The following is a 72,089-nucleotide window of genomic DNA, read 5'->3' as shown; positions in this document are numbered from 1 at the left end:
AAAATAAAAAAAAGTGCAGGTAATCATGTGACCGCCTGGCTCTGTTTGATTGGTGAAACGGAGTCAAACGTCACCAGGGACTGCATTTGATTGGTGAAACGCAGGCATGTGTAGATCCTACTTTGAAGGTCTGTCTGACGAACCAAAACAAACAAAGCCTGCATTAACAAATCGATAAAAATCAGTAGCGAGTAGCGAGCTGAATGTAGATAAATGGAGCGGAGTAAAAGTAGCGTTTCTTTTCTATAAATATACTCAAGTAAAAGTAAAAGTATGTTGCATTAAAACTACTCTTAGAAGTACAATTTATCCCAAAAATGACTCCAGTAGATGTAACAGAGTAAATGTAGCGTGTTACTACCCACCTCTGCTTGTTAGTACCTGTTTTCGTGTATTTGGGATGCCGAACATTTTAAATCAATGCATGGTGGAGATACTTAGTTACGTCAACGCATATTTCCATTTATGGGTTAGTTTATAGGCCAAACAATATCGGGAAATTACTTTTGATCCATATCGGCCAGCCCTACACTTGTGTTAGGCTGTTAATAATGAATGTGTGTTATTTATGACATTACCATGAATTGATTTACATGGACCGCGACTAAAAAAGTTGAAACATTATTGGGGTGTTACCATTTAGTGGTCAATTGTACGGAATATGTACTGTACTGTACAATCTACTAATATAAGTTCCAATCAATCAATCAGTCAATCAATTCAAATGGCTCCTAATTATTTCTGTGTTACAACTTATATTCTGTGCTTTCATTGAGCTAAGCTAATCGTACAGCCCTGAATATTGCAGTGGTAAATGGATCCAAACAAAAAGACAATGACATGCTCATGAGTTATTCCATTCACAGTGCCAGGTTATTCCCAGAGTTATTTCATAGCTTTTTATCAGATTGATAGGGAAACAACTGTTCTTATAACGGGTTGTTTTGGCGTACTGTAATTTGTAACGCCTGTAGGAGGGCAGAGTTTGTGACCTGGGTTTGAGGGGTCTGCAGTGATGCTGCCTGCCTTGTTATAAGTCCTGGAGGGGGCGGAACTTGGACATGAATGATCTTTTCTGCACTCTGACTCCTAATTGTCTATCGCAGCCCTTGTGTGTCCAGCTCAGTTGCAGACCCAAACCAGAGAGTGATGGATTTGCACAGGACAGACTAGATTTAAAGCGGTTTTGGGGATCCTGGTCGTTAATGGCCTGAGGACCTCAAGTGCGAGTCTTCGCTTTAAATCTATCTCTTAAAGATTCATGCAAATGATAAGGAAAGAATAATGCATTAATGTAAGCTTTCTTCAGTGATGTACGCCCTGTGAACATTTTTTCAATTCAAGTACCCCCTAATCAGAGCAAAAAAAATGTTGTTGAAAAAAAGAGATTAAGAAGTAAAATACAGCACTATGTCATCAGTTTCTGATTTATGAAATTGTATAAGAGTGCAAAATATTGTTCATTTGTAGTGGTCTTTCTTGAACTATTTGGAAAAAAATGATATAAAAATAACAAAAAACTTGTTTAAAAATAAATAAGTGATTCAATTACAAATAAAGATTTCTCCACATAGAAGTAATCATCAACTTAAAGTGCCCTCTTTGGGGATTGTAATAGAGATCCATCTGGATTCATCAACTTACTTCTAAACATTTCTTCACAAAAAAATAAATCTTTAACATCAATATTTATGGAACATGTCCACAAAAAATCTAGCTGTCAACACTGAATATTGCATTGTTGCATTTCTTTTCACACTTTATGAACTTACATTCATATTTTGTTGAATTATTATTCAATAAATAAAGGATTTTTGAATTGTTGCTATTTTTAGAATATTTTTTTAAAAACTTACGTACCCCTTGGCATACCTTCAAGTACCCCCAGGGGTACACGTACCCCCATTTAAGAAACACTGCCTTAGAATAATGATAGGCAAAATGCTTCTTAAAATTTGTTTTGTTTTTGTTGTCTTGAAGGTGTTCAAAAACCCATAATATTATACATTTTTGATATGGGATTTCCAGTTGAAGTAGTTTAAAATAAATAACTTGATTAACATGGAAACATATTTTATATTTTCACAACTGTTTAGGGAAATCTGACATTTTTTTGTCATAGTTTCGAATTTGTGTGCTTCTGTGTACGTGTGTGTGTGCTTTCTCCCTTTTATATTCCAGGTCATTTTTAAACCACTCTAAATACTACTGCTGGATGAAAACATCAACATTCCAGTTTATCTCTGAAGAACTGTGACATGTTTAGGTGGGTTTTTTTACAGCAACCTGTTTTTCTAAATTTGCAGGAATAATGGAGGATTCGCATTTTAACTCATCCTATTTCTGGTCTCCCATCCCCACTGTGCAAGGACAGGTAAAGCATCTCTATTCATTTACATGTTTAAATGTACTAGTTCAAATGCATGGCAACGTCCCAGGTCGATCACAGTCCATTGTGACGTTAGCAAAGTGAATTGATAAAATGTGTATGTGTTGAAGCTATGTAACGTGTGTTTTAAGTAACACTTTAGCATTCTCAAACTGAAGTTGCGTTTTAAAGGAAGTTAATTTCTGTAAAATGAAACACAAATAAAGTAAAACCACTAATTGACGTCACCTGATATGCACTGAAGGAGAAGTGACAGGAAGGTGTTTGCAGAGAGTGATGCTGTTATTTGGTATTGTTGGTATTAATACATTCATTTAATCTAAATAAATTATTAATAAATACATTTTTTTCAATACCACCTTGATCCAAATAGAAGACCATTTTTTTTCATTCCAAAAAAGTCTACAAGGACTTTTTATCCAGGGTTTAGTGATTTAAATGAAACAAAAAAAAAAGGATTTATGCATTCACGCCAACAAGTGGCGCCCAAAAAATATATCTCTTTACTTTTCTTCCTGTCACTCACACATACCAGTTTGCCTTTTTATTGTCTCGTACTGTCGGTCGAAATGCTTTCTAAAAACGTAAAATGACTCCTTTTATATAGTTGGGGTCTTTAAATATATGCATGCAAGCCAAAAGGTCGAACCCAAGCACATGTTTTGTCTTGACCCTTGCACGCAGAAAACTTTGTTTAAACTATTTGTCTTAATTTAATTTAGTCTGCAAAAATCCCCAAAACCTATTTTGGAAAAACAGTTTTCCCAAAACATCTCTTAGAAAAAAAGCAAGTCTTATATTGTTTGAGAGGTTTATACATCCAAAACTAACATGCAGTATCAAATGGCTTCTTTTTCAACAAAGCTTTTCTTCCTGTCACTCACTCATACACGCCGCTTCTCTTTTTTTAGATTTAGTTTCTAAAGCGTTATATCCACACAGAAAGAAAGGTAGCACTAAATGACGTCTCTCTGGACCAGTAAAAGCTAATCCTCTTGTCACTCACGCACCAAAAAGCAACCCATTTGAAAAAGAGGATGTGGTCTTTTTTGGGGAGAAGTGTTGCTCATAATGCATTGACCAGCAGGACCCTGAATTACAGTGTTTGTTAACTACAGGGCTGGAGCCAATTTTTAGGCCGTGAGTGCACCTTAATGGGTTTCCAAAAAGTATCTGTTTCTCAGCTGTACTTAATACACGTTTCCACCACTTGTGGCAGTAATGACAATTTTTAACAGAAGTTTGGATCTAAAGTCGAAGAGAGGATCTCTTTGACTAAAGCGATGAATCTGTATTTTCATTTGCACTTTAATTTTATTGACAGTTTATTTAAGAAACATATGTTAGTATTATTTATCAATAATTTAGTTAGATTTTTTTTATTTTAGCGCTGCGTAATTGTATGTACATTTATTTTTCAATAGTTTTTATGAGTCCCTTCTTTTGCAGTATATTTGATAAGTATTTATTTCTGCAAGCAGAGTGACCAAAGTCGTGATAATATTTATGATTAACACATGGTCTCATATAATTGACCAGTGTTTATCCTGTTAAACTGTAAATAGGTTAGATTTAAATATTGAATTTGATTAAATTTAACAGTAAGATTACTAATTATAAGTAATACTAGAGTAGGACCCGCTCCCCTCTGTTGTGGAAATGTTGGACCACCAGGTCAAAAAAGTTAAAAACTCATTGATTTATTATGTGGTTACAATCAGAGGTGGGTAGAGTAGCCAGAAATTGCACTCAAGTAAGAGTACTGTTACTTTAGAGATTTATTACTCAAGTAAAAGTAAGGAGTAGTCACCCAAATAATTACTTGAGTAAAAGTAAAAAGTATGTTGTGAAAAAACTACTCAAGTACTGAGTAACTGATGAGTAACCTGTTTGTTTAATGATTACGGCAACAAAAAATGCACAAAACATAAAAAATAGCAACGAGCAAATTCAGAGCTAAGAATATCTCTTAAGCAACTAAAAGAATAATATTTATTAAATAATATTACATTAAAATAAAAAAAATTAAGGCACATTGAGCCACAATAACTTAACAGCACCATAGGCTCAATAGGAATTGATTGATACTTTTATTAGTAGATTGCACAGTACAGTACATATTCCGTACAATTGACCACTAAATGGTAACACCCCAATAAGTTTTTCAATTACTTAATAAATTACTTAATCAATGACCAAGTTGAGGTGATCTACCATATATACATATACATACATACACATATCATATACACATACACACACATATCATATATATATATATATATATATATATATATATACACAGTATATAATTTATATGTATTTATTTTGCCGTTTTTGTTGACATGTTAAAGGTATTTTAATGAATATACATGCATGTTTAACATATCCTATCGTTCATGAAGACAAGAATATAAGTTGGTGTATTACCTGATTCTGATGACTTGCATTGATTGGAATTAGACAGTATAGTGCTGATAACGTCCACGTTTTCAAATGGAGGAGAAAAAAAAGTTCCTCCTTCCTGTCTAATACCACATGAAAGTCGTTGGTTTTGGGCATCTTATTTGTCCGGCTTCCATATTCGTTTTTATACACTTTACAAGAAATATATTGGCGGCGAACTCTGTCGCTTGCTAGCTTGTTTGCTCGGGCTTTCGGAGACTCTTATTTTGTTAACGCAGGCGCTATGGAGCGGCACTTTTATTGTGAAGACAGGAACTGTGCGATCAGTCTTTAGGCTTTTGACGGGAAGTACGGTTAAAATAAAAAGTGTCTTTTTTCCTTTACACTTTTGATTGATTGAAACTTGTATTAGTAGAGTTCACAGTACAGTACATATTCCGTACAATTGACCACTAAATGGTAACACCCCAATAAGTTTTTCAACTTGTTTGAGTCGGATTTTACGTGTGACGGTCATGTGAGCGCCTGGCTCTGTTTGATTGGTCCAACGTCACCCGTGACTGCATGTGATTGGTGAAACGCAGGCAAGCGTATATCCTACTTTGAAAAACCAAAACAAACATTAATAGATCGATTAAAAAAAAAAGTAGCTAGTGGCGAGCTTAATGTAGATAAATGGAGTGGAGTAAAAGTAGCGTTTTTTCTCTATAAATATACTCAAGTAAAAGTTAAAGTATGTTGCATAAAAACGACTCTAAGAAGTACAATTTATCCCAAAAGTTACTCAAGTAGATGTAACGGAGTAAATGTAGCGCGTTACTACCCACCTCTGGTTATAATTACATATTTAAGCCCAGACATGTTGGTTGAAATCTAAATTGTACAACTTTTGGGACTTTGGAGTCTCCATTATGTATACCTTGTTAACATAAATGTAATACCTGTTAGTTTTAAGGGTCAGTTGGTACAATAACACGAGACGTAACAATGATGTGAACGTGGACTTGCTTGCAGATCGACAACGCCGTGTTCCTCAACAAAGTGAAAGAGCAGCAAGAAAAGAATGCTTCCTTCCCTCCGTCTTCCGCGTCCCACTACCATACGGCCCTGCTCACCATCCCGGGGGCCAAGACAGATGGAGGCGGGCATGCTGCTGCTCACCTCCACCCGCCACACAGCAGCCAGAACATCACGGTGCTGCCTGTTCCTTCCACAGGCATCATGACAGCAGGTGAGTCTCCTTTCCGTTCCCGTGTTGTTCTCGTACGCAGTGACTAATTAGCAAGATCGAGGTTGGACCTGGTTTATGTTGCCATGGGAACCATGAGGAGACACTACCAGGTTGCATTCACAGCCTCCACTACAACACATAATAAGCAATATTAAACTCCCTTCTCCTGCTTACTTTTTGGAAGCAGACCACAATGATCAACACAGATGTCTTTCTTTTTCTTTTTCTTTTTTCTGGGCGGTGTGCAGCGGGTCTTGTCATCACCACACCTCAGGGAACGTTAGTTTCTCCCCCCTCCTCTCAGTCGTTTGTGTCGGGGCATCCGACAACCACCATGATCGTCTCTGCCCTTCATCCTCCAGGTAAAGCACACAAACATTAGAGTATGTAAATAATATGTTTTGTAGGACAAGTAGCGCTCCTCTAATGTTGCTGGAGCCTTTATACAAGATGAAATGTCTATTATTTTCATTGGAGTTACCTCGCCACACAACAGGGGCTAATGAATAACCCGCCTCTGTGTTGCAATGCAGTTCTACACCACTGCGAACTTCCCCCACAGTAATAAACTAACATTGTGCAATAAGAAGTCCTAACATATTTTTCAACAATTCGGATTATAGTTAGACATGCTACTATATTTTAAGTGTAATTGTCCTCATTATCCCACGGTATTAAAAAAAAGAAATAAAAGCAGATTTCATTCTGCTGTTTTTAATGAGGGCACTTTAATAACACTTTCAATAAACTCAAAATTGCAAAGTATGGTATCAAAGCATGAGACTAAAATTTCACCCACCAGTATCTCCGGAAATTGTCTTTTCACATTTTGTACATATTTTATTGATACAAAATCAGCATGTTGTAGAAAGAACGTTTCCAATGTGAAGGAGTATCCCCGCAGGCACAAGACATTGAAACAACGTTGAGAACTCAAATCTAACGTTGGAACAACATACTTTTTGACGACGTTTAATTAGGGGGTGTAACGGTACGTGTATTTGTATTGAACCGTTTCTGTACAGGAGTTCGGTTCGGTTCGGAGGTGTACCGAACGAGTTTCCACACGGACATATTTGTTAGCGCACCGCACATTGTGTAAACAATGCAGACCGTGGCACAACCCACGGCAGGCTAGCAGCGACAGGGCTAGGACAACATGCAAAAGCCAGAGCTGGAAGACCCTCCTGCCTCGTTAACATCTCCCCTTTGGGAACACTTTGGCTGCGCAGTGCGATACAACAATGGAGGACGGAGGTTTGCCAACATTGTTCAGCAGCAGTAGGGTACACTTGTGCCAACACGTCAAACATGCTAACTCCTTTGAAGCGGCACCACCGCATTCAAGCATCCTCTCCTCGGCAAGTCTGGCAGGGCTAAACAATAACAAATGTTTTTATAGCAGCAGATTTAAGACCATCCATCCATCCATCCATTTCCTACCGCTTGTCCCGTTCGGAGTTGCTGTATTGCATAAAAACTAGATTTTGACCCACTTCTATTGTGGAAGAACAATAAGCCCATATATCCTCTTACTGCCAAGTTAGCCAGGCTGGGGGGAGGTGGGGGGTTGATGACGAAGGTGGACCCTAACTTAAACAAGTTGAAAAACTTATTGGGGTGTTTGCATTCAGTGGTCAATTGTACGGAATATGTCCTGTACTGTGGAATCTACTAATAAAAGTCTCAATCAATCAATCAAAAAGAGCACTTTATATGTAGAAATGTTTTGTTAAGAAACCATTCTGAGCCTTATCTTATTTAGTTTTTATTTTATATATGTTGACCACATTGACCTTGGCAATGGACCCTGTGTGTATATGTATGTTATGACATTGTTTACAAATTTGGTAAATAAATAACCAAACAATGTATATTTTGTTGTTTTCTTACTGTACCGAAAATGAACCAAACCGTGACCTCTAAACTGAGGTACGTACCGAACCGAAATTTTTGTGTACCGTTACACCACTATGTTTAATCAATGTTGGGTTCTGACGTTAAATTGACAATTTAATTTTGGTCATTTTCCAACCAAAAATTTTCAACACCAATACAACGTGGAAAAAACATGCTTTTTGACAACGTTTATTCAATGTCAGGTTGTGACGTTCATTTGACAATTTGTAAATTTTCCAAGCAACAGCCTAGATCCAACACTAGACACCAAACGTCTCAATATACAAATGCAACTATTTTGCAACATTTTTTTAAATGACGTATCGATGTCCTGTGCCTGCTGGGATATTTGTGTTGCCTTTCCACTGCACAGTATCTGCTGGGCTTTACTCACCTCAGTTTCAGGTACTGAGTTTTCCACGCAGCATTGGATGTAACTGTAGGAATAAATGCCATACAATAAGCGAAAACAACGGAGGAGAGTAAATGTCTCATTTAATTCATGTGGCTGTTTTCTAGGAGACACTCCGTAATGTCTGGGCTACAGAGTTCCCTTACAGGAGATGAATATAAACCGCACTCCCCTAATTTTTGGACATATTCTATTTTGCTCATACAGTAAATTGGCACAAGTCTTTGGCCGCAGGTGTGCACTTTGAAACGTGCTCATTCACAAATTTAACAAAAGACAGTAGCCTACAGTAGAAGTCATTAAACGCGGCCTTCGTCCTTCTCTTCCTGCGGCGGTCCCGCCTTTTGGGGCCCATTAGTGGTGTTTGCTATCTGTATCTGTGCGGCGGCTGTTTCATTTTCGATGGCGGGGTCGATCATCTTTAGCTTTGGGGCTTTGTTGTGTACATTGTGTCGTGTCTTCTCTAAGATGAGGGTGAGTGCATAGCACATAAGGGACTGATTTACTAAAGGTTTGCTTGTACTAAAACACCTGCACATTGATTCCACATGCAAAGCTGATCTATTAAACGTGTGTAAAGTGGATTCCGTCTCTTTCGTGAGCAGAATAAGGCGTGAAATCCATTTTGCGTCTCTGTCTTCATTTACAAACCCCGTTTCCATATGAGTTGGGAAATTATGTTAGATGTGAATATAAACAGAATACAAAGATTTGCAAATAATTTTTAACCCATATTCAGTTGAATATGCTACAAAGACAACATATTTGATGTTCAAACTCATAAAATTTTTTGGGGGGGGAAATAATCATTAACTTTAGAATTTGATGCCAGCAACATGTGACAAAGAAGTTGGGAAAGGTGGTGATAAATACTAATAAAGTTGAGGAATGCTCATCAAACACTTATGTGGAACATCCCACAGGTGTGCAGGCTAATTGGGAACAGGTGGGTGCCATGATTGGCTATAAAAACAGCTTCCCAAAAAATGCTCAGTCTTTCACAAGAAAGGATGGGGCGAGGTACACCCCTTTGTCCACAACTGTGTGAGCAAATAGTCAAACAGTTTAAGAACAACCTTTCTCAAAGTGACATTGCATGAAATTTAGGGATTTCAACATCTACGGTCCATAACATCATCTGGAGAAATCACTCCACATGCCCTTTCTCAACTACTTTGGCACGTGTTGCGTCCATGAAATTCAAAGTTAATTATTATTTGCAAAAAAAAATAAAGTTAATGAGTTTGAACATCAAATATGTTGTCCTTGTAGTGCATTCAATAGAATATGGGTTGAAAAGGATTTGCAAATCATTGTATTCTGTTTATATTTACATCTAACACAATTTCCCAACTCATATGGAAACGGGGTTTGTATTTGCAAAAAAAATAATAAATAAATATATATATATATATATATATATATATATATATACATATATATATATATATATATATATATATGTGTGTGTGTTGATCGTCAAACACCCACAATACTAAGAAAGAAGATGTAAATATACAGCATGCGCTGTATATTTTACAGTAAAAACTGGCAACTCACTCACCGGAATTTTAGTGTAGTAAATTGTGGTTTTTACAACATTTTACAGTAAATTGAAAAACTGTCAGCTTAGTGGCCATAATTTTACTGTAAAATGTACTGTGGTTTTACAACGTCTTACTGCAAATGAAAAAACAGCCCCACTGTTAGTATTTTTAATTCTGGCAACAGAGCTGCCAATTTTTCACCGTCAAAATGTGCAATCCTTTTTCCGTTTACTATATATAATGCACGGTAAAAACAACAAGCATAGATTTTACCATGAAAAAAAACGCTCAGTTGACAGAATTTAAATGATTGATAACTTGCTTTGAAATCATAATTCAAGCAGGGATCTACAGCATTTGTTTTAACTTTAACCTCCGATATTGTTTGGAAAGTATGACGATAAAATATTGGTTAATATTAAAGTTGAAAAACGCGCAATTTCATGCAGTACGTAGATTTTTTTCTGTCCAAACGGAAATAATGAATACATTTAGTAAGCAAAAATATGCTTCCTTACTGACGCATATTTTTTCCAGGCCTTCAAGGGCCATATAAAATGATGCGGCGTGCCAGAGTTGGCCCCCGGGCTTGGAGTTTGACACCTGTGGTGTAGTCAGGAGGGCCGTGGTGAGCTGAGTAGGTCCTGTCCAGTGGAAACGGAGCACTAGTTAAGTGATAGTACACTTCATTTGTTTCAAGCGGCCTGCTTTAATTCCTATTTCCAAGACAAAAAAGAAGCGGATGGGGCGTCCCATGTAGTTGTGATGCCGACGCCCTCCAAACGAGGCCGAAAGAAGAAGAGCATGGGCGGGAACGAAACCCTCATCCTGGCTCACCTTAGCGCCGGCGGCCAGGTAAGCTCGCGCCGGAATGTGACACGACGACAATCCTGTCATGTCAACGATTCATCTTTGTCTCTCTGCAGGTGTCATCTCTGCAGCATCACCCCAGGGACCCGTATGACCTGTCCAATGAGGAGGAGGAGCCCGGCTTGAAAGACAGCACCAAAACATACAGGTATGACGTCGAACAGAATGAAACCAAAGGCATCCTCATGCTTGATTTTGCGGAATGCAAGCACATCTTCAGTAGACGCTTGAGTAGAGCTTCACTGCATGTCGGGCCAGAAGGCGCCTGCTCTGTAGCTCTAATGTTGAGACACAAATACATCCAAGCTCAATTTGTGCTGCACATACAAACTGCTGCTAGCCCTCTGCTTTCCTCCACATGGCATGCACTTTCAGTTTAGAGCATTTTATAGTACCAACTCTTCCCCTCTTCTGCTTTCACTGATCTCCCTGACATCTTTTCCTGACTTCACAAATGTTATTTTTACCCCCTCTTTGTCTTCATTACCTCTTACTCTGTGGCTTCATATTCTTTCCCCTCCTGTTCTCATCTGGCTTCCCTTTGTCTTCGCATCTCCTCCCCTGTATGTACGTCCGCCTCTTCCTTGTTCTATCCACCCCACCTCCCCCCCTCCCACTTCCCATTTCTGTGTCTCTCCCGCCTGTAGGTGCCGGATGTGCGCGGCGACCTTCTTCAGTAAGTCTGACATGCAGATCCACTCCAAGTCGCACACAGAGGCCAAACCTCACAAGTGTCCGCACTGCGCCAAGTCATTCGCCAACTCCAGCTACCTGGCGCAGCACATCCGCATCCACAGCGGGGCCAAGCCTTACACCTGCTCCTACTGCCAGAAATCATTCAGGCAACTCAGTCACTTACAGCAGCACACACGGTACTGCAGCCACCACCACCCTACATCCTACATGTACATCCCACCTAATATTCCTTGAAAAAGAGTGCAGTGGAATGCATATTGTGCATATCACAATGCCGTTTAAAGGGGAACTGTACTTTTTTTTTGGTAGTTTTTCCTACCATTCACAATCCTTATGTAAGACACGCACACCTTTTTCTTTTTTATGCACTCTAACACGTAAATAAATGTTCGCAAAAGTCAGCCAACAATAAATCGAATGGTAGTCGCTCTATTCCGCCATTAAAACCTCCATTAAGGTTTTTTGTATATGCTGTAAGTGTGCCGTATTTTTCGGATTATAAATCGCTCTGGAGTATAAGTCGCACCTGCCGAAAATGCATAATAAAGAAGGAAAAAACATACATAAGTCGCACTGGAGTATAAATCGCATTTTTGGGGGAAATTTATATGATAAAACCCAACACCAAGAATAGACATTTGAAAGGCAATTTAAAATAAATAAAAAATAGTGAACAACAGGCTGAATAATTGTACGCTACAGTTGTGATGAAAATTATTCAACCCCTACACAATTTTGGTGTTTTAGCAAGTAGGACATTTATTCCGTATTTTGTTTGTAATCATATGAAATAAAGATGCATTAAATAGACATATGCAACTTGAATTACAACATTATATTTTGTAACATACCAAACAGTGTCATTTCTCTTAATATCTCATTGACAAAATTATTCAACCCCTTGAAGATCATAACTCTTCAGAACAGAATTTGAATAAGGTCTTTTCAATCAGGTGTTGAAAAAACCTGTAGATGTGATTAGAACCATAACGAGCAACAATTAAACTGATTGAAAAAGACTGTGACGCTCAGCTTCTTGTAGATCAGGGGTCGGGAACCTTTTTGGCAGAGAGAGCCATGAAAGCCTAATATTTTAAAATGTATTTCCGTGAGAGCCATATCATATTTTTTAACACTGCGTAATGCATGCATTTTTGAGTAAAACCAACATTTTTAGAGTATAATAAGTCTCTAAATTATTTTTAATAACATTATTTCTTGAACAGGTGCGGTACATAACAGTTGGATGGATTAAAATACATGAGAATGTTTTATATTTTGAATGTTATTTTTAACATCGTGATTACCAGCAGAATTATTCATTACTTATCGTGTTAAGCAATGTCAGCTAAGATTTATCTGAGAGCCAGATGCAGTCATCAAAAGAGCCACATCTGGCTCTAGAGCAATAGGTTCCCTACCCCTGTTGTAGATAGTCAATGGTGTATTTGCAACATGGTGAAGTCCAGGGAGTGGTCAAAGAAGTCAAGAGAGGAGGTAATTTCTCTTCATAAGAAAGGATATGGATATAAGAAAATAGCAAAGACATTACACATTCCAAGAGATACAGTTGGGAGCATAATTTGCAAGTTTTAAGTTAAAGGCACAGTGAAAACACTACCTGTGCGTGGTAGAAAGAGGATGCTGTGTGCGTACAGTGGTGAAAACCCCCCGGGTAACAGCTGAGGAACTACAACAGGACATTGCAGAGGGGGGAACGCAGGTTTTGTCCCAGACAATGAGGCGCGCACTACGAGATGAAGGTCTCCGTGCCAGAACTCCCAAGCGCACCCCAGATTGACACATCTTTATTTGATATGACTGTAAACAAAATACAGAATAAATGTCCAACTTGCTAAAACACCAAAATTGTGTGGGTGTTGAATAATTTTCGTCACAACTGTATATGAGGCATAAATAAGCAACTGCTATGTTAACCTAACATATTATGGTAAGAGTCATTCAAATAACTATAACATATAGAACATGCTATACCTTTACCAAACTATCTCTCACTCCTAATCCATAAATCCCATGAAATCTTATACGTCTAGTCTCTTACGTGAATGAGCTAAATAATATTATTTGATATTTTACGGTAACGTGTTAATAATTTCACACATAAGTCGCTCCTGAGAATAAGTCGCACTCCTGGCCAAACTATGAAAGAAACTGCGACTTATAGTCCGAAAAATACGGTATATGTAATGTAGTTAGAGATACATACATACTGTATTTTTCGGACCATAAGGCGCACTTAAAATGTTTTAATTTTTTTTCCAAAAATCGACTGTGCCTTTTAACCCAGTGTGCTTTATATATGGAATAATTCAATATGATGCCAGTAAACAACACCAAAACTTTAAATTTTCCATTGAAAATAAAAAACATTGCACATGGCACTCAAAAATCTGTCAAAATGTTATAGTATGACTTTGAAGCCTCACCGCTTGATGGATTGTCTGCCCATTACGGCTACCATTGTCAGAGATGCAAGCACCGCAGTTCTCAGAGTATAAGTCGCTTCGGAGTAGTATAAGTCGCACCTGCCAAAAATAATGCATAATAAAGGAGGAAAAAAACATACATAAGTCGCACTGGAGTATAAGTCGCATTTTTGGGGGAAATTTATTTGATAAAACCCAACACCAAGAATAGACTTTTGAAAGGCAATTTAAAATAAATAAAGAATAGTGAACAACAGGCTGAATAAGTGTAGGTTATATGAGGCATAAATAAGCAACTGCTATGTTAACCTAACATATTATGGTAAGAGTCATTCAAATAACTATAACATATAGAACATGCTATATGTTTACCAAACTATCTGTCACTCCTAATTGCTAAATCCCAGGAAATCTTATACGTCTAGTCTCTAACGTGAATGAGCTAAATAATATTATTTTTTGTTAATAATTTCACACATAATTCGCTCCTGAGTATAAGTCGCACTCCTGGCCAAACTATGAAAAAAAACTGCGACCTATAGTACGAAAAATACGGTATTATTATGGTGTGTTTATAACAATCGCAAAATGGCACCCATTAGCTGACCTATTATCTGCCATTTTGTTTTGAAGTATTATGCAAAACCAACTTTTATTACCTTCTGGTACCTGCTGATGTGTATTTGAGATCTGCATAAGTCCTGAAAATTTGCGCACATCCCCCACTGTAGTTTGTGCCGATGATGTAGTCGATAAGCTTTGTCACGATCTTCTTGTTATGGGACATTCATCCTCTGCTGTTGCCATTTCTATTATAAAGTAGTGTAATGTTCTAACTTATTTCGCTATGAAAGCGCTAAAAACTACCAGTGTAGTGAGTTTACATTATTCACCCACAGAATTTTAGTTATTAGAGCGTTCCAGTCGGACGGTTTTTCACAGGACACATTTCCGGCGTTGTTGCACTAGTGACATACGGATGAGAAGATGCAGCTCCGTTATATATTTAAGTAAAGTCTGAATGTCATTAGAACAGTTAGCTCCATCTTTTGACACTTCCTCCACTCCCGCCCTTGCACGCTACACCGCTACAACAAAGATGACATTGAAAAGACGCTGCCGAAGGTGAGCCACGTAAATAAGACCGCCCACAAAACGGCGCATCCTGAAGCGACTGTCAGAAAGAGACTTGAAGATGGTCTGTAAAACATAATCTTTTCAACATTTTGAGGAAAGAACCACCATTACATGTTATGTAGACCACAAGGAATTGTTTTCAATTAAAAAAAATTAAATCATGATAATATGACCCCTTCAATGCGCCTTTTGTATGAAAAAAGACCTGAATAGACCCGCTCATCGGCAGGGCGCCTTTTTATGCGGTGCGCCTTCTGGTCCAGAAAATATGGTAATAACATGTCATATTTACGTATTTTGCTCACTTTAAGCACCGCATTCATTTCATAGACACATTAGTGTTCGCATTTTCCTTCAACAACAAAACTGACTACAACTCACGGCAGACTTTGTGCGAGGCCACTGGTATGACGACTGATGGGATGTTCCTATCTTCCCGTTTAAATGAGGAATTCATTATAATCCTCGCAATGGGTTAAAAAAAAAGATTGGCTGTCAAAGTTGAAAAACTTCTCGGTTTATGGCCGCAACTTTCTACTATCAAGGTGACAGGCATTTATAGTCAAGAACGAACATTTTAGAGTTTAGAGGCATGAGAGAAGCTCACCAGCTCATGACGTTAATATAGCAGCATAAGTTAGTTACATTGCTGTGATCAATTACTAAAGTTAATTAGGTCCTAACATCAGTGCTAAAAATAACATCATCGCTAATACTTGGGTAATATTTAGGTCACAAAATGTAAATGGAGTATTGTTTGCGCTTTTTGGATGTTTTTTTAGAGTGCTTTATGGGTGCAAAGGAGGACTCTTATTATTGTTAACTGGCGCTGGCTAGCCTTTGTTTATGAGTTAGAATGCATTAAAAAAGACATATGTTTTTTTGTCTTATATGAGAATTGTGAATGATAAGAAAACATTTTTAAAAAGGGGAAGTTCCTCTTTAAGATGTCTGCTTGCACGGAGTGGCGCCTCCTCTCACAAGTTGCACATCGGCCCAAACTAGGGATGGGCCTAATAATCGATGAAGTTTGCTAAATGTGTGACAAGCATGCAAAATAATCAATGCATTTGACCACAGGCGTCCAAACTTGTTCTAACGGGGGTCCACATACTACTAAAAAAAAAAAATCTATGATGCAACGACCATTTTTTTTTGTAAACCAGCTCAAACCAATCCAACGTAAAAATGCACACATTTTAAAAGACAAATTTCATTGTGGGTCATGTGCATTTATTTTAAAAAAAGAATGGAGGTTATGACAAGCAGAATAATTTTTGATTATTTCCCAATAAATAGGCTATAAAGCACGGGTTTCAAACTCAATTTGCCTGGGGGTCATTGGATGCAAACACTGGGTGAGGCTGAGCTTCAAGAAACGATTACTTCAAATTTCTAACATGCACGTCTATTGGATTCACCTTCTTTGAACAGTTTACCCACCCTAGCAACATACTAGTCAAATCTCCCCATTTTTCCAGGAGACCCCCGAATTTAGGTGCCTTTCCCGACCATTTCCCGGGGTAAGCGTTGTCCAAATATTAGTCCTGATTTACTCCCAGTTAACATTTTCATAAGAGTTCCATGCTAGTGCTGCGTTTATTGCCTCTTTACTACATGTCATCGCTATCGACTTAACATCACATTAACAACGTGCCGGCCTGGTTATATACAGTAAAACATTTTGGTTGATACACGTGAGTGACTGCAAGACATACTCGATCAACAGCCATACAGGTCACACTGAGGGTAGCCGTATAACAAGTTTATCACTGTTACAAATATGCGCCACACTGTGAACACACCCCAAACAAGAATGACAAACACATTTTGGGAGAACATCTGCACTGTGCCACAACATAAACACAACAGAACAAATACCCAGAACACCTTGCAGCCCTAACTCTCCACCTACACCGATGCAGGGGAGGCAGAGTTGGGAGGCGGGGTTTGGTCGCAGCCCGGAAGAGTCAGGGCTGCATGGGATTCTGGGTATTTGTTCTGTTGTGTTTATGTTGTGTTGCAGTGCGGATGTTCTCCTGAAATGTGTTTTGTCATTCTTGTTTGGTATGGGTTCACAGTGTGCCGCATATTTGTAACAGTGATAAACTTGTTTATACAGCCACCGTCAGTGTGACCTGTAAGTATGCCTTGCATTCACTGACACGTGCTTGCAGAAACCTTACAGAACATGTGGCTGAGACTGTATGTTTGATGAAAAGGTGGATGCTATGACTTGTGTTCCTAAAAGCCAAATACAGAAATGTCCATAATGGTACGCTGTTAGTAGAAGATGTAGAGGGTGTCAAAGGCAATGTCAACACGGCACCCATTGAACATTGTTGTTTGGGTGAAAACTGACAGATGCTCGCGGGAATGATTACCCTTGAATGATTGTCTTGGAATTCCGGAGTCTCCCGGAAAATTCGGGAGTGTTGGTAATTATAGAAAATATGATGCTGTCAAGCGCCATTCATTTAAAACTAGCGGGGCACACTAACACTAAATGTACATATCAAGGTGCGGGCCGCAAAATAACGTCTCGTGGGCCGCAATTGGCCCGCGTGTCTGAGACCGCTGCTGTAAAGTGGATTTTATCTGATTAATCGATTAATGAAACTCAATGACTAAAATATTCAGTAGCTGCAGTCATAGTTCACCGGTATCCCTCCGATCGCAACACATTGTGCTTGCATGGATTGGCTATGTCTCTGTTAGGACACTGGGTGGCACTGTTCTGACAAGACTGGAGCAATCACTCAAAGAATAGGATAGGAATTGGCGCAATGTCATAAATTTCCCCTAATAAACTTGTTAGCAAAGAACAGTTTGTGGTAAACAAAGGCTTTATAGGATAATCCAGTTAGGACAAATAAAAGTACTTGATAGAATCCTGTAATTCTTAATTTACAGCTAGGAGGTATTGAGGGGTTAAAGTTTATGGCCTCAGAGTCCGCAGGTTGAAGGTTTGAATGCCTGTAGTGAGTTTTCCTAAAAACACGCTTATTAAGATAATTGGAGACTATATTGTATGAATTGTTATTTTTGTATGTGTGAAGTTATTGACTAGAGACCAATCCAGGGTGCATCCGCCCTCTCACCCTAAAAGTAAGATGGGATAGGCCCCAACTCAACCATGACCCTAATGAGAATGAATAAACATTCACATTCATGTCGTACGTCATATCAGAGTTTGAACGTTGGCAATCGTATTTACAGACGCCAAGTTTAGAGGTCAAATTTCGGAGATTAATTAGAGGCACCAGAAGTGGTGGCTTTTTTGGCCCAAGTGAAAATAAAGTAAGACTATTAAGTGAGTACTGTCGTTATTTCAGTAATTAATTGAATTAAAATGTGGTCATTTGTGGCAAAGGTTTAGGCCACTTTAGATAAATTTAGTTAAACCAGGGGTCTCAGACGTTATTTTGCGGCCCGCACCTTGATATGTAAATTTAATGTTAGTAAGGCCCGCGAGTTTAATATGAATGGCGCTTGACAGCGTCATATTTGCCATAATTGCCAACCCTCCTGATTATTCTTGGAGACTCCCAAAAATCAATCATTCTAGGACAATCATTCTCTCGAACATCTGTCGGTCCTCTCCCAACCAACAATGTTCAGTGGGTGCCGTTCTGACACTGCCTGTAACGCCTTCTACAACCTGTACTAAGTGCATTTCAGCCCAGCCATATTTTATACCTGGCTCTTGGCCACACACGTCATCGAGTGCGCCTATCTATCATTCAAACAGCGTGCCGGCCCAACCACATGTTGTGTATGGCTTTAGCAAACGTACGTCAAGGACTGCAAGACATACTTGATCAACAGCCATACAGGTCACACTGAGGGTGGCCGTATAAACAACTTTAACACTGTTACAAATATGCGCCACACTGGGAACCCACACCAAACAAGAATGACAAACTCATTTAGGGAGAACGTCTGCACCGTAACACAACAGAACAAATATCCGGAGTCCCCTGCAGCCCTAACTCTTCCGGGCTACAATACAGACCCCCGCTACCTCCAAACCCCGCCCCCCACCCTCCCGCCGTGTGTGGGTTGAGGTGGAGAGTTAGGGCTGCAAGGTGTTCTGGGTATTTGTTTGTGTTTATGTTGTGTTACGGTGCAGATGTTCTCCCGAAATGTTTGTCATTCTTGTTTAGTGTGGGTTCCCACTGTGGCGCATATTTGTAACAGTGTTAAAGTTGTTTATACGGCCACCTTCAGTGTGACCTGTATGGCTGTTGATCAAATATGTCTTGCAGTCATTTACGTATGTCTGTTGAAGCCGCATATGACATGTGACTGGGCCGACCCGATGAAAAGGGGGATTCGATGAGTTGTAGAGGGCGGCATAGGCAGTGCTGTCATGACACTCCTTTAATGCTTTTGGCCGTGTGAAAACCGGCGCCCATTTCGGGAGAGTGGTTGCTCCCGGGGATTTGTTGGTAGGTGCACCGAAATTAGGAAGTCTCCTGGAAAAATCGGGAACATTGGCCATTCAAAGAAGGTCATTTCATTAAGAAATCTTTTCTCGCGGCCCAACCTCACCCACTTTCTGCATACAGTGGCCCTCAGGCAAAATGAGTTTGAGACCCCTGAGTTAAACTGTATGTCATTTGTTATATAGCCTTCACTGTTTGTTTCAATACAACCTGATGCCTGGGGTTGACGTCCTTGTGCAAAATTAAGCATTTTTCCATTAATATAAACAATTTGGTAGTTTTGGATTAAAAATGTAGTTAAATGTCAATCCTTACTCCCATTTGCAAGTATAATTTCCATAATTACTGTGTTGTTGCGCCTGCTCTTTTGTTTTTTAGTTGCTTTTTTGTCCTTCAGTTGTGTGCTGGTGTCTTGACTGCATGTATTCTCATCCTCTCTGCATGTGCTTTCTCTTTTGAAAATATCACCAGATGTTTGTCATTTAATATCAATTAATTGAATGTTTAATAGGATTTTTTTCCCTACCAAGAATAATATAATTTTGTCTGTGTGATACAAATTGCGCTGCCCTGCTGTGCTCTGGCGCTGCCTGTTCATTCTTCCAGCGGCGCCGCATCCGTAGAATCTGTTTGCCCAAGTCTGATCATGCATGCACATTCTTTACATGTGTTTTGTAAAGCTGAGTACACACATGGGAACCACAGGCACAATCTGCACGCCCCCACCCCCCCTCTTGTATGTATGGGCCGTCATGGCCGAACCTTTATTTTGGCCCCAACTCAAATTCTGTCTTTGACTAACTTTGCTGCTTACTGTTGTCCCTGATTGTGATTGACATTGCTTCCCTATCCCTAATAAGCTGTTGGCGCACTTTAAAAAGTAGCTGTTTCAGATGTAACATGTTTATTGTTTTTCACTACAGAACAGTTATCGGAAAAAAAAGAAATGTGTTACATGTTATTCCTAAACTCTACAATGACTGTAAATGCTGTAATTCTAGTCCTGTTGTTTGTGAAGCTGAATTGCAAAAAGGACAGGGCGTTAATTTGAAGCAAGCGATTATTGGAAAAAGACTGTTATTTTTCATGTTGAAAAAGTCATGTATTTTGAACTTAAATATTGATTTGAAATGCATGAGTAAGAGAACAGGAAAACGTATCGAACTGCAGGAAATTACCGTAGGGCAAGTGTGACACCCCTGCGTTTCACTCTTTAACACAGGGGTCGGGAACCTTTTTGGCTGGGAGAGCCAAAAAGCCAAATATTTCAAAATGTATTTCCATAAGAGCCGTATAATATTTTTTTTAAACACTGAACACAACTAAACGCGTGCATTTTTAAGTAAGACCAATATTTCTAGGGTATAAGAGGTTTATTATTCTTTGTAATAACATTGTTATTCTGAAGCTAACTGCGGAGGGGGCGTGGCCTGCGGGCCTGCAGCGAACTGGGGTGTGCCAGGACAGGCCTCGAAATCAGCGACAGGTGCGTAGATAGTCCACCTGGGCCTTGATAATCTAATCACCTGTCGCTCTGTTATAAGCAGCAGCCAGGAGGAGAGACGGGGTTGGTGTTGGGGCTGGAGCCAGAGCGCGTTGGAGAACGAAAGAGAAAAATACAATTGCTGGAAAGCAACTGAGCGACTTATTGAAAAATAAAACAATATTGTAACCCTGAAACAGGCTCTCATGTCGGTGCTTGGTGGTCTGAAGAACCCCCAGGAGGGCAAGCCCCACACTAACCAATAATAAATAAATAACTTCTTACCATTACGCAACTTCTTGAACAGGTGCGGTAGAAAACGGATGGATGGAATAAAAATGCATGAGAATGTTTTATATTTTGAGTGTTATTTTTAACACTGTGATTAAAAGTGGAATTATTCATTACTTATCGTGTTAAGCAATGTCAGCTCAGATTTATCTGAGAGCCAGATGCAGTCATCAAAAGAGCCACATCTGGCTCGCGAGCCATAGGTTCCCTACCCCTGCTTTAACATATTAAAGTAAAGTGTGAAGTGAATTATATTTATATAGCGCTTTTCTCTAGTGACTCAAAGCACTTTTTACATAGTAAAACCCAATATCTAAGTTCCATTTAAAGCAGTGTGGGTGGCACTGGGAGCAAGTGGGTAACGGGTCTTGCCCAAGGACACAACGGCAGTGACTAGGATGGCAGAAGCGGGAATTGAACCTGCAACCCTCAAGTTGTTGGCACGGCCACTCTACCAACCAAGCTATACCGCCCCTGTAGAGGTAGATGCTGCACTTCTTGGGGGGAATTTTTGCTATGTTTCCCAATCATTATGAGAGACAAGAGGACAAAAGTTTTTTGTTTTTTTTCCGCTTTCTAACTAGGGTTGTACTATACTACCGCAAAACTAATTAATCATATTCGACACTATACTGCCTCTGAAAAGTACTGGTCCCCCTCACCCCCGTCGTCGTCACGTCGTGTCATTGCTGGTTCACGAGCATGTTCGGCAGCGCACAATCACAGAGTACTTACAAACAGATACAGTGTGTAGACAGAAAAGTTGAGAATGAACGCATTTGGCTTAAAAACTAACGATAAAGGTGAAGTTATAACACTGAAACGCCCTCAGGAAGACGTGCTTTAAGACATGGCTAGCTAACTAGCGGCTTAAGTCCAGCCGCAGTCTGCTTCTCAATCACTAATCCTCGCCTCCATGGCGACAAATAAAGTACGTTTCTTACAAGTATCATCCCTGGAGGATGAGGAATAGCGAAACATGCTTCAGTACACACCGTAGCTCGCCGGCGTCACAATGTAAACAAATGGGTGGATCTACACCTAACATCCACTGTAATGATACCAAGTACAATAGCGTGTATATACTCGATACTACTATAATTACGTCAATATTTTTTGGCATCACATCATCTTCTTTTGTTTTTTTTAACTTTTTATTATGTTTACAAACTCAGGAAATATGTCCCTGGACACATGAGGACTTTGAGTATGACCAATGTATGATCCTGTAACGACTTGGTATCGGATTGATACCCAAATTTGTGGTATCATCCAAAACTAATGTAAAGCATCCAAAAAAACGTGAGGAATAAATGATTTTTACATATTAACAGAAGTGTAGATAGAACATGTTAAAAGAAAAAGTAAGCCGATATTAACAGTAAATGAACAAGTAGATTAATAATTCATTTTCTACCACTTGACCTTAATATTTTTGACAAAATAATAAAATGGAAAATGACACAAAATGTTACTGCATATGTCAGCACACTAAATAAGGAGCCTTTGTTTGCTTACCTACTTATTAAAGACAAGTTGTCTTGTATGTTCACCATTTTATTTAAGGACAAACTTGCAATAAGAAACATATGTACCGTAAGATATTTTGTTAAAATAAAGCAAATAATGAACAGTCATATTACGTTATCTGTAAAATATTAGCCCATATTTCATCTTTTCTTCATACACAGCTGAGCTAGTCAAACAGCGTTTGCACTGTAGTTGTACTAACACGCATGGCGTGCTGTGTGCGTCTCATGATGGATATTAAAGGCGGCCGGGGACATCTCCTGTTGATTTGGGTAAGCACGCCATTTATATCAAAATAGCTTGGCTCCAAGTTCCATATTTATAGTGTCAAAATCGCTTTCAGCCACCTCTCCCTTGCTACGTCTCACTCTTCCTTCGTGCTCGCTTCCATAAGCAGCAGTGTCTTGAGCTTCAAAAAGATAAGGTTGTGAATCCTTATTTGTCCCAGAATAGTCGTCTTCGTTGTCTATTACCAAGTCAACACAAGTGTTTGATTCCGGAAGTTGGAACACCCATTGTTACCAGAAGTCAGGCGTGCGCTGCTTTGGAAACAAAAATCAAGATCAGTCCAGGAAATTATTAAAATGATCCAAATACGGTAAATATTGAACGTAATACCAATTGTTAAGAACGTGTCTTTTATTACATTATTTATAGATGTGCAGTGTGTATATAAAAATTGGGGGTTAAATCACCATAAATGATTCCCGGGCGCATCACCTCTGCTGCTCACTGCTCCCCTCAACTCCCAGGGGGTGATCAAGGGGATGGGTCAAATGCAGAGGACACATTTCACCACACCTAGTGTGTGTGTGACAATCATTGGTACTCTAAAAGGTTGTTGGAGAGTTTTGAAGGCTACAACGGTGACTCCCACTAGCCGCATCTTTCAAGCGTTTTTTTATCATCTTTAAAATCGATTAAAAAAGACGTATGTCCTTGTCTCTCGTAATGATTATGAACGATAGGCAAAATTCCCAAAAAGTGCAGTTTCCCTTTAAATGCCACCATGTGGAGTCCATACACATTTCATCAGGGGGTTGCCTACAGCCGCAGCTGTTAATCCCTGTTTCTAACGCAGCACTAGTTTAAGACTGCAGTGTTTCTTTGCTTGTGTACACAACACGATTATAAGATACCTGACATTTACTTGACTTGAGGTGTTAATTAGAGCATTTACAGCAGGGGTGTCCAAAGTGCGGCCCGGGGGCCATTTGCGGCCCGCAGCTAATCGTTTACTGGCCCGCCACACATTCTGCAAAAATTGCAAAATTGATAATATTGCAAAAGTTTAAAAATATATATATATTTTTTTAAGTGGAATGAGGTGAAATCTAATGAGAAAAAGTGGCAATGTTGACACAAAGCTGCCATGCAAGTAGTATTTTTTTTCCGTTTGTCTTTATTTTCTTTTTTTCCCATTGCTCTAAAAAAAAAAAGGACAAAAAAGTCTGTTATAATAAATGATGACTTAAAAATTATCACTTTAAAATGTTTTATGTGGAAAAAACATTGCATATGTTGTGTGGTTGCCCATATAAAAACATCAAAGTTTTGACAAAAGAGCATAAAACAAACAAAATAATAGTTCAAACTTAAAATCGACAGATATATCGGAAGTTGATTTTGAAATTTAAGTGTTAAAAGTAAAAAAAAATATATATATATAAAAATGCATCACTTTATGAGTGGGGAACCTTTCGGATCTCAAATTTATTTAGTAGGATTTTATTTAACTTTTCACTGTGATTATCGATCTTTGAGGGCTTTAATTGCTAAATAAAGGAACTCACCAGAAGGAATCAATAAAGTACTATCCGTCTAAATGGTAAATGGGTTATACTTGTATAGCGCTTTTCTACCTTCAACGTACTCAAAGCGCTTTGACACTTTTTCCACATTCACCCATTCACACACACATTCACACACTGATGGAGGGAGCTGCTATGCAAGGCACTAACCAAGACCCATCAGGAGCAAGGGTGAAGTGTCTTGCTCAAGGACACAACGGACGTGACTAGGATGGTAGAAGGTGGGCATTGAACCAGGAACCCTCAGGTTGCTGGCACAGCCACTCTCCCAACTTCGCCACGCCGTCCCCATACAGCATATTTCAGTTTTACTTTAAAAACAAAGTTGTGTTTGACAGAAAAGGCATAAAACCTTATTTGTTTTACGTTATGTCAACCTCAAGTTGATATAGAGATTTACTGTAAGTATTAAACAAAAAATAATAATAATTTGACTTATTTTTAACATTTTATTGACTGAGACCCTCTATGCTCCCAGGGCCCTAAGGATAAAAAAAATCTATCAATGTTGTTATGGTTTAAAAATGAAAAAAATATCAAAATGGCCCCGCATGCTTAAATTTTTCCGTGTGCGGCCCTCTGTGGAAAAAGTTTGGACACCCCTGATTTACATGACTGTACTTACTTCAATTTAATTTACACGTACTACAATTAATGAAATTGAGGGAAAACAAACATTTCTTCATTTATGACCCGTGAACTGTCTTACAGGAACCACACAGAGTCGAAGCCTCACAAGTGTCCACATTGCACCAAGTCATTTGCCAACTCCAGCTACCTGGCCCAGCACATCCGCATTCATACTGGAGTGAAGCCTTACTCGTGCTCCTACTGCCAGAAGAGCTTCAGGCAGCTCAGTCACCTTCAGCAGCACAACAGGTGAACCTCCAGTCGCAGGTGTCTCCCGCTTCGTGTGATGACCAATACCACCTGCTTGTGCTTTCAATCAGGATTCATACCGGGGATCGGCCGTACAAGTGTACTCAACCTGGATGTGAAAAATCCTTCACGCAGCTTTCAAACTTACAGGTGGGGGCACAATATTTCCTGAGCTACTGTTTGTACAGAGTCGCTCAAAAGTGAGCACACCCCTCACATATCAGCAGTTTAAAGGCCTACTGAAAGGGTTGTTTTTTATTTAAACAGGGATAGCAGCTCCATTCTATGTGTCATACTTCATCATTTCGCGATATTGCCATATTTTTACTGAAAGGATTTAGTAGAGAACATCCACGATAAAGTTCGCAACATTTGGTCACTAATAAAAAAGCCTTGCCTGTACTGGAAGTAGCAGACGATGACGTCACCGGTGTGAGGGCTCCTCACATCCTCACGTTGTTTATAGTGTGAGCCTCCAGCAGCAACAGCTATTCAGACCAAGAAAGCGACAATTTGCAGTGCCGATGTTCTCCCAAAATGTGTTTGTCATTCTTGTTTGGTGTGGGTTCACAGTGTGGCGCATAATATTAAGAGTGTTAAAGTTGTTTGTATTACAACCCTCAGTGTAACCTGTATGGCTGTTAAACAAGTATGCCTTTCAATCGGCGGCGTGTGTCTGGGCTGACAAGTCAATTGAACGTGTAGAGGGCGTCAAAGGCAGCGCCTTCATAGGATGCCCTAATTATTGTGTTTTGAGGGAAATTCGGTAAACATTCGCGAGAATAGTTGATCTGACATTCGGTAGTCTCTCGGAATATTCGGGAGGGTTGCCAAGAGTGATGATGTCAAGAGGCATTCATATAAAACTTGCAGGCCCTACTATCAATACATTTTCCTACTAAGGTGTGGGCCAGGTGTCTGAGACCCTGGTTTATACAGAGCACTAAGTAAAAAAAACTCTGTATGCAGTGTTATTTCATTTTAAATTCAAAATAGTTTTTTGTCTCCCATTGTTTTCTTTATTTTGTGAAATAGGTCAAAATGGCTCTTTGAGTGGTAAAGGTTGCTGACCCCTGCCTTAGGCAAAGTCAGCAACTATAAAATAAAGTCCTTTTTTATAACGGTTGAAAATATGGACTTGGTTCTTGAAGTGAAGTGAAAGGGCTGCAACCCGAATCCAACTGGCCAAAAGGCTAAGTCAGAGCAGCTGCCAGCAACCCGAATTATTCAGCACGACTGAGAATTTGGACACCATTCAAGTGTTTCTGATCACACAAAGTGATCTCGAAGACAGGCTGACACAGCTCTGATCGCTGCATACAAATAAGTCAGAAGTGCCGCTCGCCGTCGAAGCTCTTCAAAATTTCCCGCGCCCGTGTAAACAGGATGTGACGTAAGGTGCCCGCCTCTTTGAAATAGCCGTGCCCGTGTGTACAGGAAGTAATGTCATCAAATGGCAGCCCCCTACGGTAGGTCGTGAGAGTCATACCAAAGACTATAAAAATAGGACCCATTACCTCTCTGCTTGGCACTCAGCATCAAGGGTTGGAATTGGCGGTTAAATCACCAAAATGATTCCCGAGCGTGGCAAGCGCTGCTGCTCACTGCTGCCCTCACCTCCCATGGGGTTGAACAAGGAGATGGGTGAAACGCAGAAAGTAATTTCACCACACCTCGTGTGTGTGTGACTATCAGTGGTACTTTAACTTTACCTTAAGCAGCCTTAAAGGGGAACATTATCACAATTTCAAAAGGGTTAAAAACAATAAAAATCAGTTCCCAGTGGCTTGTTGTATTTTTTGAAGTTTTTTTCAAAATGTTATCGGTCTCGGAATATCCCTAAATAAAGCTTTAAAGTGCCTTATTTTCGCTATCTTCGAAACCACTATCCATGTCCCCGTGACGTCACACAGTGCTGCCAATGTAAACAAACAATGGGAATACCACAGCAAGATATAGCGACATTAGCTCGGATTCAAACTCGGATTTCAGCGACTTAAGCGATTAGACAGATTACGCATGTATTGAAACAGATGGTTGGAGTATGAAAGTATTGAAGAAGAAACTGAAGCTATTGAGCGAATAGCTATTGACGCTATTCATAGCCATAGCATGGCCGGATAGCTGCGTTAGCATCGCCGGTCGAATGTGCGGACCAAACGATCAGGACTTTCGCATCTTTTGACACTGGAGCAACTTAAATCCGTCGATTGGTAAGTGTTTGTTCGCGTTAAATGTGGGTGGAAGGAAACGTAATATAGTTGCAAATGCATCTGCAGGTTATCCATACATCTCTGTGCCATGTCTGCTTTAGCACCGCCGGTAAATAGCATGTTAGCATCGATTAGCGTAGCATGTTAGCATCGATTAGCTGGCAGTCAACATCAACAAAACTCACCTTTGTGATTTCGTTGACTATAGTTGCAAATGCATCTGCAGGTTATCCATACATCTCTGTGCCATGTCTGTCTTAGCATCGCCGGTCAAATGTGAAGACACTCTGGTACATTCAATGGGGGTCTGGCGGCAGATTTCTTGCCAGTGGTGCAACTTGAATCCCTCCCTGTTAGTGTTGTTACACCCTCCGACAACACACCCACGAGGCATGATGTCTCCAAGGTTCCAAAAAATAGTCGAAAAAACGGAAAATAACAGAGCTGAGACCCGGTGTTTGTAATGTGTTGAAAATGAAAATGGCGACTGTGTTACCTCGGTGACGTCACATTCTGACGTCACCGCCTCCAGCGCGATAAACAGAAAGGCGTTTAATTCGCCAAAATTCACCCGTTTAGAGTTCGGAAATCGGTTAAAAAAATAGATGTTCTTTTTTCTGCAACATCAAGGTATATATTGACGCTTACATAGGTTTGGTGATAATGTTCCCTTTAATGCTGGAATGAAGCGTTTGTACGTCGAGACATGGTTCGCACACCGAGGCGTATTTGGCGCGATGTGGCAAAGAGAGGCGTTTGTGAATCAAGGTTCCACTTTAGTTAGGGCTGACTTTTACTCATCGAAGCTTAGGCAATGCATTTGTTTATCATGTTGACGCCAGACTCTTGATGCGAGGGACACTCTCTGTCTCTCTCTCACTTTAGTGTGTACCAAACAGAATATTCCGATGGGGATGCATGCACCCCTCGTATTGTCGCTTCTGTCCTAAAAATGTGAAAGGTGTCCTGACCAATGTTCCCTCAAATTTTTCACGTGTGTGAAACAACGCACAAACTCCCTGAGCATTCAGTGGAGCACATGTGTGCAGCATCAGACGTGCACACTGTGGCCACACCTGCATCACACCTGTCCCAAACCTGACATCATAACAATTGACATTTTTTATGAAAATAATTTTCTGATATAAGTGATCATGCCCTCTTACACTGACAATAACAAAAAAAACATGTTTTTCATGAACTATGTGCTAGTATTGTACAAACCCCGTTTCCAAATGAGTTGGGAAATTGTGTTAGATGTAAATATAAACAGAATACAATGATTTGCAAATCCTTTTCAAGCCATATTCAGTTGAATATGCTACAAAGACAACATATTTGATGTTCTAACTCATAAACTTTATTTTATTTTTTTTGCAAATAATAAATAACTACTTTGGCTGCGACGTGTGCCAAAGTAGTTGGGAAAGGGCATGTTCACCACTGTGTTACATCACCTTTTATTTTAACAACACTCAATAAACGTTTGGGAACTGAGGAAACTAATTGTTGAAGCTTTGAAAGTGGAATTCTTTCCCATTCTGGTTTTATGTAGAGCTTCAGTCGTTCAACAGTCCGGGGTCTCCGCTGTCGTATTTTACACTTCATAATGTGCCACACATTTTCCATAGGAGACAGGTCTGGACTGCAGGCGGGCCAGGAAAGTACCCACACTCTTTTTTTACGAAGCCACGCTGTTGTAACACTTTTCTTGCTGAAATAAGCAGGGGCGTCCATGATAACGTTGCTTGGATGACAACTTATGTTGCTCCAAAACCTGTATGGACCTTTCAGCATTAATGGTACCTTCACAGATGTGTAAGTTACCCATGCCTTGGCCACTAATACACCCCCATACCATCACAGATACTGGCTTCTGAACTTTGCGCCTATAACAATCCGAATGCTTATTTTCCTCTTTGTTCTGGAGGACACCACGTCCTCTGTTTCCAAATATAATTTGAAATGTGGACTCGTCAGACCACAGAACCCCTTTCTACTTTGCATCAGTCCATTTTAGATGAGCTCGGGCCCAGCCAAGACGGCGGCGTTTCAGGATATTGTCGATAAATGGGTTTCGCTTTGCATAGTAGAGTTTTAACTTGCACTTACAGATGTAGCGACCAACTGTAGTTACTGGCAGTGGTTTTCTGAAGTGTTCCTGAGCCCATGTGGTGATATCCTTTACACACTGATGTCGGTTTTTTTATGCAGTACCGCCTGAGGGATCAAAGGTCCGTAATATCATCGCTTACGTGCAGGGATTTCTCCAGATTCTCTGAACTTTTTGATGATTTTACGGACCGTAGATGGTAAAATCCCTAAATTCCTTGCAATAGCTCGTTGAGAAATGTTGTTCTAAAACTGTTCGACAATTTGCTTACAGAGTGGTGACCCTCACCCCATCCTTGTTTGTGAATTACTTAGCATTTCATGGAAGCTGCTTTTATACCCAATCATGGCACCCACCTGTTCCCAATTAGCCTGCACACCTGTGGGATGTTCCAAATAAGTGTTTGATGAGCATTCCTCAACTTTATCAGTATTTATTGCCACCATTCCCAACTTTTTTGTCACGTGTTGCTGGCATCAAATTTTAAAGTTAATGATTATTTGCAAAAAATAAAGTTTATAAGTTTGAACATCAAATATGTTGTCTTTGTAGCATATTCAACTGAATATGGCTTGAAAAGGATTTGCAAATCATTGTATTCTGTTTATATTTACACCTAACACAATTTCCCAACTCATATGGAAACGGGGTTTGTATGTCTGGCTGCAGGTCCTGCCCTTAAGAGAAATGTTACCCCTTTCAGAGATTACATTTAGTTCCTGTAACTTTCTGTCAGTAAAATACATCTTTTTATCATCATTTATGAAATGTAGTGACAATATTTCATGAATAATATCCCTAGATTAACATTCTTAATAAATGGCAGTAAAATAAGCACACATCTGATTGAGGAGTCAGAGTGTTACAAGCTGGCATTTGCACATTGTGTGGTGTTGGAGTCGTCTGACTTTTTGTGTGGCCATAAACGCACCACTGGCTAACTGCCATGAGTGCTTGTGTTGGTGCAGGTGAGACAGCGAGCGGCTTTCTGTTGAAACCACGGATGACAAAGTTGGTTTAAGCCTGGTTTGTATGGAAGAAAATGACCAGTTTTTATAGATAAAAGGTTTTTTTACTCATGTTTTTGGTGTGGTTGCAAACAGTTTTGCTGAATAAAGTGATGGATGGATTTCCTGTCCGTAAAGTGTCTCGACAGACCATAATTGAACTGTGTTGACAAAGATTGTTTCATTCATCGGGACCACTCTTGTTGTCACTCTTACAGCTGCATTGCAAAATCTTACAGAATAGATTGTAATGTCTTTATTTTGTTTAAAGTTCAGATGGGATTTTTTATTTTCTGTGCGGCATTAATTTGTTGTGTGCAGGCATGCACCTTAGAGCAGTGGTTCTCAAATGGGGGTACGTGTACCCCTGGGGGTACTTGAAGGTATGCCAAGGGGGACGTGAGATTCATCAAAAATATTCTAAAAATAGCAACAATTCAAAAATCCTTTATTTATTGAATAACACTTCAACAAAATATGAATGTAAGTTCATAAAGTGTGAAAAGAAATGCAACAATGCAATATTCAGTGTTGACAGCTAGATTTTTTGTGGACATGTTCCATAAATATTGATGTTAAAGTTTTATTTTTTGTGAAGAAATGTTTAGAAGTAAGTTGATGAATCCAGATGGATCTCTATTACAATCCCCAAAGAGGGCACTTTAAGTTGATGATTACATCTATGTGGAGAAATCTGCATTTATAATTGAATCACTTGTTTATTTTTCGGGGCTTCACGGTGGCAGAGGGGTTAGTGCGTCTGCCTCACAATACAAAGGTCCTGCAGTCCTGGGTTCAAATCCAGGCTGAGGATATTTCTGTGTGGAGTTTGCATGTTCTCCCCGTGACTGCGTGGGTTCCCTCCGGGTACTCCGGCTTCCTCCCACCTCCAAAGACATGCACCTGGGGATAGGTTGATTGGCAACACTAAATGGTCCCTAGTGTGTGAATGTTGTCTGTCTATCTGTGTTGGCCCTGCGATGAGGTGGCGACTTGTCCAGGGTGTACCCCGCCTTCCGCCCGATTGTAGCTGAGATAGGCACCAGCGCCCCCCGCGACCCCGAAAGGGAATAAGCGGTAGAAAATGGATGGATGGATGGATGTTTATTTTTCAACAAGTTTTTAGTTATTTTTAGTTATTTTTATATCTTTTTTTCCAAATAGTTGAAGAAAGACCACTACAAATGAGCAATATTTTGCACTGTTATACAATTTAATAAATCAGAAACTGATGACATAGTGCTGTATTTTACTTCTTTATCTCTTTTTTTCAACCAAAAATGCTTTGTTCTGATTAGTGCAGTGGTTCCTAACCTTGTTGGAGGCATCGAACCCCAGAAGTTTCATATTTCTGCTTTCACCGAACCCTTCTTTAGTGAAAAATAAAATGTTTATTTTTTCAAATTCAAGACAAAGTTATATGTTTTTGGTAACACTTTAGTATAGGGGAACATATTCTAAGTAACAAAGACTTAATTTAGAGTTATTTGGACACTAGGGGAACATATTCTAAGTCTGGGGTCGGGAACCTTTTTGGCTGAGAGAGACATGAAAGCCAAATATTTTCAAATGTATTTCCGTGAGAGCCATATCATATTTTTTAACATTGAATACAACTAAATGCGTGCATTTTTTTAAGTAAAACCAACATATTTAGAGTATAATAAGTCTCTAATTATTTTTAATAACATTGTTATTTATTGAACAGGTGCGGTTGAAATGGATGGTTGGATTAAAATGCATGAGAATGTTTTATATTTTGAACGTTATTTTTAACATCGTGATTACCAGTGGAAGTATTCATTACTTATCGTGTTAAGCTACGTCAGCTAAGATTTATCTGAGAGCCAGATGCAGTCATCAAAAGAGCCACATCTGGCTCTAGAGCCATAGGTTCCCTACCCCTGTTCTAAGTAATAGAATATGTTAGTTATTTGGTTAAGGTTAGGGTCAGGGTTAGAAGGTTAGGTGTTAAGATCCGTACTCCGATCTTCCCATATTGTAGTTTGTTGCATTTTTATTCACTCCGTCGTTCTACCCTCATACTTCCTGTTTAGTCATCACCATGGTTACTCATCAGTTCACCTGCTGCTCACGCCCCGCACACCTGCTACAGATAATCACCGTCACTTTATAAGCCGTCCTCTTTTGTTTGTTCAGCCTGGGTTCATAATTTGCTTTCACGCAACAAGTTACGCCTGCAATGTGTTTGTCATTCTTGTTTGATGTGGGTTCACAGTGTGGCGCATATTTGTAACAGTGTTTATACGGCCACCCTCAGTGTGACCTGTATGGCTGTTGATCAAGTACATTTTGCAGCCGCACGCGTTCTTCTTCACAAGTCTCATACAGCATGTGTGTGCCATGACATGTAGTGGAGCAGTAGTCTTCTTTTGGGGGTGCGCTAACACCTGGAAGTACTTGAAGGCGTGCCAAGTGTTGCGATCCGCTACTTGGATCACCACATATTATTGTTTATACTTCCAGTTGTTGTATCACTCCTACACTCTTACTTCCTGTTTTGTGCTCATTGATCCCACCTGCTAATCACGGTTTCTGCACACCTGTCACTTTTGATTCCTTCCCTATTTAAGACCGTCCCTTTTCATTATTCTTTCTGGGTTCATAATTTGCTTTCACGCAATAAGTTACACCTGCACTCTGTCACGTACGTACATTCTCACTAGCTTTTCACGCTAAGCCATTTGTTCATTCCAGCTCTCATGCTGTATGTTTTGTTTTACTCTTTAATGTGTCTATGTGCCAGTTTAGTTCTCATTGTTGTATATCCTAGCTTTTATGCTAGCGTCTTTGGTTTGCCTTTCATTAGCACCAGTGTTTTGTTTCATAGATCCTTTTCGTTAAATAAATTGTTTATATCTTACCTTTGCTGTGTTCACTTGACGCATCCACGAGGGAATCGAACCCGGCATCACGATGCCAACCAGTCGTAACATTAGGGTTATAACGAGGCCATGCCGAATAAGGCATTAATTAGTACTTAATGACTAGTTTAGAACCAATATGTTAGTAATTTCCATGTTAATAAGCAACTAGTTAATAGTGAATATGTTCCCCATACTAAAGTGTTACCATATTTTTTTTACTGGTGCACAAAATGAACCGTGCATGAACATCACCTTGTTCACACAACAAAACCAAGATAGTGCATGAACTCCCAACAAATGACACACCTGCAAATCAGTCAGCTGTTGCCCTAAGTGTAATATGCCAACAGGGAGAAGTTTGTATTTACACGAAGAGTCTGGTGGGTTTTGATCTCCACCGAACCCCTCAGGTTGGATCGAACCCTGGTTAAGAACCACTGGATCAGGGGGTACTTGAATTAAAATGTTCACGGGGGTTGCATCACTGAAAAGAGGTTGAGAAGCACTGCCTGTCCTGACTTTGGTGTAATACTGTATGCCGTGTTTCTGTTTTCACCTTTTACGAAACAACACTTTTCAACTTTGCCCATAGTCGCATCGACGCCAGCACAACAAAGACAAACCTTACAAGTGCTCCAACTGCAACAAAGGATACATAGACGCCGCCAGTCTGGAGGTGCACATGTCCAAACACACGGTGAAGCACGCCAGGATCTACTCCTGCGGCCTCTGCAACCGCACGTACACCTCAGTAAGACCAATACCCATTTCTGAAGACAATTCCTACATGAATCACTGCCAGTGGCCTCACTGGCATCAGACTCCTGGCAGCTACTTTACACCAGCGTGTACTTCGTGTAGTCATGTGTCCACTGTCTCCCCTCTGCCTGTCCTCCCCTCACCTCAGGAGACGTACCTTGTGAAACACATGGAGAAACACAACCAAGGGCAGCTGAGCGCCGCCGATGCTCCAGCGGGACAACGGAACCAAAGCCAGACTCGCGGGCAGCCCGGAGCTCAGAGCCAGGGGGAGGGCTCGGAAGGCAGGTCAGGCCGACCCGGAGCGGGCGGGGGCGGACAGAGCCAAGGCAGCTACCCCCAGCCTGAACCCCTCCCCTGCCCGTTTGACCTACACCAGTATAAGACGGTGTCTGCCAGTGACATCCAGTACAAACCCGTCACCGTGTCGGACCTTTCCTCCCATAAGGACCTTTGCCTGACGGTGTCGTCATCCAGCATCCAAGTGGAGCACCTCAACTCTTAAAAGACAGAGGATGGAGCCTTGACGGATAGAAGCAATATTCAAATGAAACAAGCTTTTTTTGGAACTGTGCCTGGAATATTTCTTTTTATGGGGGGGGGGCAAACAGGACAAATAGCCCAATAATATGTGTGTGTGTGTGTGTGTGTGTGTGAAGGCTGCAATAAAAACATAAACGGTCCATCACAGTGATGGTTTTAAAATGGAAAGTAAGGAAATGAGAGTGGCTTCCCTTCACCTGTTTCTCACCTTTTGTTCTTCCACACAAATGCTGCCACAGGTTATAACCATGTTATGCTCCTGGAAGTATTTGTCATGTTTTTTTACATCAGTGTTATCACCTTTATGCTATAAAAGGGACTAAGTGGTTATTTCCTTTTTTCGGAACATAAAAAAAAAAAAAAAGTCTATTATATGTAGATACTTGCTACTCGCTGTTTTTTGCAAGGTTGTATATCTCCAGTATGTATACACCCTGTTGTAATCCTACCATTCTGCTTATTGTGTCTGTCTCGCTATAACACTTTCTCAATATTTGTAATAACTTCTTTCCGGACACACTTGCACATGTGGACATTTGTTTTTTATAATAATAATAATAAAAATCATGGAAATATTTGTATTTTCTTTTTTTCTTTGAACTTTGGGATTAACTTGGGGCGGCATAGCTCGGTTGGTAGAGTGGCCGTGCCAGCAACTTGAGGGTTGCAGGTTCAATTCCCGCTTCCGCCATCCTAGTTATTGCCGTTGTGTCCTTGGGCAAGACACTTTACCCACCTGCTCCCAGTGCCACCCACACTGCTTTAAATGGAACTTAGATATTGGGTTTCACTATGTAAAGCGCTTTGAGTCACTAGAGAAAAACGCTATATAAATATAATTTACTTCACTTCACAACTTTGTAATAGTTGTATTAAATTAACTCCAAATTACTAGTCTTAAGATTTTTTTTTTTAACTAGTCGAGGTCTAATGTCAACACGACTACATCTCCCAACTATTTGGATTAACAAGATGATAAACTCCAGCAACCCCTGGGACCCCAAAAGGGACAAGCGGTAGAAAATGGAGGGAAGGAAGATTCTGTTTTTTTGTTTGTTTTTTATTGAGCAACAAACATATATTATAATTCACACAAAAGTCAAGGCACTTACAGCATCAAGGAAAGAAAAAAAAAGCAAATACAGAGTATTTATTATAATAATAATAAAACATGACAAACAAAGAGAAAGGGCTACCTAAATAACTTTAAATATTTTTAACAGAGTTATCAATTTAGGGATTTTGTACTCTTAATAATCCTGCAAGATTTGATTGATAATTGTAAAACAGGGGCGTCAAAAGTGCGGCACGCAGCTAATTGTTTACCAGCCCCCACACATTCTGGAAATGCTATTGCAAAAATAAAAAAGAACATTAAAAATATTGGAATGAGGTGAAATCTATTGAGAAAAAGTTGCAATGTTGACACAAAGCTGCCATGCAGGCTTGTTGTTGTTTTTTTCCCTTCTTTTGTCTTTATTTTACATGTAAAAAACATGTTTACCATGAATTGATTAACGTGGACCCCGACTTAAACAAGTTGAAAAACTTATTGGGTGTTACCATTTAGTGGTCAATTGTACGGAATATGTACTGTACTGTGCAATCTACTAATTACAAGTTTCTACCAATTATTTATTTGTTTGCCATTGCTCAAAACAAAAAATAATGACAAAAAAATCCATGTTGTAATGAGTTATTTTCAAAGCTCCAATTAGTTCAAAAATGTAACTTTAAAATGTTTTATGTGATAAATATTGCATATATTGTGCAGTTGCCATATAAAAACAATGTTTTCTTTGACAAAAGAGCATAAAAAAAACAAAATAATAGTTCAAACGTAAAATCGACAGATATATCTGAAGTTGATCTCATAACTTAAGTGTTGAAAGTTTAAAAAAAAGTAATAAAAATGTGTCACTTTCTGAGTGAGGCACCTTTTGGATCCCAAATATATTTAGTGGTATTTTATCTATCTTTTCACTGTGATTACTCAAAAATAATAAAGATTTGAAAGCAATGGTGTCCTGCATTATTGATCTTTTAGGGCTGTAATTACTAAATACTGCATATTTCAGTTTTACTATTAAAGAAAACAAAGATGTTTTTGACAGAAATGCCATAAAACCTTTTTTTTTTTTTGCTTTAAGTTGATATAGAGATTTACTGTAAGCGTTAAATAAAAAATAATACTAAAAATTTGATTTATTTTTGACATTTTATTAACTGAGACCCTTTATGGTCCCCGGGACCCTTAAAGGTAAAATAATTTAGTTTTTTATTTCATAAAGAAATACAATCATGTGTGCTTACGGACTGTATCTCTGCAGACTGTATTGATCTATATCAATATATAATGTTTTTATTGTGTTTTTTATGTTGATTTAATAACAAAAATGAATTATGATTATTATTTTGTATTATTATCTATTTTTCTTTTCTTGTGCGGCCCGGTACAAATTGGTCTGCGGACTGGTGGTTGGGGACCACTGTTGTAAACCAATAAGCCAATTAGGAAATGTAGGCCTTATTATTGCCCTTATGTGGGCCTACCGAGGACGTCGTAGTGGTTTGTGCAGCCCTTTGAGACACTTGTGATTTAGGGCTATATAAGTAAACATTGATTGATTGATTGATTGATTGTCATAAATCGTGATTTGTGTAGAAATGTTTTTGCCTGGAGCATAATAATGTTGAAAATATTTTCTATGTTACAGTCATTTATAAAAATACCCAATTTGATCTCTTCTATAGTGAATGGGGAAAAGAAGATGCTGTTTATAACTATCAAAGCACCACTAGTCATTAAACTATTTCCCACAGCACTTGAACGCAACATTATGAGGTGTTTACAAAAGTGGATTCCACTAATCGACTCCTTTCCGGGGGGGGGGTGAACATGTATTTATATCTTTACGTTTTGTCCAATTGTATTCATAAACGTAAAAAAAATAATAAATGCTAAATTTAGTAATGGAAACTCTTTTGTGATGATATTACATTAGAGAAAATCGCCTGAATCTTAGTCGATTTGCGTGGATCATAATGGTTTGGTCCGACTTTCTCCGCAGTCTGCAGTAAACATGGCGTCACTGAGAAGTAGCCCGTGCCTAGAAACTTCTCCTCACTAAACATTACTAACGAGGAGGACACACACGCCAACATTATACTCGTCAACACGTATATATTTTTGTAGGTATGCCCCGGAAAAAGCCATTCAGCAACAAGCAGAAGAAGAAGCAGTTGCAAGTCAAACGGGAGCGAAAACGAGGTAAAGTGTTAGCATGTTAGCATTAGCGGTTCTAGACAATTCAATGAAAGTTTCTGCTAAGTCAGCTTCTTCTTCTTCTTCAAAACTGCAACGACGCTCTCACGCCGGCCGTGTTGACTTCAAACAACAATCAGCGTAAATGTCGCTTTTCTGCGATAGTCGGTTGTCTTTATTATTATTATTATTATGTCATTGGAACTTAACGGAATCGGTTAGCTTTAGCAGGTGCAGGATAACCATGGCAACGTATGGACTTCAATGTCTTTTCAACGTCATTTTCATTCGGGAGGAAGCAAAATGACATTTTAGCTCAAACATTAGCGTGTTAAATACAAACCCCGTTTCCATACGAGTTGGGAAATTGTGTTAGATGTAAATATAAACAGAATACAATGATTTGCAAATCCTTTTCAAGCCATATTCAGTTGAATATGCTACAAAGACAACATATTTGATGTTCAAACTCATAAACTTTATTATTTTTTGCAAATAATAATTAACTTAGAAACAATGGCTGCAACACGTGCCAAAGTAGTTGGGAAAGGGCATGTTCACCACTGTGTTACATCACCTTTTCTCTCAACAACACTCAATAAACGTTTGGGAACTGAAAATAAATAATTGTTGAAGCTTTGATAATTGAATTATTTCCCATTCTTGTTTTATGTAGAGCTTCAGACGTTCAACAGTCCGGGGTCTCCGCTGTCGTATTTTATGCTTCTTAATGTGCCACACATTTTCCATGGGAGACAGGTCTGGACTGCAGGCGGGCCAGGAAAGTTCCCGCACTCTTTTACTACGAAGCCACACTGTTGTACCACTTGTCATTCTGAAATAAGCAGGGGCGTCCATGATAACGTTACTTGGATGACAACATATGTTGGTCCAAAACCTGAATGGACCTTTCAGCATGAATGGTGCCTTCACAGATGTGTAAGTTACCCATGCCTTGGGCACTAATACACCCCCATACCATCACACATGCTGGCTTTTCAACTTTGCGCCTATAACATGGGTAGGGAACCTATGGCTCTAGAGCCAGATGTGGCTCTTTTGATGACTGCATCTGGCTCTCAGATAAATCTTAGCTGACATTGCTTAACACGATAAGTAATGAATAATTCCACTGGTAATCACAGTGTTAAAATTAACGTTGAAATTATAAAGCATTCTCATGCATTTTATTCCAACCATCCGTTTTTCTATCGCACCTGTTCAAGATGTCGCATTAATGGTAAGACGTATTATATTTATTATTGGTTAACTTTAGAATAACAATGTTATTAAAAAGAATAAGAGACCTATTATACTCTAAAAATGTTGGTCTTACTTAAAAATGCATGCATTTAGTTGCATTCAGTGTTAAAAACATTTATATGGCTCTCACGGAAATACATTTTGAAATATTCGGCTTTCATGGCTCTCTCAGCCAAAAAGGTTCCCGACCCCTGGCCTATAACAATCCAAATGGTTATTTTCTTCTTTGTTCTGGAGGACACCACGTCCTCTGTTTCCAAATATAATTTGAAATGTGGACTCGTCAGACCACAGAACACCTTTCCACTTTGCATCAGTCCATCTTAGATGAGCTCGGGCCCAGCCAAGGCGGCGGCGTTTCAGGATGTTGTTGATAAATGGGTTTGGTTTTGCATAGTAGAGTTTTAACTTTCACTTACAGATGTAGCGACCAACTGTAGTTACTGACAGTGGTTTTATGAAGTGTTCCTGAGCTCATGTGGTGATATCCTTTTAACACTGATGTTGGTTTTTGATGCAGTACAGCCTGAGGGATCAAAAGTCCGTAAAATGTTATCGCTTACGTGCAATGACTTCTCCAGATTCTCTGAACCTTTTGATGATTTTACAGACCGTAGATGGTAAAATCCCTAAATTCCTTGGAATAGCTCGTTGAGAAATGTTGTTCTAAAACTGTTTGACAATTTGCTTACAAAGTGGTGACCCTCACCCCATCCTTGTTTGTGAATTACTTAGCATTTCATGGAAGCTGCTTTTATAGCCAATCATGGCACCCACCTGTTCCCAATTAGCCTGCACACCTGTGGGGTGTTCCAAATAAGTGTTTGATGAGCATTCCTCAACTTTATCAGTATTTATTGCCACCTTTCCCAACTTCTTTGTCATGTGTTACTGGCAACAAATTCTAAAGTTAATGATTATTTGCAAAAAAAAAAAGTTTATCAGTTTAAACATCAAATATGTTGTCTTTGTAGCATATTCAACTGAATATGGGTTGAAAAGGATTTGCAAATCATTGTATTCTGTTTATGGGCTTCACGGTGGAAGAGGGGTTAGTGCGTCTGCCTCACAATACGAAGGTCCTGCAGTCCTGGGTTCAAACCCAGGCTCGGGATCTTTCTGTGTGGAGTTTGCATGTTCTCCCCGTGACTGCGTGGGTTCTACTCCGGCTTCCTCCCACCTCCAAAGACATGCACCTGGGGATAGGTTGATTGGCAACACTAAATTGGCCCTAGTGTGTGAATGTTGTCTGTCTATCTGTGTTGGCCCTGTGATGAGGTGGCGACTTGTCCAGGGTGTACCCTGCCTTCCGCCCGATTGTAGCTGAGATAGGTGCCAGCGCCCCCCGCGACCCCAAAAGGGAATAAGCGGTAGGAAATGGATGGATGGATGTATTCCGTTTATATTTACATCTAACACAATTTCCCAACTCATATGGAAACGGGGTTTGTAGATATAAATAAAATAAAATCATTATGTATTTCATTAGTAAACTGCTTTAATATAAAAATAAAATACACATCTCCCTGAGCACCGGCTCCCCCCCAGACGGCGCCCTGAGTCCGCTGCTGTTCACATTGATGACCCACGACTGCTGCACCAGGTACACTACTAACCACATTGGGAAGTATGCGGACGACACAACAGTAGTGGGCCTCATCCGGGATAACAACGACATGGACTACAGGGAGAAGGTGAAAGATCTGGTTGACTGGTGCAGGACCAACAACCTGGTCCTGATCTTCGACAAGACCGATGAGATCATCAGCACCAGTCCAGCCACACTCCACTGAGGGCTGGGCGATTTTAATATCTCGATATTTTTAGGCCATATCGCGATACACGATACATATCTCGATATTTTGCCTTAGCCTTGAACTAACACTTGATGCAAATAATGACAGCAGTATGATGATTCTATGTGTCCACATTAAAACATTCTTCTTCATACTGCATTCATATATGCTACTTTTAAACTTTCATGCAGAGAGGGAAATCACAACTAAGTCAATTGACCAAAACTGTATTTATTAAACAGTTATTAAGCAGTGGCACAAACATTCATGTCATTTCAAAACAGAAAGTGCAAGATTGTCAGAGACATTTTAAAACAAGCTATGAGTGCACTTTTGTGCATGATGTCACTAAGATGACATATCAAATCAACACTAAAGTGCACTTTTTGTACAGAACGCCACTACAATAGTTTAAAACAAATATAGTGCACTTTTGTGCATGATGTCACACAAGATATTTTAATAAGTGTCAACTAAAAATGAGCTGCATAATAGGAAATCAAATAGGGTATGTCCTTCTCTCTGTAGTAGGTTCCTGCGGACGTTATCCCCTTCTGTTGTTGACTGTTTTTTTCTTACGATGTTGATCTGGAAATGTTTGCTTCGGCATTTTGATGGTGTGGCACCGAACGGAGATGTTGACATGCGAAGTAAGCACTCTCCTTTCTCTAGCAGGTGACTTTTCAAATGATGCTACATATTAGCAGTAATGCTACTTTTGGTAGCAACGCTTTTGCCCCACACTTGACAAATTAAAGTTGTTTATTAGACATATCCACACTTGAAAACAAACCACCGCCAGATGATGGACCCCCTGCTGTTTTTCTTGGGAATTCTCCCTTCATTTCTTACCAAATTCACGAAGCAACTGCGTGAGAACGTATACTCCAATATCACAATATAGTCCTTTTCTATATCGCACAGAGACAAACCCGCAATATATCGATATATCGCCCAGTCCTAACTCCAATATTCATCAACGGCGCAGCAGTGGAGATGGTAAGCATCACCAAGTTCCTGGGGATGCAGATAACAGACAATATGACCTAGTCCTTACACACCCGAGCTCTTGTAAAAAGAGCTCAGCAGCACATGCACTTTTTGCGTGGGATGAAAAGAGCACAGTTCCCCCATTCTCACCACATTCTACAGAGGTACTGTAGAGAGCCCACTGACCAACTGCATCTCTGTCTGGACTGGAGCCTGCGGTGCTTCAGACTGGAAGTCTCTGCAGTGAGTGGTGAGGACGGCGGAAAAGATCACCAGGACTCCTCTTCCTACTATTGAGAAAATCGCAAAAAGCCGCTGCTTGACCAGGGCTCAGAAAATCTACAGAGACTCCTCCCACCCCCACCAAAGACTGTTTTCACTGCTGGACTCTAGAAAGAGGTTCCGCAGCCTCCATAGCAGAAGCTTCAGGTTCTGTAACAGTCTCTTCCCTTAGCCCATAAGACTCTTGAACGCATCATAATAATCCCCTCAATTCCCACCAAAAACGGATGAACTTGCTGGAATAAAAAGACAATATAACATACATCCATAAACGTGGATGTATTTGCAAAAGTGCAATATATTTATCTGTACAGTAATCTAGTTATTTATTTATGCACGTTATTGCTCTTTTATGCTGCACTACAACAAGCTAATGCAATGACATTTCATTCTTATTTGTATCCATCCATCTTCTTTCGCTTATCCGAGGTCGGGTCGCGGGGGTAGCAGCCTAAGCAGGGAAGCCCAGACTTCCCTCTCCCCAGCCACTTCGTCTAGCTCTTCCCGGGGGGTCCCGAGGCGTTTCCAGGCCAGCCGGGAGACATAGTCTTCCCAACGTGTCCTGGGTCTTCCCCGTGGCCTCCTACCGGTTGGACGTGCCCTAAACACCTCCCTAGGGAGGCGTTCGGGTGGCATCCTGACCAGATGCCCGAACCACCTCATCTGGCTCCTCTCCATGTGGAGGAGCAGCGGCTTTACTTTGAGTTCCTCCCGGATGGCAGAGCTTCTCACCCTATCTCTAAGGGAGAGACCCAAACTCATTTGGGCCGCTTGTACCCGTGATCTTATCCTTTCTGTCATGACCCAAAGCTCATGACCATAGGTGAGGATGGGAACGTAGATCGACCGGTAAATTGAGAGCTTTGCCTTCTGGTTCAGCTCCTTCTTCACCACAATGGATCGGTACAACGTCCGCATTACTGAAGACGCCGCACCGATCCACCTGTCGATCTCATGATATTTGTATTGTAAAGTTAAAATTTGAATGACAATAAAAGGGATAAGGGTAACATCCAAAAATAGAAACTCTCCAGGACAGGATCCATTTTGGATAAACGGGGTGTGTTTGAGGACTGATGGTATGGTGGGGGCGCTGTTGTATAAACTTTGCCTTTTTTGTCTGCCTTAGGAGAATCAGGGTCGGGGCCGAGTAGCCGCAATGCCAGCGTGGAGCGAGGAGAGCGCCAGTCGGACACGTCAGACAGCGAAACCACAGATGTCAGAAGACTAAACCAGCAGCCCGGCAGCAGAGAAGGCAGATATGATCCCAATAGGTGAGTGGCCGGTGTAATGACATGCCAGTAATATACACATACACTGTATTTAGGCTGGAAGAAAATGCTGGGACATTAAAGTACTGTACATGCAGTAAATTCAGCTTCTTCAGCAAGACACTTGTCATCTTAGAGGTGTGTTTGGGCTCCTTATCATGTTGAAGAGGAAGGGATGTCACTTAGAATTGTCAGGGAACTGCAGCTCTCTCGTGCAGCCATGCAGCTACAGCCATCGTGCTGGCAGCACTTGTGCAGCCCCAGGCCATCGTGCTGGACTATCAGCAAGATGCAATTATCTCGCCATTCATTTGTGTTTCCAGCTATTTTAACAACAACATCTGTGTGTTGTCTCATTTCCAGAGAGTACATCTGTACTACAATTATAAAGAATATCCAGGTTTCATTTGTCTAGTATTGAACCTTGAAAAGCTAGAGACCCTCCTCAAATGTACTTGTAGTTTTTAGGTTTTACAAATATATTACTTTAATTATATACTGTACCTGTTGGAGGTTATATTACTCTGCTTCAATGACTGCTTATCCTCCAAAAATGGTGTGTCTGAAGAAATTAGATTAGTGTCACACCTCAAAGAGACATCTCCTTGCCTCCTTCTGTAAAAAATAGCATGTTTTGTAATTGACAGATGCCATAATGTTACTTAGTAGGTCGGCATCCTGATCACAACACAAGCCACCTTCACAGCAGACATGGCATCTGTAAAGCTCAAATTTACGATGTTTTTTTTTTTTTTTTTAAGTGCATACTTTGGCTTTATTTCTGGAATCATGTAATATTATTATTTTAAAATATTTATTTACAACTAGAGCCCATAATCCTAAATGCCCCTAATAGATTCCAGGTACTCTCTGTAGTTGGGTAAATAAAACATGTGGCAACTAAATGAAGACATCCATCCATTTTCTACTGCTTATTCCTGTATGGGCTCGCGGGGGGCGCTGGCGCCTATCTCAGGTACAATCGGGTGGAAGGCGGGGTACACCCTGGACAAGTCGCTACCTCATCGCAGGGCCAACACAGATAGACAGACAACATTCACACACTAGGGACCATTTAGTGTTGCCAATCAACCTATCCCCAGGTGCATGTCTTTGGAAGTGGGAGGAAGCCGGAGTACCCGGAGGGAACCCACGCATTCACGGGGAGAACATGCAAACTCCACACAGAAAGATCCCGAGCCTGGGATTGAACCCAGGACTGCAGGACCTTCGTATTGTGAGGCAGACGCACTAACCCCTCTGCCACCGTGAAGCCCTAAATGAAGACATACAGTATTTAATTAGATTTTGATTAAATACAAACGTTTACTCTGGTTCACGTATGCAAGGGTCTGTTTTGAAATTTAAATGACTTTTACAAATACTTAACCTAAAATCGTTCTTCTTTAAAGATTTCGTCTGCACTTTGAAAAGGAGAGCAAAGAGGATGTGGAAAAGCGGAAGAAGATTGCCCAGGAGAAGATTATTCAGCCCGTCTCAGACAAAGAACTGGAGATCGGCATCGATGACATCTACCCTCCAGAGCGAGGTCATGCTGTTTTTTTAATGCTGTCCACATGACAACCTCCTCAAAATAAGAGTGTGTTAATGGGAATAAATAAGTGCTTCTCTTGACACGACATAACTCGATTATTCCAGGCCTGGGTTTCCCACGCCGGCCGCCATGGAACTACAAGATGAGCCGCGAGGACTTGCTGAGGAAAGAGGAGAAGTCTTACAGGCAGTATTTGGATGAGCTGAACTCCAGAAACCCGCCTGGATCTCTCAGCCACTTTGAGCACAATCTGGAGGTACATCAATGAGGATTTTGTTAAATCTCTTGGCTTTGTCATAGGAAGCATATGATATTTGAATTATCTCCACTGTAGCATATTTTACTGCTATCTCCGTCTATTCCACCTTTTCCTGGATTAGGCACAAATCTATAACAGATTGTAGGATATGCTTGACAAAAGCATTAAATGCCATTTGTTGTGAAGGATGTAAATAAAGAAGGTACCAGTAGATGGCAGTAGTTACTGCACTACAGCAGCTCCTCAAGGATTGTTTTTCATATTAATGTGGCGAAATGTGCAAGAGAACTTACTAATTTTCTTTCTTTTTCCTCACTTTCTTGTTGTCCTTTAGACATGGAGGCAGCTGTGGCGAGTGTTAGAGATGTCAGACGTCATCCTCCTCATCGTGGACATCAGGCATCCGGTAACTACCTTTTTTATGACCCAAAACTAGGACAGTGGATCAGGCCGGGCACAATCCCCCTCAAAAATCCAGACAGTCTAATGCCTATGTGTCAAAGTCAAAGCCTGCGGTAATATTTAGTCAGTACAACTTGGTGTTGTGTCGCTGTGTTGTGCATTACAAACCCAAACGCGTTTTGTGTTGTTGTAGAACAGGGGTGTCAAAAGTCAAGGGTCTCAAATGAATTCTCTATGGCCCCCGGGATGATACTTGATTAGTATTAGAACCGGCCCACAGGCCACAGCCACCTGATGCTGTTTTGCACGCACCAATACTCCATCAGTGTTGGTGCTAGGAATTTTCAAAATGTGGTCCCAGGGACCCCATCAAGTCAAACATTTTTGGGCTCCCACTTTTTTGTAACTGTTTTGAAAACAAATGATAGATATATGCATTATCCTGTTTTGTCTCACATTCTATATTGTGTTTTGGAAAAAGGTTGTCATAAATGTTATTTAATTCATAAAATAAAATAATACAAAAGAAAAAATGTTTATGCATATGTAAATGTATTCAGTTATAAACATTCATTCACTTTCTTCTTTCCTTCATGGATCTAAACTTTACCACTGCCGGTATTTTTTTCTATATTTTTATTGTAATTTTCAGAATGTGTTTTTTCTATTTTTGGTCAAAGTAAGACAAAGAAAAACAATTTGAAGTTGTTTTTATTTTTTGGTTTTAATGCCATGATTTTAATAGTCCGACCGTGTGTGCACAGATTTTTGAACTTGAGGCCCTTTAGCTAAAATGAGTTTGACACCCCTGGTCTACTGTGGTCAGACCCACTCGACATCCATTGCATCCGGTCTCCCCTCGAGGGGGGGTTTACCCATATTTGCTGTCCTCTCCAAGGTTTCTCATAGTCATTCTCATGGAGGTCCCACTGGGACCGCGGATGTCGTTGTGGCTTGTGCAGCCCTTTGAGACACTTGTGATTTAGGGCTACATAAATAAACATTGATTGATTGATTGATTGATAGTGAGATTAAATACAAGAGCTTTGTCAAAAATTCAGTCCCATTATCAATAAGGATACACAACAGAACCAATGTTATAATATTATTAAAGTGCTTAGCCAGCATTAATATTGCTGATGAGTTCATTGTAAACAACAGCACAGCATTTTGATCATTTGTACATTTCACACGCAACAGCTGGGTAGCAAGTTTTTAAAGTGCATGCAGAGGTAGATACAATAACACGCAGCTGTGTTTGAAAGTCCTAAGACTACTTTGTGGTTCTAAAAAAATATACACATCAGATCTATAACACAAGATCTTGCAATAAGCTGCCTGTGCCTTTTACACAGAACCTTTTATACAGAAGATTAGACTCGCCATTTCTACGGACGTCATCCCCATTACACTTCCGATAAAAGCTCACCTTTTTACCATGTTATTGTTCTGGATAAATGGCACTGACACGGAATTGGAGGGAAGATTCATTTTCCAGAAATTATATCAGCAGGGTTTTTGTGGGTTCTTAAAAAGTCTTCAAATCCAAAAAATGTCTCAAAGGTAACTGCACTTTTTTGGGGAATTTTCACAATCATTAGGTGGCACAGAAGTTAGTGCGTCTGCCTCACAATACGAAGGTCCTAAGTCGGCCAGAGTTCAATCCCGGGCTCTGGATCTCTCTGTGTGGAGATTGCATGTTCTCCCCGTGACTGCGTGGGTTCTACTCTGGCTTCCTCCCACCTCCAAGGACATGCACCTGGGGATAGGTTGATTGGCAACACTAAATGGTCCCTAGTGTGTGAATGTTGTCTGTCTATCTGTGTTGGCCCTGTGATGAGGTGGCGACTTGTCCAGGGTGTACTCTGCCTTCCGCCCACGTGCAGCTGAGATAGGCTCCAGCGCCCCCCGCGACGCCGAACAGGACAAGCTGTAGAAACTGGATGGATGGATTATGAAAGATAAAATGAAGGATCTATTTTTCTAATGCATTCTAAGTCAGAAATAAACATAAATTAAAAGTCTGCTTACAGGCAGCCAATTGGAGGTCCTCTATTCCGCCCATAAAACCCAATAGATAACCATCCAAAACCCATTTATGTTTCGTGGCTTGAATTTTAACCGAAAGTTAGTGATGTTATTATTACAATGCTAATGTGGACAAACTATTTATAGCAGCGCCGTGTTCACAGTTTTGTGTGGTTATGTTGACATCGTCGGCTGGAGAGCTGCTTTTCGTGTCAGACCTTGTGGAAGTTTATTTTAGATCATGAATTAGGCCTCTCGCTTTGATAGAAGGATGAGGAAATCATCCAACAAGTTGGTCATTTTAGACCTTTGGTTCCAAACCCCTTTTCTTTGCGAAGATTGTGAGTCATTCATCATCTATAACAGGAATATCAGTCTGCCTAAATACAGCAGCCATTGTACAGTAAGTGATGGTTTATTATGTTTTTTTGCTGTCATGATGTCTGCAGTAAGCAGTAATCAGTGATGTAATTGAAGAAAGAAGGGAACTTTTTAAATAAATGCACAGCGTATGCTTAAAATTGGCAAAATATGTAAATATTACACGTCAATGGAAACGTGCCCATAACTAACTACAATGTATACCCACATATACTTAAGGATGTATATAAAACCTTAATGGAGGTGTTTGGATGTTTTTAAGGGCTTTATAGGCAGAATAGAGCAACTGCCATCTGCTCCATTGTCAGCAGACTTTTGATCGCATCGTATGTGTTCTTGTCTTACATAAGGATTGTAAATGATAGGCAAAATTAAAAAAAATAGTGCAGTTCCCCTTTAAATGTCAAAATGTCTTAAATGCTTTCAAGATTTAAAGAATCTCTGAGGTATGATTATGAAATGTCTTAAACATATTATGTGGTCAGGACCCAGATGTGCACTCACCAACAAGGGCAACAATGAATGGAATGACAATAAAAAAAGTCTGTGTCAAAAGATGCCAAAAACCCCTTCCCAGCTATACAAGAATCGACTTGTATTTTTCTGTTAGTAGGGATGTGTAATTGATCCTGAATGTTTTTTTTATCATGTTCTTAAAACATTTTTACATTTGGCTTGTTGAAACCTGAAGAGACCCCTATCATAGCTGTAATGGCGTTTTCGTTGTGTTGAAAGCAATTGTCACAGTTGGAGTATTTTATACGTCAGACTAGACACCTGCACTGGCATCATCAGGTTTCTAGGTGCAGGCACACAATGGCGGCATTATTATGTGTAAAAGGCACCCATAACCCATATTAAAACTCTGGTGGATAGGTAAAAGCGGCTGTTTTTACTACATCTGAAGGTGGAATATTGTTGGATAAACTCCTACCCAACCCCCCAAAAATACTGTGTCGATGCCGCTCATGCAAAACAGAAAAAGAAACACACAGATAAATCCAGGCTTAAAGGCCTACTGAAATTACATGTTCTTATTCAAACGGGGATAGCAGGTCCATTCTATGTGTCATACTTGATCACTTCGCCATATTGACATATTTTTGCTGAAAGGATTTAGTAGAGAACATCCACGATTAAAGTTTGTAACTTTTGGTCGCTAATAAAAAAAGGCTTGCCTGTACCGGAAGTAGCAGACGATGTGCACGTGACTTCACGAGTTGTAGGGCTCCTCACATTGTTTATAATCATAGCCACCAGCAGCTAGAGCGATTCGGACCGAGAAAGCGACAATTTCCTCATTGATTTAAGCGAGGATGAAAGATTCGTGGATGAGGAAAGTTACAGTGAAGCATTAGAAAAAAGTAAATAAAAAATAAAAAAAGGCGACAGCAGTGGGAGCGATTCATCATTAGACACATTTACTAGGATAATTCTGGAAAATCCCTTATCTGCTTATTGTGTTACTAGTGTTTTAGTGAGATTATAAAGTCATACCTTAAAGTCGGAGGGCTGTGGTGACCACTAGTGTCTCTGAGTGAAGCCATGGATGAGCCAAGAAAGTCGCAGCTGCCTCTTTGACAGCTGCAGGAGGACACAAGCTCCGCTCATGTCTCCGGTAAGAGCCGACTTATTACCACAATTTTCTCACCGAAACCTGCCGGTTGACATGTGGTAGAGAAACATGTTCGCTTGACCGCTCTGTTCCATATTAAAGCTTCACAACAATCAAAGAAACACCGGCTGTGTTTGTGTTGCTAAAGGCAGCTGCAATCCACCGCTTTCCACCAACAGCATTCTTCTTTGTAGTCTCCATTATTAATTGAACACATTGCAAAAGATTCAGCAACACAGATGTCCAAAATACTGTGTAATTATGCGATTTAAACAGACGACTTTTAGCCGGGGCTTCACGGTGGCAGAGGGGTTAGTGCGTCTGCCTCACAATAAGAAGTTCCTGCAGTCCTGGGTTCAAATCCAGGCTCGGGATCTTTCTGTGTGGAGTTTGCATGTTCTCCCCGTGAATGCGTGGGTTCCCTCCGGGTACTCCGGCTTCCTCCCACCTCCAAAGACATGCACCTGGGGATAGGTTGATTGGCAACACTAAATTGGCCCTAGTGTGTGAATGTTGTCTGTCTATCTGTGTTGGCCCTGCGATGAGGTGGCGACTTGTCCAGGGTGTACCCCGCCTTCCGCCCGATTGTAGCTGTGATAGGCGCCACCGCCCCCCGCGACCCCGAAAGGGAATAAGCGGTAGAAAATGGATGGATGGATGGACGTTTAGCCGTGAGTGGTGCTGGGATAAAATGTCCGCTTCAACCAATAACGTCACACGCACGCATCAACATAAGCGTCATTATTTCGCAACGTTTTCAACAGGATACCTCTCGGGAAATTTTAAACTGCAATTTAGTAAACTAAAGCGGCCGTATTGGCATGTGTTGCAATGTTAATATTTCATCATTGATATATAAACTATCAGACTGCGTGGTCGCTAGTAGTGGCTTTCAGTAGGCCTTTAAACAGGCAGTGTAAAAGTGATTATAGGCACACCTCTCAGTATGATTTGTGCACTTGTACGTCACTGCAAACCTCTGCATAATAACACATATTGTTTAGGAAACCAGCTTCATCATTTTTGTAAAGGCATTGTTTGGGTCAGTTTTTTGTGCAGGTTTGCCAAAGTGTGTCTCCTCCTTAACATCCCGTGATTAGCACCCGTTAAAGAATGATCCTTCTGTTTATGTACCCAACAGGTGGTGCAGTTCCCCCCAGAGGTGTACAACTGCCTCACAGGTGAGCTGAAGAAGCAGGTGGTGCTGGTGTTGAACAAAGTGGACCTGTGTCCTCCTCCGCTGGTGATCGCATGGAAACATTACATGACCTCACAGTTCCCCCAGCTGCACATTGCCTGCTTCACCTCCCACCGCGGACAGGCCTACAGCACAGGTACGCATGTGGTGTGGGTGACTGTAAATAGTAAGAATTATATGTGTGTCTGTTGGCTAACAGTGCTTCAGAAAAGGCGAATGAGGCGGAAGGCTGACTGGAGCCAGGCTGGTGGTCCCACAGAGATCCTCAAGGCATGTCAGGACATCACAGCAGGCAGAGGTTAGCATTGGCTAAACATCTATTAGCATGCCTGCGGGATCCTGTCATGTCGTCATCTTCTCCGCATGCAGTCGACCTGTCCAGCTGGGAGCAGAAGATCCAGGCCAATGCTGTTGCCGAGCAACTAGATGGGGATGGGCTGGACGAGGACGCCGAGTCCGTACTGGTGGAGCATCAAAGCGATAGCGCCATGGAGATGAGCAACCCATCACATGAGCTCTACAAGGATGGTGTTCTCACTCTGGGTTGCATAGGTCCGCATCACACCCACTTAGTTACAGGACACATGGTTTATCCCGACGTGTAATTGATTGTGGCGGCCCACCATGGCAAAATAAAAGCCACCACACCCTAAAAATGTGGGTTGTTATGTTAAAACTATTTGAAGCGGAACTGCACTTTTGGAGGAACTCTGCCTGTCATTCATAATCTCTGTGTGAGACAAGAACACATAAGTCTTTATTTTCTTAATGCATTTGTAACACAAGTGCACGGTAGCTAACAATGAAGCTAATGAGAGTAATCAAACAATACTCCATTTATGTGTTGTGACCTGAATATTAACCAAGTATTAGAGATATTGTTATTATAAGCGCAAACGCCGATTAACTACTTTTAACGGCGCCGTAAACACAGAGAGGTGACCAGCTTATGCAGTTATTGACGTACTTAGCCTGTAAACTGCTGCATTGCCTCTGAGATGGCGAAAGTTAATTCTAGATTATTAATCATGCCTCTCACTTTTATGGGTTTTGGACATAAATTGAGAAGTTGTTCAACTTTGCCATTCAACTTAGACCCGGAGATGGCAAGAAATACACAATCTTCTTCATCTTAACGGGAAGATATGAACATCCCATCAGTTGACATCACACAGAGAGTAGACATTGTACAGTAAGTGATTGTTACAAACCCTGTTTCCATATGAGTTGGGAAATTGTGTTAGATGTAAATATAAACAGAATACAATGATTTGCAAATCCTTTTCAAGCCATATTCAGTTGAATATGCTACAAAGACAACATATTTGATGTTCAAACTCAAACTTTTTTTTTTTTTTGCAAATAATAATTAACTTAGAATTTCATGGCTGCAACACGTGCCAAAGTAGTTGGGAAAGGGCATGTTCACCACTGTGTTACATCACATTTGGTTTTAACAACACTCAATAAACGTTTGGGAACTGAGGCAACTAATTGTTGAAGCTTTGAAAGTAGAATTCTTTACCATTGTTGCTTGACGTACAGCTTAAGTTGTTCAACAGTCCGGGGTCTTGTTGTCATATTTTACGCTTCATAATGAACCACACATTTTCGATGGGAGACAGGTCTGGACTGCAGGCGGGCCAGGAAAGTACCCGCAGTCTTTTACTACAAAGCCACGCTGTTTTAACACGTGGCTTGGCATTGTTTTGCTGAAATAAGCAGGGGCTTCCACAATAACGTTGCTTGGATGACAACATATGTTGCTCCAAAACCTGTATGGACCTTTCAGCATTAATGGTGCCTTCACAGATGTGTAAGTTACCCATGCCTTGGGCACTAATGCACCCCCATACCATCACAGATGCTGGGTTTTCAACTTTGCGCCTACAACAATCCGGATGGTTATTTTCCTCTTTGAGCTCGGGCCCAGCGAAGCCGGCGGCGTTCCTGGGTGTTGTTGATGAATGGCTTCCGATTTGAATTGTCGAGTTTTAACTTGCACTTACAGATGTAGCGACCAACTGTAGTTACTGACAGTGGTTTTATGAAGTGTTCCTGAGCCCATGTGGTGATATCCTTTACACACTGATGTCGGTTTTTGATGCAGTACTGCCTGAGGGATCAAAGGTCCGTAATATCATCGCTTACGTGCAGTGATTTCTCCAGATTCTCTGAACCTTTTGATGATTTTACGGACCATAGATGGTAAAATCCCTAAATTCCTTGCAATAGCTCGTTGAGAAATGTTCTAAAACTGTTCAACAATTTGTTTACAAAGTGGTGATCCTCACCCCATCCTTGTTTGTGAATGACTGAGCATTTCATGCAATCTGCTTTTATAGCCAATCATGGCACCCACCTGTTCCCAATTAGCCTGCACACCTGTGGGATGTTCCAAATAAGTGTTTGATGAGCATTCCTCAACTTTATCAGTATTTGCCACCTTTCCCAACTTCTGTGTCACGTGTTGCTGGCATCAAATTCTAAAGTTAATGATTATCACTTTCAACATCAAATATGTTGTCTTTGTAGCATATTCAACTGAATATGGGTTGAAAATGATTTGCAAATCATTGTATTACGTTTATATTTACATCTAACACAATTTCCCAACTCGTATGGAAACGGGGTTTGATTATGTTTGTAGTTTCTGAAACACTTAGCTCATCCTCCTTATATTTAGGCTTAAAACGATAAGGTTCTGGATCGTCATTTGTCCAAAGGTAGTCGATGTTGTCTCTCATGAAGTTTGCCACGAGTAGTAGTTGTTGTTGAAGGAAAAAGCAAACGTTGTGATGCGTCTGTGAAATGAATGCGCTGCCGTATGCTTAAAATGACCAAAATACATAAATATTGCATTTTATTATGAACGTGCCTGTCACTATATTACATATATACTGTCGTTACAGTGTGTATAGAACATGTTGGAGGTTTTTAAAACTGCTTTATAGACTGTATAGATCAAATTCCATTACCTCCATTGTCAGCTGACTTTCGCTGGCGTTTATTTACGAGGGAGAATGCATAAAAAAGAGAAAAACATATATTGGCTTGTTTCACCTAAGGATTTTGAAGAAAATCTAGGCATCCATGCAAATTCATGATGGCGTCATATTCACCTGTTTTTTGTAGGCTTTCCAAATGTGGGCAAGTCATCTGTTATCAATAGTCTGGTAGGGAGGAAGGTGGTAAGCGTGTCCCGGACCCCAGGCCACACCAAATACTTCCAGACCTACTACCTCACCCCCACAGTCAAACTTTGTGACTGCCCTGGACTCGTCTTCCCCTCCTGTGTGGATAAACAGTTACAGGTACAAGTTGTCCTCTGTCAAAGTTCATTACAACACAGCTCTTAATCAACTAAACAGCATGTTAGCTTCAGCAACAAGATTATTTATTTTAGGATGACATTTTAGACAATTCTATGTTCTAAATTCGTGGAACATTTTACGAAAGGCTCCGGCCGACATTGTTCATAGCAAGTGCAACATCAGTGACCTACAAACTTAAAAATAGACAAAAAGGATGAATGGAACATCTCATTTTGTCCTCCCTAGATCCTAGCCGGAATCTACCCGGTGTCCCAGCTCCAGGAGCCTTACAGCTCAATCGGTTATCTGTGTGAAAGAACCCCTTTCCTCTCCGTGCTGAAGCTCAAACATCCCAATTTGCAAGATTTTACCACCCAAGGAGACCAGACTTCTGTGGAGCCCTCCTGGACCGCCTGGGATGTTTGCGAGGGTAAAGTAGAAACTAGAAACGATATTGCCATAACGTGCCACATTTGTTTACATTACACAAACATGTTTTTTGATGTTCTATATTGATTTCCAGCTTGGGCCGAGAGAAGGGGCTACAAGACGGCCAAAGCCGCTCGGAATGATGTGTACCGAGCAGCCAACAGCCTCCTGAGATTAACCACTGACGGCCGACTCTGCCTTTGCCTCAGACCGCGCGGCTACAGTTGCTTGAGAGGTATTAGCCTTTTTTCTTTTCAGCTGTAAAATAAACACCTAAATTAGGAATTGGAGTTTACAAGAGAGCTGATAGCAAAAGGTAGTCTATAAGTATTGTATTTTCTGGGCTATAGAGCGCACCAGTATTTAAGTCGCACCCACCACATTTTAGAAGAAAAAATATATAGTCACACCGGACCATAAGCTGCAGATATATACCGCTATGATAAATTTTGTAAATGATTATTTACTTACCCTAATTGTTTCCAAACAGTGCCTGTAACAAGGCAGTAAAACAGCTGATCAAATAAAATAGAAGTCATCGTCATGGACCCACTACTTGTGGAAGCAAGCCCCCAATCAGCTAAATAGACTAAATAACTCCCCGGTGACATTTTGGTGAATGTACAAAACTGAAACAATGCAAAAACAATGTGTAAGTTAATAATTTTAGCAGACACTTGTAACGTTGCAGCATATTCGCTAATGCTTTTGATTGATTGATTGAAACATTAGTAGATTGCACAATACAGTATATATTCCGTACAGTTAACCATTAAATGGTAACACGTGAATACGTTTTTGAACTTTTTTAAGTCGGGGTCCACGTTAATCAATTCATGGTAAATGAATTAAATAACTACACAAGCTTGATCACATTGTAATAGCACGTAATAAAATGCATGAAAACACTCCCACAGACATCACAAATGGACGGTTTAGTCCGGAGGAATTGTTTTAGTTACGTTGTAAAACTTACCAACACTGCTTGTAGTGATGAATGAAGAATCCTTTCGAGCAGAATCGCTAAGGTGAAGGTTAGACTTCCAGTTCAAGGCACGAAACAGGAAGTACATTTTCAACCCGCAACACCTGCAGTTAGAGAATTTGTCCAAAAGATGGCACCATAGGACAAAAAATAACACATATTTTCAGTGTCTGTGTTGGTGGTGTACGAAAACTATTTGTTGAATACAAAACATTATGGCAAAATTAGGCGCACTGTTTTATAAGCCGCAGGGTTCAAAGCCTTGGCAAAAAGTAGCGGCTTATAGTCCAGAAAATACGGTATATAGTACAATACATCACCGACAGAACCAATGTTGTAAGACCAGTTAGGACCAAACTACTTAGCCAGCATTAATAGCGCTGACCAGTTCGTTATAAACAGCCAGTGTAACATACATGACATACATTATAAACAGCCAGTGTAACATACATGACATACATTATAAACAGCCAGTGTAACATACATGACATACATTATAAACAGCCAGTGTAACATACATGGCATACATTATAAACAGCCAGTGTAACATACATTATAAACAGCCAGTGTAACATACATGACATACATTATAAACAGCCAGTGTAACATACATGACATACATTATAAACAGCCAGTGTAACATACATGACATACATTATAAACAGCCAGTGTAACATACATGACATACATTATAAACAGCCAGTGTAACATACATGACATACATTATAAACAGCCAGTGTAACATACATGACATACATTATAAACAGCCAGTGTAACATACATGACATACATTATAAACAGCCAGTGTAACATACATGACATACATTATAAACAGCCAGTGTAACATACATGACATACATTATAAACAGCCAGTGTAACATACATGACATACATTATAAACAGCCAGTGTAACATACATGACATACATTATAAACAGCCAGTGTAACATACATGACATACATTATAAACAACCAGTGTAACATACATGACATACATTATAAACAGCCAGTGTAACATACATGACATACATTATAAACAGCCAGTGTAACATACATGACATACATTATAAACAACCAGTGTAACATACATTATAAACAGCCAGTGTAACATACATTATAAACAGCCAGTGTAACATACATGACATACATTATAAACAGCCAGTGTAACATACATGACATACATTATAAACAGCCAGTGTAACATACATGACAAACATTATAAACAACCAGTGTAACATACATGACATACATTATAAACAGCCAGTGTAACATACATGACATACATTATAAACAGCCAGTGTAACATACATGACATACATTATAAACAACCAGTGTAACATACATGACATACATTATAAACAGCCAGTGTAACATACATGACATAAATTATAAACAGCCAGTGTAACATACATGACATACATTATAAACAACCAGTGTAACATACATGACATACATTATAAACAGCCAGTGTAACATACATGACATACATTATAAACAACCAGTGTAACATACATGACATACATTATAAACAGCCAGTGTAACATACATGACATACATTATAAACAACCAGTGTAACATACATGACATACATTATAAACAGCCAGTGTAACATACATGACATACATTATAAACAGCCAGTGTAACATACATGACATACATTATAAACAGCCAATGTAACATACATGACATACATTATAAACAGCCAGTGTAACATACATGACATACATTATAAACAGCCAGTGTAACATACATGACATACATTATAAACAGCCAGTGTAACATACATGACATACATTATAAACAGCCAGTGTAACATGCATTATAAACAGCCAGTGTAACATACATTATAAACAGCCAGTGTAACATACATGACATACATTATAAACAGCCAGTGTAACATACATGACATACATTATAAACAGCCAGTGTAACATACATGACATACATTATAAACAGCCAGTGTAACATACATTATAAACAGCCAGTGTAACATACATGACATACATTATAAACAGCCAGTGTAACATACATGACATACATTATAAACAGCCAGTGTAACATACATTATAAACAGCCAGTGTAACATACATTATAAACAGCCAGTGTAACATACATGACATACATTATAAACAGCCAGTGTAACATACATGACATACATTATAAACAGCCAGTGTAACATACATTATAAACAGCCAGTGTAACATACATGACATACATTATAAACAGCCAGTGTAACATACATGACATACATTATAAACAGCCAGTATAACATACATGACATACATTATAAACAGCCAGTGTAACATACATTATAAACAGCCAGTGTAACATACATGACATACATTATAAACAGCCAGTGTAACATACATGACATACATTATAAACAGCCAGTGTAACATACATGACATACATTATAAACAGCCAGTGTAACATACATGACATACATTATAAACAGCCAGTGTAACATACATGACATACATTATAAACAACCAGTGTAACATACATGACATACATTATAAACAGCCAGTGTAACATACATGACATAAATTATAAACAGCCAGTGTAACATACATGACATACATTATAAACAACCAGTGTAACATACATGACATACATTATAAACAGCCAGTGTAACATACATGACATACATTATAAACAACCAGTGTAACATACATGACATACATTATAAACAGCCAGTGTAACATACATGACATACATTATAAACAACCAGTGTAACATACATGACATACATTATAAACAGCCAGTGTAACATACATGACATACATTATAAACAGCCAGTGTAACATACATGACATACATTATAAACAGCCAATGTAACATACATGACATACATTATAAACAGCCAGTGTAACATACATGACATACATTATAAACAGCCAGTGTAACATACATGACATACATTATAAACAGCCAGTGTAACATACATGACATACATTATAAACAGCCAGTGTAACATGCATTATAAACAGCCAGTGTAACATACATTATAAACAGCCAGTGTAACATACATGACATACATTATAAACAGCCAGTGTAACATACATGACATACATTATAAACAGCCAGTGTAACATACATGACATACATTATAAACAGCCAGTGTAACATACATTATAAACAGCCAGTGTAACATACATGACATACATTATAAACAGCCAGTGTAACATACATGACATACATTATAAACAGCCAGTGTAACATACATTATAAACAGCCAGTGTAACATACATTATAAACAGCCAGTGTAACATACATGACATACATTATAAACAGCCAGTGTAACATACATGACATACATTATAAACAGCCAGTGTAACATACATTATAAACAGCCAGTGTAACATACATGACATACATTATAAACAGCCAGTGTAACATACATGACATACATTATAAACAGCCAGTATAACATACATGACATACATTATAAACAGCCAGTGTAACATACATTATAAACAGCCAGTGTAACATACATGACATACATTATAAACAGCCAGTGTAACATACATGACATACATTATAAACAGCCAGTGTAACATACATGACATACATTATAAACAACCAGTGTAACATACATGACATACATTATAAACAGCCAGTGTAACATACATGACATACATTATAAACAGCCAGTGTAACATACATGACATACATTATAAACAACCAGTGTAACATACATGACAATCACATCGACAGCTGGCGCAACCAACGTTTTAGTTAGATAATACAGTTAGTGCCATCCTATGAAGTTTCTAGGTTTACCTGCGACCACAGGTGTTACTGCCACTGTTTTTGACCCTGGTGCTAAACAGAAACTCCACTTGTTATTTGCACCTTTAGCTGACTGCGATTAATCGAAAGGAGGTGTTGTAACATATATTTAATTTGGTATGTGTGTCATCTTTACAGATCACTGGGAAAGCCACACCGACATCCCTGACATCCTCGCCCTCCAGGGAAGGACATCTGAGGAGGACACCACTGGAAAGAGGGACGATGAAGATGACGGTGAATCCAGCACTGAGCCCGAGGAAGAGAGAGACCGGGACGCGGATGACGACGATGACGGCGACGAAGACGAAGGGTTTAAACAGGCAAAGCGAAAGGAAGATACCACACCTGGCGTCACCGTCAACATGTTTAATGTCCTTCAGGAGAATGAATGTGAGTGATGGAACAGAGACAAGCAGGCAAGAAGGTACCCTGATGTTTCCCCGTCTTGCCTCTTTACACTCCTTCGATTCTTCCCTGAATATGCATTCCTTCTCATATCATTTCCAAAGTAAGCATATTTCCTCCTCCCAATGTTAAGGCTACTATTGTGAGTTTTGATTTGTCTGAACTCTTAAGCAGGAAGAAGCTAGTTAACATGCCTACTGATGATATTACGTAAGACACCATTAGCTTCTGCCTCCCGCAGTTCAAAAAAATCCCACTAGGTGGCATAAGGTACTGAACAAAAACACCTTAGAGTCGCAGCAAACAAAATACCTCCCATCTATTTTTTCAAAAACATGCTGCAAAATCACAACAGACAAGGAAAAAAAGCGTATTTGAATCATATTTGCAGAACATTATTTTTCTACTCTATGCTGTGCCTCAGTTCTGCTTGTTCAGGCACAAAGCTTTCACCATGGGCGGGGTTTGTTTTTGGGTCTCGTTCTCAAAGGCAATGTACAAAAACAACTGTAGACTGCTTTAGGGTGAGGAATGGTAATAATGGATCATTTTATAATGTGTACCCTGTGGAATTGTAATCACATGCAGCAATGGAGGAAAAATAGAGTGATATACTCGACATTTGACGGCAACCAGTAGATACAGTCTTATATCATAATGACTCCATTTGAGGTATCCAAAACCTTGGCTATAGGCTCATAGTTGTTTTTTACCTATGGCACATTGTTAAAAGTTAAATATGGCCTGCATTCGCACATCATGACAGAAAATTGGGGCTATGCTAAAAATCCCAAAGGATGAAAGGTTGCGATTAATTGTTATGTTTGGTGTCTTGAAGATATTTTGCCCTTAATTTGATTGGGTTTATTATATGTGGTTAATATTATTCTCATCCTTCAATTTTTGTTAAAAAAGTTTGAACACCACCCCTGAACTGCAGCATAGACACAATCCCCCTTGTTTTATTATTCCATCCATTTTCTACCCCTTATTCCCTTTGGGGTCGCGGGGGGCGCTGCAGCCTATCTCAGCTACAATCGGGCGGAAGGCAGTGTACACCCTGGACGAGTCGCCATTCTGCGCAGTAAAAACCTTGTTTAGAAACAGAAGTTCAGACAATTCAGAAAAGTATTCTAGCGTCACAATGATAATATAGAAATTAATAGATTTAATTAGAGGGATTTAGTCCAATGTCCATCCATCATACTGCATACTGACATGTGACCTTACAGCTGACTTGCCAAATGATGCACAAATTAGACGCTCCTTGCCTTTAATCTATCATTCACTGGATTACCTTCTTATTGCTGCTGGGGTCTTCAAAAAAATAGTTTTTTGTAGATCACCAAAGGGGGATATAAGAGCACCATTTCATACTCAGGTCAGCAGAAAACCAGTATTACCAGTTTGATTCTCTCAATAGGGAGAGTGTTGTGTTTCTGAGAGTGCTGTGATCATTTTGCCGTGACTTTGCACAGTTAGCAGTACAACACAGAATCTATTGTTACTCAATAAAACCTCAAGTGTACTGTACTTGAAATGTAAGCCTGCACAATCATCGCTAATGTTTTGTTTCAACAAAGCACTTCAAGGAACAAATAAACATTTTGGAAGATATGCTTATTTGTTTTGTTCATATGATTGCTGAGTATTCGCACCGAGCCAAACAAAACATTAGCTTTTGACCAAAATGTTGACTTGTTCCGTTAAAGGCAAACAAGCAGGAGAGGGAGGTCGGCCATCACACCTTGTATCAGTTCCTAAACGATAAGCGCCCAGTCGGTTTTGTCATAAAATGTAACTTTGTCAGCCCAGAGGACTTATCTTGTTTACCTGAGACAAACCTCCTCTCAATCTCTCCACATGAATCTTCTCAAAGTGATAAAAGATGACTTCAATGTATTGTGCAGGAACGTCTGCCATTGCTATAACAATAAGAGTTGTACCATGCTACTGACATCAAAGTATATTTGTATGGATTTTATAAAATGAGTCCCTTATATTTGCTAATGGAACTGACAGGACAGTAAAGTGTTTAGGACGGATGCTTGTTTATGACACCTGCGGCATTCCTTTCATTACCAACATCTTTCAACTGGACTGCTTTATGCAATAAATAATGTCATCTTGAGCTTGTTTTCTTATATGTTGCTTTGTTGCATCCGGAAACAAATGCATGGCCAAACTACTTGAGAGATTATTAGTCGACCTCTGCACAGACCAGACTTTGTATGACTCAATTGTTTGTTGTCAAGATTCATGCAGCATTTTTTTTTTTTTACAATTAATTCAACTATTGAAATATATTTTACCTCACAGTGTGAACAAAAAAAACACATTTTTCATCCATCTTCTTTGACCCGTGCACTACTGCACCAGCCTTTCACAATATTCATTTTTAAGTAATTCTGATAAATTGGTTTGTAGCATTTCTTAGTTTTTAATTCTTGAAAGTTTGGGAGAAACTAAAAAAAATTTTGCGATTAGGGTGTAAAGATTTGTTTTAACTTTGATTTGACACAAAATGTGTGGTTTCTGATGTGATTCAGGGACGATATCATTTTCCAAGTTTCATAGTTCTCATGTGTTCCTGGTAACTACCAAAGTTCACAGTTTTCATGTCATCATGATAACTACAACATTATATAGTTTTCATGTCATCCTAACTATCAAATTTCACAGGTTTCATGTCATTTCGGTAACTACCAAATGTAATCCTGTTAATTACCACATTTAATAGCTTTTATGTAATCCTGTAACCACCAAGTTTCATAGTTTTCATGTCATTCTGGTAACTACCAACTATCGTAGTTTTCATGTAATCCTGGTAACTACCAAGTTTCATTGTTTTTATACAATCTTGGTAACTACTAAATTTCATAGTTTTCATGTAATCCTGGTAACTACCAAATTTCATTGTTTTCATGTCATCCCGGTAACTACAAAATGTACCGTATTTTTCGGAGTATAAGTCGCACCTGCCGAAAATGCATAATAAAGAAGGGAAAAAACATATATAAGTCGCACTGGAGTATAAGTCTCATTTTTGGGGGAAATTTATTCGAAAAAACACAACACCAAGAATAGACATTTGGAAGGGAATTTAAAATAAATTTCATATTTTACGGTAATGTGTTAATAATTTCACACATAAGTCGCTCCAGGGTCACACGCCTGGCCGAACTATGAAAAAAACTGCGATTTATAGTCCGAAAAATACGGTACATCTATCCATTTACTAATTATCACACAATTTGGGTAACTGCACATTTGACATTTTTCACATTATCCTTGTAAATACTAAATTTCATAGTTTTCATGTAATCCTGGTTACTACCAAATATCATAGTTTTCATGTAATCCTGTTAATAACCAAATACCATACTGGTAACTACCAAGTTTCATAGTTTTCATATAATCCTGGTAACTACTAAATTTCATTGTTTTCATGTCATCCTGGTAAGTACAAAATGTATATCTATCCATTTACTAATTATCACACAATTTGGGTAACTGCACATTTACATTTTTCACATTATCCTGGCAATTACTAAATTTCATAGTTTTCATGTAATCCTGTTAATTACCAAATACCATAGTTTTCATGTAATCCCGGTAACTACCAAGTTTCCTAGTTTTTATATAATCCCGGTAACTACCAAGTTTCCTAGTTTTTATATAATACTGGTAACCACTAAATTTCATAGTTTTCATGTAATCCTGTTAATTACCAAATACCATAGTTTTCATGTAATCCCGGTAACTACCAAGTTTCCTAGTTTTTATATAATACTGGTAACTACTAAATTTCATAGTTTTCATGTAATCCTGGTAACTACCAAGTTTCCTAGTTTTTATATAATCCTGGTAACTACTAAATTTCATAGTTTTCATGTAATCCTGGTAACTACCAAATTTCATAGTTTTCACGTCATCCCGGTAACTACAAAATGTGTATCTATCCATTTACTAATTATCACACAATTTGGGTAACTGCACATTTACATTTTTCACATCCTGGCAATTACTAAATTTCATAGTTTTCATGTAATCCTGGTAAATACCAAATATCATAGTTTTAATGTAATCCTGTTAATTACCAAATATCATAGTTTTCACATATTCCTGGTAACTACCAAGTTTATTAGTTTTCATATCCTGGTAATTACAACATTTCTTGGTTTTCATGTAATCCTGGTAACTACCAAGTTTCATAGTCCTCATGTAATCCTGGTAACTACCAAATTTCATAGTTTTCATGTCATCCTGGTAACTACAAAATGTTTATCCATACATTTACTAGTCATCACACAATCCTGGTAACTGCACATTTACATTTTTCACATGATCCCGATAATTACCAAATGTATTAGTTTTGCTGTAATCCTGGTAACTACAGAATTTATGGTATTCACACAATTCTGTTAACTACAATGTTTACATTTTAACCTAATTCTGGTAACTACCAAGTTTAATAGTTATAATGTAATTCTAGTAACTACAACATTCATGGTTCTCACCATACTCGGAACTACAAAATTTCATAGATTTCATGTAATCATGTTAAAAGTTATCCTTACAAATTTCAATGGAAATCAGCGCAGTATGTTTTTAATCTTGGTAAATATAGAAGTTAGTGTACATTTGTAGTGTAGTAACATTTCTGCATAATAAAACACACACAGAAATTTGTTTTAAATATAATCCCAGTGACTACAAAATTTTAATAGTTTTCACATGATGCTTGACAACTACAATGTTTGGGTTTTCACGTATTCTTGATAACTACAAAGTTCATGATATTCACACAATCCTAGTAACTATTTATATATTTACTTAATCCTGCTAACTGATTAATTTCATCCACACTATCCTGCTAACCACAACGTTTATGGTATTCACACAATCTTGATAACCACAACGTTTTGTGTTATTCACACAATCCTGATAACCACAACGTTTTGTGTTATTCACACAGTCGTGGCAACCACAATGTTTACGGTATTCGTACAATCCTGGTAATTATGCTTTTGATGTCTATAAATGTTCTCATTCTCCTGGTCATTGTCATTTCAGGGCATTCAATCGAAACTTGGTTTCATAGTTTTCATGTAATCCTTTTAACTACCAAATTTCATAGTTTTTTTATGTAATCCTGTGGACTGCCAAATTTAATAGTTTTCATATAATCCTGGTGACTACCTGGCGAATCTAAGTGTACGAGCACATAGTGATGAAACCTACTCGGATGAGCGGAGAAACCTTTTCTAAGACCAACCAGACAGTCCATTTGCGATCGATTGAATGTCTATTATATTCACATCCTCCTAGTAACTGTAATGTTTCACTTTTCATATAATCCTGGTGACTACAAAGTGTCATAGTTTTCATGTAATACTGGAAACCACAATTGTTATGGTATTCCCACAACCCTACTGACTACAACGTTTATAATATTCACATAATCCTGGTAACTACAATGTTTCAGTTTTTACAGAATACAGCGTTAATGGTTTTCACGAGCCTGGTAACTACTATCTTTCATACTTTTCCACATAATCCTGGTAATTAAAAAAATCAGTTTTCACATAATCCGGGTAACTACCAAATTTCATTCATATTCGTAATCCTGGTTACTAAATATTCATGGTTATCAGATAATCCTGGTAACTACCAAGTTACACAGTTTTCGTTTAATTGATCACAATTTACTTTTCACAATCCTAACTACAAACTTTCTTGGTTTCACATAACCCTGGTAACTACAATGTTTCAGTTTTCATGGAATCCTGGTAACTACAACATCCATGGTTTTCTCAAGCCGGTAACTACTAACTTTTGGAGTTTTCACGTAATCCTAGTAGTTAAAAAACAACAACCTGTATTCACATAATTCTGGTAAATGCCAGGTTTCATTCGTTTTCACGTGACTCCTGGTAACTACATATTGATGGTTATCACATAATCCAAGTAATTACCAAGATTTATAGTTTTCATCCAAACCTGAAACTACAACATTCATGATTTGCTTTTCACAATCCTGCTAACTACAAACATTCACAGTTTTCACATGATCCTGGTAACTACAACATTACAGTTATCCTGATGACATTTTGGCAAAATCAGCAAAGCAGTTTTGGTGATCCTGGTAAATATGTGTATAAATGTACTCATTTTGTGTCTGTGGGGGGAGGGGGTCGTTTTCCCAGGAAGGCAGACGGACTACTCGGGACATGGCGTGCAGGTAAAAACATGATTTCATTTTAACACTAACAAAGTACAAACAAAAGGCGCGCACAAGGTGGAGACACAAACTTAGCGTATGGAAACAAAAACTAACTTAGACTATGGACATCAAACCAAAAGAACACTTACTGTGATGTGAAAGGAGCAGCATGAACTATGGGGTGAAAAAAAACTAACATGAAAAGAACAATGACGCCAGGCCGACTGCCTGGCAACTACAAGCTTTAAATAATAGTGACATGATTATTGACAGGTGCATGAGTCCAAGTCAATCAGGTGAACTAATTGGTCGTCATGGTAACCAAACAAGGAAGCGTAAACAGGAAGTAAAAAGAGAAAAAACAGAACATAACTAAACAACACGCGATCACAAAGACATGACATTTTGTAGGGTTTGCAAAACCAACTCAGTGGCCTTGTGGTTAGTGTCCGCCCGGTAGGTCGTGAGTTCAAACCCTGGCTGAGTCATACCAGAGACTATAAAATTGGGACCCATGACCTCCCTGCTTGGCACTCAGCATCAAGGGTTGGAATTGGGGGTTAAATCACCAAAAATGATTCCGGGGCGCGGCCACTGCTGCTGCTCACTGCTCCCCTCACCTCCCAGGGGGTGATCATGGGTGATGGGTCAAATGCAGAGAATAATTTCCCCACACCTAGTGTGTGTGCGACAATCATTGTTACTTTAACTTAAACTTTTGTAATCTATTAAAACACAACAAATATTGTTTTGATATAATCCTGGTGACTATCAAATGTAATAGTTTTCACCTGATCTTGTAACTACAAAATGTATGGTTTCATATCATCCTGGTAACTGCAAAGTGTCATTTTTATAATAAACTTGTATTTACCAAGTTTATAGTTTTCCTGTAATGCTGGTAACTACTAAATTCATGTTTTTCACATAATCATGGTAACTAAAAATGATCTTGGTAATGTTGTGGTAATTTGCAAAGTATCATTAAATTTAGTAATCTAAAACAGTGGCTCTGAAAAGGGGGTACGTGTACCCCTGGGGGTACTTGAAGGTATGCCAAGGGGTACGTGAGATTTTTTTTAAATATTCTAAAAATAGCAACAATTCAAAAATCTTTATATAATATATTTATTGAATAATACTTCAGCAAAATATGATTGTAAGTTCATAATGTCATGATCCGTAGTCTGGATCATGTTTAGTTTAGTTATTTTCTGTTAGTTTGGACTCCCTTTGTTGTTTGTGTACCTTTTTGTGAGTCAGTTTGGTCACCATGGCAACATATTAATTTCACCTGCTGAGGGTTCCAGACGTACACCTGTTTTTGTTAATTACTTCCTTATTTAAGCCTGCCTTGTCCCGTCAGTCGGTCTTGGTCCCTTGTTTGCGGTATGCAACTGTTTAGTTTGTAATTCTAGATTTCTTGTTGCCTGATCCTGTGCTAGTGTTAGCATTAGCTTCTGTGCTTTTGCCACGCGTTTCTTTTCGTCTGTTTTTGTACCAGTGTTTTGTTATTAAATCATTCTTACCTTTACGTTGTTGTCCGGAGTGTCTATGTTTGCGTTGGAGGAACGATCCCGCATTAAAATGCGACCCCCACGTGACACATAAAGTGTGAAAAGAAATGCAACAATGCAATATTCAGTGTTGACAGCTAGATTTTTTGTGGACATGTTCCATAAATATTGATGTTAAAGATTTCATTTTTTGTGAAGAAATGTTTAGAAGTAAGTTGATGAATCCAGATGGATCTCTATTACAATCCCCAAAGAGGGCACTTTAAGTTGATGATTACTTCTATGTGGAGAAATATGTATTTATAATTGAATCACTTGTTTATTTTTCAACAAGTTTTTAGTTATTTTTATATCTTTTTTTCCAAATAGTTCAAGAAAGACCACTACAAATGAGCAATATTTCGCACTGTTATACAATTTAATAAATCAGAAACTGATGACATAGTGCTGTATTTTACTTCTTTATCTCTTTTTTTCAAGCAAAAATGCTTTGCTTAAATTAGGGGGTACTTGAATTAAAAACATGTTCACAGTTTTGCGTAGTTTTTTTCCCCCAAATTTTTTTTCAAATTTCACATTTTTTGGAAAATCAAATAACATTTTGTGTAATTTAGCTCTAAATAGTGTGCATAAATCTTTGAAACATTTAATAATCCTGCTAAGAAAATGTTGAAGATGTAGACTTATTGGAAAATCTCCCAAACAAGAACCTTTCTCCCGCTTGCTATTAAAGTGATGACAGATGACGCAGTGAACTTTTCCCTCTTTTGTGTTTGGATGCCAGAGAGCTTTTAATCACTGAGGAAGTCTTTGATGAGCGTTGTCACACTAATTACTGCTGATGATATACTGTTAGTAAAATGGAGCAGCTGTGTTAGACTCACATCTGACAACCACTTAATTGGCCTTTTCCAGAGAGTTCTTATATGGATGAAACAAAGATTAATGGCCTGTGGATTATACAATTAATGATCTTATAGGAGAGCAGTGTCAAACTTGTTTTTATTGAGGGCTTCCTTGCAGGTACACAGAGGGCCGCTTGTAACAATCAATAATGTATGAATATAAATGTATTAGGTTTCGCCTCTTGATATTATTACATAATTGCAGCTTTTTCCCACCTCCAAAGACATGCACCTGGGGATAGGCCCCTCCCACCTCCAAAGACATGCACCTGGGGATAGGCCCCTCCCACCTCCAAAGACATGCACCTGGGGATAGGCCCCTCCCACCTCCAAAGACATGCACCTGGGGATAGGTTGATTGGCAACACTAAATGGTCCCTAGTGTGTGAATGTTTTCTATCTGTGTTGGCCCTGTGATGAGGTGGTGATTTGTCCAGGGTGTACGCCGCGTTCTGCCCGATTGTAGCTGAGATAGGCGCCAGCACCCCCCGCCACCCCAAAGGGAATAAGCGGTAGAAAATGGATGGATGGATACTGTAAATGCCAAAACGGCACCACAGTTTATTACAGTTAAAAAAAAAAATCCTTCCTTCCTTCCTTCCTTCCTTCCTTCCGTTGAAAGAGCCATATTGGACCAAAAATACAAAAACAAATCCGTCTGGAGCCGCAAAAAATTCCTTCCTTCCTTCCTTCCTTCTTTCCTTCCTTCCTTCCTTCCTTCCTTCCTTTCTTTTTTTCTTTCTTTCTTTCTTTCTTTCTTTCTTTCTTTGAAAGAGCCATATTGGACCAAAAATACAAAAACAAATCCGTCTGGAGCCGCAAAAAATTCCTTCCTTCCTTCCTTCCTTCCTTCCTTTCTTTCTTTCTTCTTTCTTTCTTTCTTTCTTTCTCTCTTTCTTTCTTTCTTTCTTTCTTTCTTTCAAAGAGCCATATTGGACCAAAAATACAAAAACAAATCCGTCTGGAGCCGCAAAAAATTCCTTCCTTCCTTCCTTCCTTCCTTCCTTTCTTTCTTTCTTCTTTCTTTCTTTCTTTCTTTCTCTCTTTCTTTCTTTCTTTCTTTCTTTCTTTCAAAGAGCCATATTGGACCAAAAATCCAAAAACAAATCCGTCTGGAGTTGCAAAAAATTAAAAGCCATATTACATACAGATAATGTGTCATGAGATATAAATTGAGTTATGAGGACTTAAAGGAAACTAAATGAGCTCAAAAATAGCAACAAATGAGGCATAATGATGCAATATGTACATATAGCTAGCCTAAATAGCATGTTAGCATGGATTAGCTTGCAGTCATGCAGGGACCAAATATGTCTGATTAGTACTCCACACAAGTCAATAACATCAACAAAACTCACCTTGGTGCAATTAATGCACAACGTTATAAGTTTGGTGGACAAAATGAGACGGAAAAAGAAGTGGCATAAATCACGTCTGAGAAAGTTATTCATGTACAGCAGGGGTCACCAACGCGGGCACCAACGCGGGCACCAGGTCGCCCGTAAGGACCAGATGAGTCGCCCGCTGGCCTGTTCTAAAAATAGCTCAAATAGCAGCACTTACCAGTGAGCTGCCTCTATTTTTTAAATTGTATTTATTTACTAGCAAGCTGGTCTCGCTTTGCTCGACATTTTTAATTCTAAGAGAGACAAAACTCTAGAATTTGAAAATCCAAGAAAATATTTTAAAGACTTGGTCTTCACTTGTTTAAATAAATTCATTTATTTTTTGACTTTGCTTCTTATAACTTTCAGAAAGACAATTTTAGAGAAAAAAATACAACCTTAAAAATGATTTTAGGACTTTTAAACACATATACCTTTTTACCTTTTAAATTACTTCCTCTTCTTTCCTGACAATTTAAATCAATGTTCAAGTACATTGATTTTTGTATTGTAAAGAATAATATCAATCAATCAATCAATGTTTATTTATATAGCCCCAAATCACAAATGTCTCAAAGGACTGTACAAATCATTACGACTACAATAAATACATTTTAGTTTGATTCTTCATTTTAGCTTCTGTTTTTTCGATGAAGAATATTTGTGAAATATTTCTTCAAACTTATTATGATTAAATTTCAAAAAAATTATGCTGGCAAATCTAGAAAATCTTTAGAATCAAATTTAAATCTTATTTCAAAGTCTTTTGAATTTCTTTTAAAATTTTTGTTCTGGAAAATCTAGAAGAAATAATGATTTGTCTTTGTTAGAAATATAGCTTTGTCCAATTTGTTATATATTCTAACAAAGTGCAGATTGGATTTTAACCTATTTAAAACATGTCATCAAAATACTAAAATTAATCTTAATCAGGAAAAATTATTATTGATGTTCCTTAAATTGTTTTTTAAATTTTTTCAAAAAGATTAGAATTAGCCAGTTTTTCTCTTCTCTTTTTCGGTTGAATTTTGAATTTTAGAGAGTTGAAATTGAAGATAAACTATGTTTCAAAATTTAATTTTCTTCCTGTTTTTCCTCTTTTAAACCATTCAATTAAGTGTTTTTTTCATCATTTATTCTCTACAAAAAACCTTCCGTAGAAGGAAAAAAAAATGTACGACGAATGACAGACAGAAATACCCTTTTTTTTTTAATATATATACAGATTTATTTATTAAAGGTAAATTGAGCAAATTGGCTATTTCTGGCAATTTATTTAAGTGTGTATCAAACTGGTAGCCCTTTGCATTATTCAGTACCCAAGAAGTAGCTCTTGGTTTCAAAAAGGTTGCTGACCCCTGCTGTAAACAAACTACGGTGAGTTCAAGGACCGGCAAAATTAGTCGGACAAAACGGTGCTCGCCAAATACTCGAATCAGTGAAGCATGTTTAATATAAACAGTGTGCTTTATAGCAGCGAGGGAGGTTTGTGTCATGTTTGTCCTCCTACAGAAACCAAATTAAAACAAAAATATGTTTTTTTTCCTCTCATCTTTTCCATTTTTCATATATTTTTGAAAAAGCTCCAGAGAGCCTCTAGGGATGTGACGTCTGGGTGGCATCGTGGCGTGTGTTTGCATTCTCGTGGTGCAGCAGAGATGGAACACAGCGTTAAGGTAGGAATGATGATTTATTCCTCACTACAAGAACAAACTAATAACAGAAACACTGGCACATAGGCACTAAAGACAAAACAAACAGAACTAGCCTGGAAGCTACAATGAACAGAAAGCACTAGTATGTAAACTAGGGACAAGTAAACAAA

At 39.1% G+C, this 72,089-nt stretch overlaps 2 protein-coding genes across 3 annotated transcripts in view; both read left to right on the top strand.

Moving 5' to 3' along the window:
• Positions 1 to 35,574, top strand: part of znf384b (zinc finger protein 384 b) — a 44,199-nt gene extending 8,625 nt beyond the window's left edge. The window contains exons 2-11 of one of the 2 annotated variants that reach the window (XM_061914839.1): positions 2,307 to 2,374; positions 5,810 to 6,026; positions 6,275 to 6,388; positions 10,612 to 10,739; positions 10,811 to 10,902; positions 11,402 to 11,626; positions 25,309 to 25,476; positions 25,548 to 25,626; positions 34,290 to 34,448; positions 34,605 to 35,574. In XM_061914839.1, coding sequence (XP_061770823.1) covers positions 2,312 to 2,374; positions 5,810 to 6,026; positions 6,275 to 6,388; positions 10,612 to 10,739; positions 10,811 to 10,902; positions 11,402 to 11,626; positions 25,309 to 25,476; positions 25,548 to 25,626; positions 34,290 to 34,448; positions 34,605 to 34,961 — 1,602 coding nt within the window. In that variant the 5' untranslated portion in view covers positions 2,307 to 2,311 and the 3' untranslated portion in view covers positions 34,962 to 35,574. Of the gene's footprint in view, positions 1 to 2,306; positions 2,375 to 5,809; positions 6,027 to 6,274; positions 6,389 to 10,611; positions 10,740 to 10,810; positions 10,903 to 11,401; positions 11,627 to 25,308; positions 25,477 to 25,547; positions 25,627 to 34,289 lie in introns of both variants that reach the window. The other variant, XM_061914838.1, reaches the window with a different exon arrangement.
• A 2,484-nt stretch (positions 35,575 to 38,058) lies between these two features.
• gnl1 (guanine nucleotide binding protein-like 1) lies at positions 38,059 to 62,362 on the top strand. Its single transcript, XM_061914836.1, has 12 exons — positions 38,059 to 38,270; positions 43,725 to 43,869; positions 45,279 to 45,415; positions 45,526 to 45,677; positions 46,015 to 46,086; positions 51,248 to 51,440; positions 51,504 to 51,602; positions 51,674 to 51,856; positions 54,440 to 54,618; positions 54,865 to 55,048; positions 55,142 to 55,282; positions 59,962 to 62,362. Exons 1-12 carry the CDS (start codon positions 38,198 to 38,200, stop codon positions 60,222 to 60,224), a joined length of 1,821 nt encoding a protein of 606 aa, XP_061770820.1. The 5' UTR covers positions 38,059 to 38,197; the 3' UTR covers positions 60,225 to 62,362.
• The last annotated feature ends 9,727 nt before the right edge of the window (positions 62,363 to 72,089 follow it).

This window comes from Nerophis ophidion, linkage group LG11, assembly GCF_033978795.1.
Source record: "Nerophis ophidion isolate RoL-2023_Sa linkage group LG11, RoL_Noph_v1.0, whole genome shotgun sequence".
NCBI classification, from domain to species: Eukaryota; Metazoa; Chordata; class Actinopteri; order Syngnathiformes; family Syngnathidae; genus Nerophis; species Nerophis ophidion.
This window is presented reverse-complemented; position numbering and strand designations above follow the sequence as displayed.

Excerpts from the sequence above, each read along its gene's own strand:
- gnl1 (XM_061914836.1), top strand. The coding sequence starts at position 38,198 with ATGCCCCGGAAAAAGCCATTCAGCAACAAGCAGAAGAAGAAGCAGTTG. Across the intron at positions 38,271-43,724 it reads CAAACGGGAGCGAAAACGAG|GAGAATCAGGGTCGGGGCCG; the intron begins GTAAAGTGTTAG and ends TGTCTGCCTTAG. Across the intron at positions 51,441-51,503 it reads CGGACAGGCCTACAGCACAG|TGCTTCAGAAAAGGCGAATG; the intron begins GTACGCATGTGG and ends GTTGGCTAACAG.